Raw genomic sequence first — 60,948 nt, forward strand, 5'->3', positions numbered from 1 at the left:
AGCCTTGGTTCAAATTTTTTTTAAAAAAATTTTGAGTATGCTCTATGGTTGTAACCCGCATCAGAAAAGATTTTTTTGAGATTTTTTTATTAAAGCGTGATTATTTTGTCCAGTCTATTAAATTTTTGTAGGCATAATAGCGGGCAGATAGCAAACTTCAATGTGACCAATTTTATACTATGGAAAATAAAGATACAAGTAGTTTTAAGAGAGGAGAATTTCTTTGTGGCTATTGAAGATAGACCGAGGGAAATGACAGATGATGAAAAGTGGAATGAAATGAATGATAATATCGTTGTCAATTTACACTTGATCATAGCAGACGAAGTACTGTCAAGTAATTCTGAGATGACTTATTTGAGATACTCTGACAAATATGTATGGAGTCAAGTCAATACACAATAAAATTTTATTAAAGAGAAAGTTTTATACTCTTCGGATGACGAAATCCTCATCAATGACTAATCATATCAACACTCTAAATACTCTATTTTTCCAACTCACCTCTATGAGAAATAAAACAAAGGAAAAATAACGTTAGGAGCTTCTACTTCAAAGTCTACAAAATTCATATGATCAACTTATCATTAATTTAACAAACAATATTCTCACAGACTTTTTAAACATCGACGATGTTTTAACTGCAGTTCTCGGAGAACAAAGTCGGTGCAAGAATAAGAAGATATGTTGACAGCTTTGAAGCAGGCAGATGATTTACTGATTATAAGAGAAAGAGACTCCAGTGAAGTCAAACCGGCAATGGATCAAAATTGAGAAGTAAGAAGAAAAATATTTATTGTTTTAAATGTGACGATAAATGACACTTCAAGAAAGAGTGTACGAGAATCGAGAAGAGTTCTCAAAGAAATGTGTCAGTACTTCAGCGGTGGTGAAATATTATTCAGAGAAGCAACAATATTTTAGAAGGCGGACACAAATTTTGTGACACGTGGATTATGAATTCAGGAGTGACATGGCGCATGAAGTCTCGGAGATAATGGTTCGATCAATATGACTCAATCTCAGGAGGATCTATATTCATGAGAAATGATCATGCATTAGAAAGTTTGGGTATATGTCAGAATGATGGTTGAAAATTCTCTCAGAACAAAAACTACTCCCAGGGCTTACAAAAGTGACTCTATTCTTTTGCGAGCTTTGTGTTACTAGTAAACAACACAAATTAAAATTTGACACTTCCACTGCCAAAAGAAAAAGCATATTGAAGCTGATTCATTATGATGTTTGGCAAGCATCGTTTTTATCCCTAGGAGGAGCGAGATACTTTGTCTCGTTCATTGATGATTTCTCTACAAGATATTAGATGTAACCAACCGAGAAGAAATCAGATGTTTTCCAATTCTTCAAAGATTTTAAAGCGCGAGTTAAACTTGATTCTGAAAAGAAAATCAAGTGTTCGAGAACTGAAAATGGAGGAGAATATACTAATAACGAATTTTATGTATTTTGTCAACATGAGGGCATCAAAGACAGTTCACGACGACTTACACAACTGAATAGAATGGAATGGCAAAGCAGAACATTGACCTATATCTAGAACATCTATATGTGAAAACGGTATTTCTTCATGGAGATCTTGAAGAGAAATTTTTATTCTCCAACTAGAAGGTTTGCGGAAAAAGACAAAGAAAACTTGGTTTGTAGGTTGAAGAAATCTTTGTATGGTCTCAAACAAGCACTGAGGTATTAGTACAAGATATTTGATTAATATATCATGAGCCTTGGATGCAACAAAATGGATACAGACCCTTGTGCATATTTGAAGAGGTTTAGTGATGAATATATCATTTTACTACTGTATGTAGATAACATGTTGGTAGCAGGCTCCAACAAAGATCAGGTCCAAGAATCAAAGACACGGTTGGCTAGATAATTTGATATGAAGGACTTGGGACCAGCAAACAAGATTCTGGAGATGTAAGTTCACCGAGACAGAGTAACGTAAAGATTTGGTTTTTCCAGAAAAATTATTTAAAGAAAGTCTTGTAACAGTTCAACATGCAAGATAATAAGCAAATCTCGACCTTTTTTCTCGTTAGCTTCAAGTTATCCTCAAATATGTGTCCTAGAAGTGAAGGAGAGATGATAGAGATATCTCGAGTGCCATATGCATCTGCAGTGAGAAGTTTGAAGTTCGCCATGATATATACAAGACCGGATATTGCTCAAGTACTGGGAGTTGTTAGTCGGTATATGGAGAATCCTAGACAAGATCATTAGAACATTGTTAATATGATCTTTAGATACATTAAGGGTACCTAAAATGCTGCATAATGTTATGGAGGATTGAATTTTACACTTAGATGCTATGTCGATTCAGATTATGCAGGTGATACTAGTAAGAGAAAATCTACTACTGTTTATGTGTTTACAATGACAAGAATAACATCAATCTTTGTTTCAAAATAGTAAACAGTTCTAGCGTTATCTACAATGGATGCATAATATATGGTAGCTACTCAAGCATGTAAAGATGCAATATGGATTAAAAGGTTATTGGAGGAGATCAAGCACAAACAAGAAAAGATTTCTTTGTTTTGTGATAGTCAGAGTGTCTTGAACATCACGGAATCCAACCTTTCATTCTAGGACTAAACATATTAGAGTTCAATTTCAATTTGCGCGAGAAGTAGTAAAGGAAAGAAGTGTGGATATGCAGAAAATATATACAAATGAAAACATAGCTGATGTTTTGACTAAGCTGTGTGAACACTGATAAGTTTGAGTGGTGTAGATTCCAAGAGGCCTAAAAGAAATGTAAGCAACAAGGAATGACAAGATATAAATTATGTGTGGAAATGTGTTAGATTCTCTGACTAAGCCTGTGAACCCTGATAATTTGAATGGTGTAGATTCCAAGTGGCCTAAAAGAAATGTAATCAACAAAGAATGACAAGATATAAATTATGTGTGGAGATATGTTTGATTCTCAATCAAATCTCCAATTGGGAGAAATGTCGACAATTAGGTGGATTGATGAGGCAAATTAGGTGGGCATATGATGAAACATCTAGTTATTTAAAATGCGGATTTTTATAAAAAAGCTCACATTTCGAAAATCCCATTTAAATATTTTACATGCATGCAACTCTACTGAAAAATATATCGTTTAAAAATAATCGTAAATATTTGACAGTAAAAAAATAGCAGTTTAAAATGGCCAAGTTCAATCAACAATATATGCGTAAACATAGACAAGTAAAAATTATAAAAATCAACAGCGTTTAAAAGCCAGTGTATAAAAATGCTCATGCTCTCTCAAAACCCATAAAAACATCATGTGCGGAAGAAATGTGGTCCTCGGGTCATGCACGCACATCCAGTCCTCCGACTCAGAGTTCTGCACCTCCAGTCCCCTCAAAAACATGCTTACCTGCATCACACACACCTAATGATTTTAAATACTCAACACACATGTACCAAAAATAACAAGTACATATACATAGCACACAGCAGTGAAAATATACTGTAATCAATATACCTTTCATGCACTTAAAAAAACGTAAATGTAGACGTGCCATATGAATCATTACACGTCAAAACAACTCATCATTATCATAATTCATCATTATACATCATTCTCTTTGGTGAATTCATTTCATTAGTTGTGACTGTCGTACATCATTCATCATTTACGATGGATCCATCATACATAGAACCGCGGTACCTAGTGGCTGTCGAACATCAGTGACAGTGTTACTCATCCACTGTGCCTAAGCCTCATCATCATCATTTACGTATACGTCTTAAGCATTTACACATACTTAGATAGCCACAACTAATTCTCATATTTCAAAATATCATCATTTTCATCACTTATCAAAATCATGCACATGCATAAATTTTCTTAAAACCAAACATGCAAAGTATATTTCATAAATTCATAAAAACCGTTATCATGATGCATAAATACTTAAAAACATGATAAAATGTGCTCAGGGCGCTGCCAAGACAAAAATATCGACTCGAGTGAAAAATGACCATTTTGCCCCTGGAAACCCAAAATGACCATTTTACCCCCGGACCGCTAAATTTCGACCTGAAGATTACCAAACTCCTTAAATCATCCCAAAAAATTTTAAAAAGTGTTTCTTAGACGTAAACTCAAGCCCGATACAAAACTTAACCGATTAGTTTGAAAACTTGGACCGAGGTCCCGGTTTTAACCCGAATCGACCCGAACTTTAACCAAATTAATACAAACTTGAACCTTGCCTAAAATACATCCCACCAGCCTCTAAACCACATTTTCCAGCCCACTAAAACTCACGAAAACGAGGCATCAAGCTGCTGGAATTTTCAGCCAAGTCCCATTCGAAAACCCTAGGTGCACTACCCTCCATACTTTCGCCCCGAGCTCAAAATCGAACGGAACAGATCCTAACCAAACTCTCCTAGACCACTCTAGGACCCTACTGAACTGAACCAACCCAAGGATTCAGCCCATTCACTTTGGAAATCGCGATCACTGCTAGTCTCCAAAGGAACATACCCGCGACCCCTCGCGATCCTATGGCTCCAACGAATTCTACCCAAAACCAGCAACGTAAGACCACCCTAGACCATGACTCAGACCCACCAGGGTCTGGTCCATGGCCTGAGATGGTTCCTCACGCCACCAGCTACACGCACACACCCGAGCGATCCAACCCGATCACACCACCAACAAAAACGCGATTCCACTAAGCCTCGACACCAGCACCAATTCAAGATCTTAAAGCCTTGAGCAGCCTATAAAACGCACCAAGGACAGCCTCCCCTTGCAACCATTACAAGAAAACGTGAGTGGTGAACAAAAAGGATGCATAATTTAAACGAAAACGGAAAGATATCCAAGCTATGGGCTGGATCAAGAATTTCTCAAAAAAAAAAACACATAACAGCATACATATAGCGTGTATGATGTAAATGTAAAAGTACATGGCGTGCCTTGATGTTTTATGGACAAAAACGAGGAAAATTACACCGGGGAGGCACCAGAAGAGCGGGGAAGGAAGCTTGTTTGAAAGAAACAATGGGGGAACGCTTGCTGATGCTGTACCTCACATAAATTTCTGCTGGTTGAGAAGGGTGGACGGCTGATGTGGTAGGTTTAGGTTTAGGGTAGCTTAGGGTAATATTTAAATAGTTAATTACAAGATAATGAGCCCTTAAATAATTTTAAAAAGTTTAAAAAGAGTCTTGAGCCTACCAAGCTTAAAAATAGGCCCATCAAGCCCAAACATACTCTCGAAAAATATTTCGTTTGGGTAAGTTTTTGAAAATATTGTCTGAGCCCTCAAAAAGTCCACCGATTCGATAAAATTTACGTACAGATTAAAAATATGCTCTGGCGGGTAAAAATACCTAACAAGCCCGTTTCTTGAAAAATACACTTAAAATGCCTTATATTAATAAATAAAAAATTCAAGATGTAAATATAATTTTTCTGATATTTCTCCGGTCTCCGTTCCTCGATTGAGCGCGAAATACATCTAGAAACCCTAATGCATGAGCTTTTAAAATAATCGTAAAATGAATCCTATCATGCAATAATTATGCATTAAATGCTTAAAAATAAATAAATCCATCATTTAATTAAAACCCTAGATTGCACGCATTCAGGTTATGTAAATTTAATTTCCTGGAACTTTACAACTCTCACCCCTTGAATAACATTTCTTCCTCGAAATTAAAACATACCGAATAACACTGGGTAGCGACTCCTCATCTCGGTCTCCGTCTCCCATGTGGCTTCTTGCTCGGAATGATTCAGACAATTGACTTTGACCATGTGGATCACCTTGTTCAAGAGCCTCTTTTCCTGTCTGTCCAATATTTGAGTGGGTTTCTCCTCGAATGATAGATGCGGTGTCAGCTGAAGTGGCTCATAGTTCAGCACATACGAAAGATTCGACATGTACTTCTGCATCATAGAGACGTGGAACACATTATGAACTCTCGCAAGATTCGACGGTAATGAAACTCTATAGGCAAGTGGACCAACTCTCTCTAGGATCTCGAATGGCCTGATGAATCTAGGGCTGAGCTTGCGCTTCTTCCCGAACCTCATCACACCCTTCATCGGTGCAACCTTCACGAAACGTGATCCCATACTGAGAACTTCAGATCTCGCCGCCTCTGATCAGCATAACTCTTCTGACGGCTCTGAGCGATCTTAATTTTATCTCGAGTCCTGACCACTAACTCTGTTGTCATCCTGACAATATCCGAACCCAAATTTGCTCTCTCTCCTACCTCATCCCAATACACTGGCGACCTACACTTCCTCTCGTACAGTGCCTCGTATGGAGCCATACCGATCGATGCCTGATAACTGTTGTTTTATGTGAACTCCACAAGAGGTAACTTCGGCTCCCAGCTGCCCTGGAAGTCGATCATGCAAGCTCGGAGTAGGTCCTCCAGAATCTGAATCACCCTCTCTGATTGTCCGTCTATCTGAGGATGGGAACCAGTACTGAACATCAACTTAGTACCCAACGTCTCATGTAGACTCTTCCAGAACGCAGACGTGAACCTTGGATCCCTGTCTGACACGATGTACACTGGAATCCCGTGCAGTTTGACTATCTCTCTGATGTATAGCTCTGCGTACTGAGTCATGGTGAAAGTCTTCCTAATCGGTAGAAAATGAGCTGATTTAGTGAGCCGATCAACGGTCATCCAGATGGCATTATATCCTCCAGTAGTCCTCAGAAGCCCTGTCACACAATTCATGGTGATGTTTTTCCATTTCCACTCGAGAATAGGGAGTGGTCTCAGCTTCCCTGCAGGTCTCTGATGCTCTGCCTTGATCTTCTGACAAGTCAAACACTCGGAAACAAATAACAGAATATCTCGATTCATACCCGGCCACCAATAAAGAGTCTGAAGATCTTTATACATCTTCGTACTTCTTGGATGGATGGAGTACGGGGTGCTGTGGGCCTCGCTCAGGATATCTGCTCTCAGGGAATCACTGTCAAGAACCCATAGGCGGTCCTTATATCTGACTATGTCATCCAAAACTGTATACAGTCTCTGTCTCTTAGCCTCGTCCCTCTGTCTCCACTTCTGCAACTGCTCATCAGTAGTCTGCCCTGCTCAAATTCTGTCTCTCAATTTCGGCTATACTGTCAGAGTAGCAAGATTTGGGGCATCGCCCCTGGCATAAACTACAAGCTCAAATCTCTGAATCTCCGCCTACAGCGGTCTCTATACCGACAAATGGGCAATCACTGCGTGCTTCCTGCTCTGAGCATCTGCAACCACATTAGCCTTACCCGGATGGTAGCTAATGTCACAGTCATAATCCTTCACTAGCTCTAGTCGTCTCATCTGTCTCATAGTCAGCTCTTTCTGTGTGAAGAAGTACTTCAGGCTCTTGTGATCAGGAAAAATCATGCACTTCTCCCCATACAGATAGTGTCTCCAAATTTTCAGGGCAAATATCACTGCTGCTAGCTCGAGGTCATGAGTCGGATAATTCTTCTCATGGACCTTCAGCTGTCGGGACGTGTATACTATAAATCTGTCATGCTGCATCAGAACCGCGCCCAACCTGAGCTTCGATGCATCTGTATAAACCACAAACTCTCCCTGCCCTGATGACATAGCTAAAACTGGTGCAGTGGTCAACGCTAGCTTCAATCTGTCAAAGCTCACCTGACACTCAGATCCCCAGATAAACTTGGCATTCTTCTTCTTCAGAGCGGTCATAGGCACTGTAATAAAAGAGGAGCCCTGAATGAATTTCCTGTAGTACTCAGCCAATCCCAAGAAGCTACGGATCTCTGTCACACTCTTAGGTGCTGGAGAATCTCTGACTGCCTCGACCTTACTGGGGTGCTCCTCAATACCAACCCGAAATACAATGTCCGAAATACAATTTGGCCCATAATGTCACTCTGTCAAGCCAGAACTCGCATTTACTGAACTTGATATACAGCCGTCTGTCCTGTAATGTCTGCAGTACGGTCCTCAAATGATGTCTATGCTCCTCTCTGCTATTCGAATAAATCAGAATGTCTTCAATTAAAACTATGACAAACTGATCCAATTATGGCTGAAACACGTGATTCATGAGATCCATGAAAATCGTTGGCACGTTCGTCAAACCGAAGGGCATCACCATAAACTCATAGTGCCCCTAACGTGTCCAGAAGGCTGTCTTATGCACGTCAGACTCTCTCACCTTCAGCTAATGGTATCCGGATCAGAGGTCTATCTTCGAGAACGCTGATGCTCCCTGAAGCTGGTCGAAGAAATCCTTGATCCTCGGCAATGGATACATGTTCTTGACTCTGACCCTGTTCAGCTCTCGGTAGTCAATGCACAGTCACATGCTGCCATCTTTCTTCTTGACAAACAGTACCGGTGTGCCCCATGGAGAAAATCTAGGGCGAATGAAATTCTTATCTAGAAAATCATATATCTGGTCTTTCAGCTCTTTCATCTCTGCAGGTGCTAGACGATAGGGTGCCTTAGAGATCGCAATTGTGCATTGCATGAGCTCAATAGAGAAGTCCACCTCTATGTCTGGTGGAATGCCTGAAACATCGCCAGGGAAAACACTGGAGAACTCACTGACCACATCCACGTCCTCGAGCCTCTGACTAACTGGCTCTGTCACTGATACAATGCTGACTAAGAATTCCTGGCAGCCTCTCTTCATAAGATTCCTCTCACACATGCAGGAAATGACGTGCGGCAATTGCTGGTGTCTGTCTGCCTCAAAAACAAATGGCCTACCTCTGGGCAGTCGGACAGACACTGACCTCTGTCAAAAGTCTATGACAGCTCCGTTCAACGAAAGCCAATCCATACCCAAAATGATGTCAAACTCCGGTAACGTTAGCACTATCAAATCTGCCTGCACCGTATATTTCTGTAACCGAAGCTCCAATCTCTTCACTATTTGCGAAGTGAACATCTGATCCCAGGATTGAAAAGATACTCTGAACCCTGAATCCATCGCTACTGGTATGATTCTTAGTCGTTTGACGAATGATTTAGATATTAACGAATGTGTAGACCATGAATCTAGCAATGCGTACTTGGCTACACCTGAAATATATATTCTCCCTGCGACAAAACATACCATCAAATCTAATCGTGTTGAAGCTTAAGAAATTTCTTATTGACAATTAACCCAAAAGCCGCAAATTTAACAAATTAACCCAATTATTCTTCAAAATCCCGGAATTAAGCCTTAGAAAAATAAAAAATTGCAAAATAGCCTCTTAAAATTTCAAAAATTACACTTTGGTCCTCCAAATTTTCGAAATATGCAAAGTGGCCCCATAAAAATTAACGATTTTAACAATTGGTTCCTCAAATTCTCCAATTAAACAGTTACATTCTTAGTCCCAACTAGGTAGAGCATGCGTCCTAATTCCTTCGAGGTGATCAATCCCAAAATTAACTCCTCATACAAGCATAAAATCCATGTAATCATGCGATAAATTAAAATCTTAAACAAAAAAATACCAGTAATCAGTGTCGAATCTGGCTCTGCGTCGGCCTCCTTGTCATGCATCACATAAGCTCGTCCAGTAGTGGGGCCTGTGTTCTTAGGGCAGTCCGCTGCTTTGTGACCCTCCTTCTCGCAAACGAAGCAACTGAAGGTCCCCCACAAACACTTTCCGACACGGAATTTGTTTAACTACGGGCATGACTGTCTGTCATCTGGCTTAGGCGCCCCTGGCACCTGAGGAGGTCTCTTTTGCTAGGGCCTCCTAAACTGCCCCTGGGGCTTCTGCTGCCCCTGCTGCCTCGGTGGCCCTGAGTACTGTTTCTTCTGCTGGCCCTGCTGCCCCGCAGAGCCTGCTCCGCCTGAAAAGTGCAAGCGGTGGCCTCATCATAACCTGTCGGACTCATCAGCATGACGTCCCGACGAAGGGTGGGTCTCAGTCCGTCCAAGAAATGCCTCAGTTTTTGAGTGGCATCTCTAGTTATCATGGGCACAAAATGACAGCCCCTGTCGAAATTGTGGATAAACTCCGCCATATATGAGTCCTCCTGGCGGAGACTCATAAAATCCCTCGTCAGGCGGCCCCTGACGTCAGCTAAAAAGTACTTCCCGTAGAATAACTCCTTGAATTTGTCCTAGGTGAGGTTAGCCAAGTCCACTGCATGAGCGGCTCCCTCCCACCAAAGGGATGCATCATCTCTCAACATATAGATGGCGCACTTGGCCCGGTCGTCATCTCTCATCTGAAGGTACTCGAAATGCAGCTCCAGTGATTTAATCAATCCCTCTGCCAAGAATAGATCAATAGTGCCCCCGAACTCCTAAATGTTAAGTCGCCTGAACTGCTAAAAATCATTCACCTGAGGCCTGGGAGCCTGCTGAACCTGCTCCAAGAGCCTAGCCATACCCTCTAGAACTCGGGTAGCTGCATCCATAGGCGGCGGTGGTGGTGGTGGAGGGCCTCTGCCGCCTACAGGAATATCGTCATGTCTATCTTCACTGGGGGCACGTCTGAGAGGCATGATATCTGAATACAGTCTAATTTTTAAACGTAACACATCATGCAATTAATCTAGTTTTTCAAAATAATAAGTCTTTAAATCATAAAAGTTGTTAAACATGCACTAAAAAATCCTCGTAAATCGTATATCATGAAGATATGTAGGTGATAACAGTAAAAAAAATTTAAAACATCAAATTTCACAGACTTGAGGCTTGAAGACTGAGCAGCAGAAGCTGGCGATGGCAAAACCCTATACAGGACTCTTGTTCTGATACCAACTGAAACATCTACTTATTTAAAATGCGGAAATATTTTTTTTTAAAGCTCACATTTCGAAAATCTCATTTAAATATTTTGCATGCATGCAACTCTACTGAAAAATATATCGTTTAAAAATAATCGTAAATATTTGACAGTAAAAATACAACAGTTTAAAATGGCCAAGTTCAACCTACAATATATACGTAAACACAGACGAGTAAAAATCCTAAAAATCAACAGCATATAAAAACCAGTATATAAAAATGATCATGCTCTCTCAAAACTCATAAAAACATCATGTGCGGAAGAAATGTGGTCCTCGGGTCGTGCACGCACATCCAGTCCCCCGACTTAGAGTTCTGCACCTCCAGTCCCCTCAAAAACCTGCTCACCTACATCACGCATGCCTAGTGAGTCTAAAGACTCAACACACATGTACCACAAATAACAAGTATATATACATAGCATACAGCAGTAAAAATATACTGTAATCAACATACCTTTCATGTACTTAAAAAAACGTAAATGCAGACATGCCATATGAAATCATTACATGTCAAAACAGCTAATCATTATCATCAGTCATCATTACACATCATTCCCTTTGGTGAATTCAGTTAATTAATCGTGACTGTCGTACATCATTCATAATTTACGATTGATCCATCATACATAGAACCGCGGTACCCGGTGACTGTCGGACATCAGTGACAGTGTTAACCATCCACTATGCCTAGGCCTCATCATCATTAGTTACATATAAGTCTTAAATATTTACATATACTTCGATATCCACAACTAATTCTCATCCTTCAAAACATCATCATTTTCACAACTTATCAAAATCATGCACATGCGTAAATTTTCTTAAAACCAAGCATGCAAAGTATATTTCATAAATTCATAAAAATCGTGATCATGACATAAACACATAAAAAAATTTCAAAATGTGCCCAGGGCACTGCCAAGACAAAAATCTCGACTCGGATGAAAAATGACTATTTTGCCCCTGAAAACCCAAAATTACCATTTTACCCCCGGACATCTAAATTTCGACCTGAAGCTTACCAAACTCCTTAAATCATCCCAAAACATTTTAAAAAATGTTTCTTAGACGTAAACTCAAGCCCGATACAAAACTTAACCGATTCGTTTGAAAACTTGGATCGGGGTCCCGGTTTTAATCCGAATCGACCCGAACTTTAACCAAATTAATCCTAACTTAAACCGTGCCTAAAATACATCCCACCAGCCTCTAAACCACATTTTCCAGACCACTAAAACTCACAAAAACGAGGCCACAAGCTGCTGGAATTTTCAGCCAAGTCCTATTGGAAAACCCTAGGTTCACTACCCTCCATACTTTCGCCCCTAGGTCAAAACCGAACGGACCAGCTCCTAACCAAACTCTCCTAGACCACTCTAGGACCCTACTGGACTGAACCAACCCAATGATTCAGCCCATTCACGCTGGAAATCGCAATCACTCGCTAGTCTCCAAAGGAACATACCTGCGGCCCCTTGCAATCCTATGGCTCCAACTAATTCTACCCAAAACCAGCAACCTGCGACCACCCTAGACCATGAGTCAGACCCAACAGGGTCTGGTTCATGGCCTGGGATGGTTCCTCATGCCACCAGCTACACGCACACACCCGAGCGCTCCAACCCGATCGCACCACCAACAAATACGCGCGGCCTCCCTCTTATATCCATTAAGCCTCGACACCAGCACCAAGACACGATCTTCATTCCTTGAACAGCCTATAAAACGCACCAAGGACAGCCGCCCCTTGAAACCATTACAAGAAAACGTGAGTGGTGAACAAAAAGGATGCATCATTTAAACAAAAACCGAAGGATCTCCAAGCTATGCATTGGATCGAGTATTTCTCAAACAAATAAACACATAACAGCATACATATGGCATGTATGATGCAAAATTAAAAGTACATTGCGTGCCTTGATGTTTTATGGACAAAAACGAGGAAAATTGCGCATCGGGGAGGCACCGGAAGAGTGAGGAAGGAGGCTTGTTTGAAAGAAACAATGGAGAAAGCTTGCTACTACTGTACCTCACGTAACTGGATGCTGGTTGAGAGGGGTGGACGGCTGACGAGGTAGGTTTTTGAAAATAATGCCCGAGCTCTCAAAAAGTCCACCGATTCGATAAAATTTATGTACCGATTAAAAATATGCTCTGACGGGTAAAAATAAAACAAAGCCCATTTCTTGAAAAATACACTTAAAACACCTTATATTAATAAATACAAAATTAAACACGTAATAAAAATAATTTTCCTGATATTTGCTCCGTCTCCGTTTCTCGATCGAGCGCGAAATGCATCTAGAAACCCTAATGCATGAACTTTTAAAATAATCATGAAATGAATCCTATCATGCAATAATTAAGCATTAAATGCATAAAAATAAATAAACACACCATTTAATTAAAACCCTAGATTGCATGCATTCAGGTTATGTAAATTTAATTTCCTGGACCTTACATATGAAATGCATTAGCATTTATAACATTTAATTATTTTTAAGGATGCATCAATATTGGACTTCTGACATTGGATTTCACACGAGGAAAACTCATGTAAATAGGGTTCTCATTCATCAGTTTTTGTATTCAAAGTTCTCATTCAGCTCTTCTCTCGAGAATCTCTTCTTCTTTGAGTGTGTAATTCTATAACATTTGTGAGATGTTTGTTCTCCAGTAGTAAGAGAATATATGTTACATTTAGAAAAATATAAGTGGTTGTATACTGTAAAATACTATAGTGGAATTCTTTTCATCTTGCTCGTGGTTTTTACCCTAATAATTTTTAGGGTATTTCCACGTATATGTCGGTCTCCAATTTTATTCTTTATTCTCATATTTATATCTCAAGATGCATCACTGGGACCAACATAAATTCCATGTCGAAGTTCTTCCATCAGGGACGTAAAGTGTGACGGGGATCCCCTGGACCTCATCTTCTCTCGGGAGATCCAACATCGGTTGGTAATGTTTCTAAACAAAACACTTGTTAAGCAAAAACCGGCATTGGTCGTCGTCCACGTTTCTCGTGATCATTTGTTTCTCGACTGGCATGCTTATGCATCCAATGTGGTCCCTCAATTGTTGTATCAGAGCATAAGCGGGTAGTCTCATTCGATTAATGTTGTATACTAACATCGGAAGCTACTTAAATGCTTGCTCGGGGTATTTGGCATTCTTGAGTGACTGTTAGAGTAGGTGCACAGTGAGTCAATTTGTGACTTGAACTTTATTTTTATGCAAAAACAATATTTATTTTAATTATATTTTACGATTTTATCTAATTATGACATTTACTTTATCTATATACTCATACAAGCTGCATAAATAAATTTCTTGAATATACAATAGGTACCATGAGGTCTGTCTCGCAACGTAAGATCATGAAACTCATTAAAAAGCGTGCGTATATTCTAAACATGTTCATAGTCGATTCAACCGCCAAAAATAAGGATAAATGTTGCTTGAGACTAGCATGTGTGATGTAAATGTCACGTTTCATGGGTAAGAGCATGGGGATATCCATTCATGCAGATGAATGATCATTTGATGATGTACTGAACAATCTTCCTTCGGGCTTTTTAATTGGTTATCACTTATCAAGTTGAATAGTCCAGGTTATGGTTGTACACCATTAGTCCTTTGACTCGGAATAACGTGGAGGCTCTACGTACTAGCATGTACTTTGATCCATTTATCGACTTCATTGAGGGTCATCAAGTGATGAGGTTGAGTGTAATTTTGAAATATGCAGGAGCCAATGCCATGTCACCGCTCACCTACGGGTGTGGATATTCTATGTGATCTGATGAGTTAATAGTGTAAAGTATCTCTGGCCAGAGTAAGATATGTGCATTTTGAAAATATGTTTCCTCGGTCACATATATAATGTCGCTGTTATTACTCAAAAATATATCACATCGTTATCAAAATCATTTGCAACTCTTGATATGATAATGGTTGCAGATTTGACCGGGATATATGAGTTGAAGGGCATGTACTGTACTCTATCCATAACTTAATGTTTTCGCAGATATATCAATGATATCAAGGGGATCATGTGGCGATGCTACTAGATGCCTTTATCATGATCTGATGGGTGCAATCAAACTTGAGTTCTGACGTTCTTCATCAAGGGTTGATGAAAATGATGGGACTAATTAGGGTAAATCCGAATAGGAACAACCGTTGTTCTGAATCATATGAAGTTGTGAACTTACGACTAGCTGTATCCTTGAACTATTGAAGATCACACAAGTATTAGATTTTGTGTTCCCGTTGGGATAATCAAATTAAATATGTTTAATTTGTTGACTGTAGTTTGATGGAGATCAAACATATTGCTTATAAAAGAGTTTATATGTAATGCCCCAGATTCGACGAATGTCCTCACTGTACCAAGACGACTCTTCCCAACGTGCTTATGTCCCCACTCACATTCACCCTAAGAAACTTCCCAGGGGTTCTACAACACCAAGTAAGAGAAAAATGTGAATTAAAATCACTCCTAATATTCTTGTTATAAAAATTCTAATAATATTAAAATAGATAATAATTTAAAATAATCATTAATAAATATCATTCTTACCAAAAAAGAAAATTTAACAAAAAAGACTTTATATCAATATTATTGATGATGAAATATTTGAAGATTCTAATAACGACTCTGATAGCAATTCTGAAATATCAAAAGTTAAAGTTTGTAATCCAGACATCAATCCAATCTTTAAAAGTTGGTTTGTTATACCAAACATAATAAGATTAAAGCAATATTTAAAAGCTTTTGAAAAACAAAGCTCAATCCTCACTGCGTAAGTGGTATCAGAGCCATTTACTGAAGAAATTCTTCTAAGTAAAAGAGATCATGTTCTCTTGGTCAAAAGGAAAGAAGGTAGCTCTACATGGGAGCAATCCTTAAGTCAGGTATCCAAAAAGCCTGTAAAGCCTGAAGGGTAAGGTAGGAATAAATCCTTGACAGTATCTACTTGAATTCCTGATTGAAAAGATAATAAGATCATTTACTAAGAAGAAATCTTTTAGTAGTGGTAATACCAAAAATAAAGAATTAATTATTTCTTAAAATTTTGAGAAAATATTCAAGACTGAAAATTACCAGCATCTTCTAATACAAAGATTTATAGATCTGATATTTTTAATTTAAGATCTGATTATATCATAAAAACAATAGAAGAAGCAATTCCTCTAAAGAGATGATATGATTCATTTAGTTTGTTATCGGAAAAGCTTGTTAATATTCACAAGCAATCATATAAATTTATACATTTAGGACTGATCCAAGTAGGATTAAAGCCTCTTACAATATTAGGTTTAAATACCTCAGCCTTAATTATCGTAAGAGATCAAAGGCACAATATATTTGAAGATTCTTTATTAGGAATAATAGAGTCCTCATTATGTGAAGGATCAATACATTTTAGTTGCTTCCCGATTTTTCTATTTCACTTTCCGATCAAAATATCATAAAAGCACTCACTTTAAATCTAAAGACGGTGGGTTTTGATATGATAGATGGAATAAAAAATGTTGCTCTGTTATATAGAATTTGTTATAAAGTAATGAATTCAACCATTTCTAATTTTAGAATTGATGCTAATCAAATTAGCTCTTAGAGAGGAGAAACTACTTTTTTTATAATTGATATTAATAAAAGTAATATCATGATTTCTAAAACAATCAATTGGAGTCAAGTTGCACTTCCAGAAATCTAGAAATAGAGAATATTACTCATTCTCTTAAAGAAGAGAATAGAAAATTAAAAAGTATTATTCAATATGAGGATGGTAATATTTAGATAAAATTATCATCTCAAAGACATCTTTGTATTAAATTACATGAAGAAAGCAGAAATTCTACTTCTTCTATAGCTACTACTAATTTTGAAAAAATTAGTATAGCTGGTGTTCAAAAAACATATGAACACATTTCTCAACCTGAATATAAGGTTGATCTACCTGAATATAGTAATTCTAGATTTCAAAGAAGTTATTTTGTTAATAATAAAACTTCTAATTCTCCTACATTTTCTGATACGGATTATAATGTATGGGCATTAGTGATGATATTCTTATTCAGAAAAGTTTAGAAAAAATTAAAAATCAAAATAAGAAAAAATGGTTTTTAAGTTTTTCAAAACCAAAACAACAATCTTTATATTCTTTAAGATATAATGAGTGGGTAGAAAAACTAAATTAAATTTAGATTTTTTCAAATGGATGGAGAAGTTATATTTCTTAACAAGAAATAAGGAATTCCCAAATTTTTCTGATAAAGCTTTTATATATATTCTTGAATCAACATATAAAATATATGTTCATGAAACAAGAGAAGAACCTCCTGAGGTTCATTTACCTTTTACAACTTTACAAATTAAAAAGGGTTCTGCTTCAGTAATAACTAAAAATGAACATTTTCATAAATCTTCTTGTTCATCTGATGAAGAAATGCAAATTAACATAATGAATAAGGTCTCAATTGTAAAACTTTTTTATAAAAAAAACACCGATTGATATTAAAATTGAAGAAAAGAAAGAATATGTTCAATTTAATGGAAAAGCAATTACTAAATAGAATATAGATGGAAAATATGAATATCAGATAAAAACTATTATTAAAAAAATGTTAATATATTCTTTTGCCACTAAAATAAAAGGTAATAATGATAGAAAAATTGTTCAAGCCATTTGTGGGGACTCGGACGCTAATTCGATTCTTAATCATCTTTGGGACTAATTACTCAATTATAATAAACAGGGTCTAAATTTATTTTTAAAATACAAAGCGGAAACGTTATGTAAATCAATCTGAATTACATATTAAATATAAACATACAAGTCATGTATTGTCTACAATAATCCAACTAGGTTCAACTACATATCAGTACTGACTCCTAATTTATTTCTGAGCCCGGATCTCCACGCTATCTAGTCCAGCCTCGTTCTCTTTTTGACCCTGATCATGTCCCACCTATTGTCATGCACACATACAAACAAGACAACAGCCGGATAACTCCGGTGAGAATTACATTCCCAGTATAAATCATGTATACATGCAATCTTATAAACAATATAAAAGCATATAACAGATATTCATAACATGTATCAAAATCAGAACATGAATCAAATATTCGTAGCATGTATCATAATCCGAAACATGAATTAATATCAACAATAACCCTTACTCTAAACATGTACCATAATCAGGAACATAAATCAACATCAATCAATGAATCAATATCCGTAACTCTTAAACTCAGACTAGACTCAATCCTAGTCTAGGGATCCCGATTCCCAGACGTTGGCATTCCATATCAATCACCAGTAATAGAAGAAACTCCAATTATATCCACATTGATATGGTATCGATCACCAGTAATAGAAGAAACTCCAATTCTATCCACATCGTTTGCCAATCGTCCAGTGCCCTATACGTGATGGACATTGGCCTTTTCGCCAATTTACTATCTTGTGACATCGTGAAATGTGCCCGTGGCGATCCCGCCACTATCAGGTACTTCTGTCACAAGATCACTCGACTAATACCTGCTTTCTATACATTCATAGAACAAACATATCCAGTCAAATCAATGAACATAATAATAAGAAGTATGTGATTTAGGGAAACTCAAGTATATCATACTATACTCGAGTCGATCTCCCGGTACCACATTGACTTATACCTTTCTCTTCTCGGTCTGACGAAGACGAAGTCTCGAAGTCCAATCTGTCCATATCAATCTGGCAATAACAATATCGAATATACTGTATTAATGTATAACTCAATTCAAGACATAATCTGATCGATATCACGACACCATAATACAATCTCAATCAATACTGAATCTGATCAATATCAATTCACTGATGTTTCGACGGCATGATAATACAACCTCGATAACCCCGTCAATTTCAATATCACAGATATAATAATACGGCTCATAATCAATATCAGATAAAATCAGAACCTAACCGAATTCGGTTTCAACGGCATAACGGTACCATATAAATATACCACGCAATATAAATCAACAGATATCATACCAGAACTCATCATCAGTATCAGTACAACTCATAATCTGAATAACAATACAACTCTGATATCGAATCTCAATCAAATCAACTCCAAAAATCACAACAATTACATACACAGTCTGTTCTTCAATCTGACTTCAATTATACGATGTTTACGATATCAGAAACACCATATATGATTCATATTCAATTCTGACAATATCATAATTTCAAATCGTATCTAAACGTAACAAAACTTACGTCCAGTTGTAGCCTGCGTCGATAGGAACTCGGTACTGAAGTCAGATTTCAAATCGAACGGATGGATTTTGCGTAATCGAATTTCTAATATCCGAACTAAAAATCTTTCCTCGGAGCTTTTCTTTCTTTTCTTTCCATCTGAAGAATTAAGGCTTGTATATATATATACCTCAAGTTGCACGATGAACCACCTGTCGATTTTATGTTTTGCATGCCGCGCGCATATGCGCGCCCAAGCCCCGCGCATATGCGCCGGAAGTTCTATCCGGAAGATTAGCTACTGGACTGCTCGCGCATATGCGCGCACATAAGTCGCGTATATGCGCGAGACCTACTGTCTCGGCATTTCAATACTCGCGCATATGCGCGCCTTCAGCCGCGCATATGCGCCAACTTCTCTGCCATTCTCGCGCATATGCGCCCATTCATGTCGCGCATATGCGCCAAATCTTCTGGACTTCCCCCCTGGTTTCTCGTATGACTCGCGCATATGCGCGCACACTTCTCGCGCATATGCGCGAGGTCTTCTGCCACTCACGCGTATATGCGCGGATCCTTGTCGCGCATATGCGCGAGGTGTTCTGTCCTCGCACATATTCCGTGTTTTCTTTCGTCTTTTCGGTCTACTCCTTCCAGTCTATAATCACATCAGTTATCGCCAAATCATTTAAGATAATCTTCGATTACAATAAATAAAATCCCGGGCATTACACCATTATTACTGGTTTTACTGGCCAACTTCAAGATTAATGTGATTTTTATCTTTCAAAAGAAGCAAAGAATAAAATTCTTAATTCTGTCATAATTGATCTTAATGGTAGAGAAGAATCTGATGCTGTAAATGCACTTATTTAAACTATATTATCTAATTTTATTGAAGCTAATGAGCTTCAATTAGATCGATCTAAAGAACAATTAATTAATTTAAGATGCTCAATATTATCTGAATTCAGATGGTATAAAGATGTTTTTATGACAAAAATTTTAACCAGAAATGATTGCAATGCAAATTTCTGGAAAAAAAATTTATTTCAGGTCTTCTTGTTCTTTTTGTTGAAAGAGTTAAAAATAGATTAAAATCTAAATCTCCAACAAACTCTCTAGATTGGAGTTCACTCACTTATGCTGATTTATCTGCAGAAATAACTGCAGAAGAAATAACTCTTTATAATGATATTAAGTTAAAAGACAACTTGATATGCCAAAAGAAGAAAATTAAAATATTATAGGTGATTTTTGTGAACAAATAGGTTTTCAACCAATATAATATCTTAAAAGAGATAAGAAAAGAAAATTGTTTCTTTTAAAAAGAAAAAAATATTATTTTAAAGATAAAAATAAATCTAAAAATTATTTCAAGAAAAATTTAAACAAACTATAAATAATAATAATCAAAATAAAGTTCTAGTATGATGGAAATGTGGAAAAATAGGACATAAGGCTAATAAGTGTTATGCCAAGAAATATATTAATAATCTTAATATATATATTGATTAAAAAGAATCATTAATAAATATCCTTCTTACCAAAGAAGACAATTTAACACAAAAAGATTTTTATATCAATATTATTGATGATGAAATATTTGAAGAATCTAATAGTGATTCTGACAGCAATTCTGAAATTTCAAAAGTTAAAGTTCGTAATCCAGACTGTGATTGCGATTCATGTCTCATAAATTTTATGAGATTAGAAATAAATATTATATCAAATGAAGAATTTTCATTTTAGATCTTATAGATTAAATAAAAGATCATATAGAAAAAAGAAATACTATAGAACATTATTTAAATATGGAAAAACAAAAGCCGACTAAACTTGTACAAAATACAGTACAAGGAATAGGAAAAAAACATCAAGTAAGTTTACCATATACAGATAACTTTAATGAGGATAAGATTCCTACCAAAGCAATGCCAATTGCTTTGGGGCCTAGACTTTTGAAATATTGTAAAGAAGAAATAGAAAGTTTTCTAAAAAAAGAATTAATTAGACCAAATAATAGTTCTTGGAGTTACCCAGCTTTTTATGTAGAAAATGCAATTGAGTTAGAAAGAAGGGCTCCTAGACTTGTTATTAATTATAAACCGCTTAATAGAATATTAAAATGGATAAAGCATCAATTACATAATAAAAGATATTTATTAAACAGTGTTAAGAAATTATTATTGCCATAAAGTTTTGGTGATTGACAAAATCAAAACAGCATCTAATTATTTCAGGATACAGTCGCTATCTATCTTGTATAACAGGAACAATTCAACCGCTTGGATTTCAACCACTTCAGCAGAAGAGTTTCAACCGTTAGAAGTTTTTCAACCGACTGTTCAAAGACTTCAACCGCTTCATTAAAGAGCTATCCATTGTTCACTTAATGAAAGACATTATGTGATTGGCTCAAGACATTCAATGGTTTTGCACCGCTACAAGACAACCATGTCCTGCACCAGTCACGATAAAGATCTTCATTTATGTCATTATCCCAAAACGGAATGATTGCTTAAATATCCTACAAGTTGTGATGGAGCTAACAATTATTACAAAAGTATGCTCAGCAGCAACTCTTCAAAGGAACGAGATTCAAAACTGCACAAAGCAAAGAGAACATTAAATATTTGCTGAGAACATTTAATATTGTTTAAGCTGATAGTGACACATCATTCCAATGCTACATGTTTATGTTACACATCTTTTTCGACCGTTGGAATGATGACCTATAAAAGAAGAGTTGAAGAATACAGAAATAACATCGATCAATTAAGATAATACAAGCTTTTCAACCGCGCGATTGTCACATCACTAAGCTTGCATACTTCGAGATTTTGAGCGCACCTAAAGTTCATATACTTCATCACTCATCAAACACGCGCTCAGCAGAAAGATATTTTATAATTCAAGGTTCAACTTCGTGCTACTCAAAACATACTGTTTCTTTGAATTAATAACCTTTGGTTATTTGATTTACTAAGTTAGCTGGTGAACCGAGGATTCTTAAACATCTAGAAGTGTGAAGTGATCACTAAGGATTCCAAAACAAGCTGTGTGAAAAGTCCTGATTGGAGTGGGCTGTTGCAACATTTTGAAAAACCAAAGTCTTTTATTGGAATCCTTCCTAAAAAGGAAGAAGGGGTGACGTAGGAGTTTTATTTCCGAACATCCATAAAAATCTCGAATTCTTTACTTTCAGCAAGCACTTACATTTTAAAATGTTTCTTCTTAACAAGCCAGCCAACCGATTGCAGCTATCATTAGAAATTTTGAACTGTTCTCCGCACTTTTCAAGTGGTTCATATTTCTAATCGTTCAAGAAAAACTTTCAACTGCCTAAAAACGATTGAAAACGAATTTTAAAAATAACTATTTTGAAATAGTTTATTCACCCCCTCTAAAATCTTTCATGATCCTAACAAGTGTTACTAGAGCAGGTTTTCTTGAACTTTGATATTTACAATCTATATGACATCTGTTTGAACATTTCATGTTCGCAATCTTAATTTTGATGTTAACAAAACTTGTTTGTTTTAATAATCTACCTTAGTATGCAGATAGCTGAAACTGAAATAATCAGTTATGAGCCAAAACTGAAGCTGTCGAAGACGCCAACTGAAAGCATATCAACTGATCAATCAAACTGAACTAGTTCAACTAATGAGTTGTAAATGCGTTCAACTAAATGTTCAGTTGATAGGTGGATTCAGCAGGAGAACCTCAGAAGCCCGGCCAGCCGAAGGAGTGTTCAACTGATGAAGAGCCCAACTGAGATCAGTTCAACTGAACAAGAGTGAAATCAGTTCAACTGACGAATCAACTGATTTCACCAGCCCAACTGAAGACCAGTTCAACTGACCAGTTCAGAACATCAGTTAGGAGCAATCAGTTGCAGATCAAGAAAAGCTGAACTAAGTGGAATCCGGCTGTGCGTAAAGGTACAATAACTTTTGTCCAGTCAAAGTACAATAATGAACGTTGCATCAGAGCTTAAAGACAAAAGTGTTCCAGAAAGAATAAGACAAATTTTAAGGAACATATTCAAAATGCAATGGATACAATAATTAAGTCTCACTGTACGATCAATCTTCGCGCATATAAATAGAAGGTGAAGATCAATGAAGATATAGACAATACAAGAGAGAAAAGAAAAGGGCATGCTTCAAAGTCATATCAGCTTAAGAGAGAAGCATTCAGCCCAGTCGAGGGAACACTTAAACATGTTATCAGCTTTAGATTAGAAGCATATTTCCCTCAGTCTGTGAGAACACTTTTGGGTAGTTTTCAGAGATCAGTTCTCACACACACATACACCACCACTCAAATACAGTCTTGCACAAAGACGTTAAACTTGTGTATGTAGTCTATTTTACATAGACATTAAAGAAGTGTTGACTGGAAGGTGCTGCCTTCAGTCTAGTCTAGGAGTTCAGTTTAGGCAGTAGTGTAAGTCCTAGCTGGATGGGTTTGTACAAGTATTTGTATCGATCAAAGTCTTCTAGTGAATCCTCCTCGAGGTGGTAGAAGGGGTGACGTAGGAGCAGTTGAAGTCTCCGAACATCCATAAACATATCTTGTATACTTTAAGTGTTAACCCCTTGCTTTAAACTGACGATTCAGTTCGAGTATCCATCATTTCAGTTCTCACCATAACTAAACTGATACATGCGAGAACTGATCCCCCTTATCTTCAGTTAATTAGTTACACAAGATTAAAAGCTTTAACCGATCAATTTTTCTTAACGAATGATTATTTCGAGAGTTTTCCGCTTGAATTTTATTTCAAACTCAATCTAATTCATCGATATATACATTATTAGAACACGAGCTATTGCAACTCTTGGAGAATATTTTGTTTGAAGCACCTCAAGGTGCTCTGCAAACGATCCTTCAATTGGTATCAGAGCTAGTTGTTCTAAGAAGGACATTTGAAAACTGATATTTTAAAACATATTTTAAAATGTTATTTAAAATGGATTTCAAAATCCTCTTAAATATTTTGTGCGTTTGTCATGAGAAGAGAGAAGGTTCTTAGCTATGGAACTAACATCGTAGCTACTTCTCTCGACTCATTAACGTTGTTGTTTTAAGTAGCTTGCAGGTTTTTGAGTTCAGTTGACAGCAATTCAACTAAACTGTTCTATAGGCAAGATTTCAGTTTCAAGACCAGTTCAACTGATCAACAAACAAAACCCAACTACCAGCTGAAACTGATGAGTTAAGTGGCCTCCTCTGCTTGTTCTTCAGTCAATGCATAAACACGAGTTTCTTGTGCTGCAAGACTGGTCGATGGATCCTCGAAAATAACAGAGATTATTGGCATGGAATTTACCGTTTCAGAGTCATGTTTAGGTGCACCATGTGAAGATATTGATGGTTTTTGGAGAATGTCATGAACAGGATCAGCAGATTCAAACTTTGAAGGAAAAGAGATGTCCATGTGAGTTGTGCCCTGATCAAAGTCAGAAAGGGATTGCACAACCTATTCGGTAGAGATAAAAGAGACTTTTGAAAGACCAATATGCACCAAGAGGGGGTGCACAGCTGATTCAGACTTGTGAATGGGTTTATATTCCTCATAGATCTCTTGAGGAGCTGCCATGGAACCAGGTTCATCTTGTTCATAGACTGTCTCAGTGATTGGATCATCCTTTGTCATGATGATTTCGGTGGTTAGAAGGATGTAATCCACATCACAGGTCATAGCGGTTTCAACCGGTACCTCGGAGACAATAGAAGTGACAAGGACAATAGAGGATGCCGATGGTGGTACCTGAGTAGTAGAGAAATCTTTGATGGTCTCAGGAGCCAGCACTTCATCAAGGTTCAGTTCTGGATCAAACTTGGACGTATCGCCAGCCATAGGAAGTTGAAGTTCCTGCCGCTTAAGAGCGATAAATATTGAGAGTGAGAGGGCATCCATTTCAAGTTGGACTATGACAGATGAGTCATCCCTTGCAGTTGGACAAGTAGGAACAAAATTGTTCCTCTTCAATTGAATTAGTGCTCGGATAACACTTTCCTTCAGCTGTAATTCCAGAAAGTCTCTTCGTAGCAGATCGGTTGGGATGTTAGAGGCTTCGGTCCACTCGAACATTGAAAGTTCAAGTTTGGCAGCTGCTTTGATCTCGCCGGTTTAAATAAGTGAGTCGAAGGTTGTGACCGTTCGAAATTCAACCCACTTATCAAATATTTTCATTTTCTGCCGAACGATCTCATTGACTCGTTCTCTTGTCAGCACAATAGCAGTGTGAACATTATTGTGTTTGGGTGGATCTTCCTGCAGAGTTTTCTTCCCCTTTTCTATAGGATGAAAGAGAGGGATACTGGAGAAGGAGGATGTGATTTTCGGTTCAGCAATTTCTGTTCCTTTGAGATTCTTTGCTTTAACGGCGGGGACTGGAGGAGTAATCAACGGTGCAGAGAGATGCTTGATCATCTTATTTTTTGCAGTCTTGGGCTTTTCTGACCGTTTCTTCTTAAAGACTTGGGAGACTAGTACGTCATCTCGAGATTCTTTCTCAGAACTGGATTTCAAAACCAGCTTACATTTGGATGACTTCTTCTTCTTAACAAATTCGATCGTGGTCTTTTTTTTGACAGAGACACTCTCCTCATGTATGTCGTGGAGGTATCAAGTCAAATTCCCATCCACTGAACACATGTCAGAATCAATCGAATCGCTATCAAATCAATGCTTGAGCTGGCACACCGGCCTCAATCAGGGATACTCGTATGATAACGTAGACAAAGCACTATCAAATCCCAAATCTCAATCAAATCAGCGGGCCACTAATGACTATGCTTTAAGGGCCACATAATGCCAAACATAGCATCGTGTTCACAAACCCTAGAATCAAATCAAATCATATCAGGGTATCCAAGGATCATAGCTCAACATGTATGTCATGTATGCCACATCAACTCAATAAATAAGGCATATAGACATGTACTCTCAATCCAATCAATCAAATCAATCCAACATATATCATTGTTTAGATATCTGTGGTATATATTGTGGTTGCTTCAGACTGATCTTTGCTCACCCCAGAGGGGGCTGTTGTTGTCTTTGTATGTTGACAATGACAGGTACTTCAGGTTATCAGGAGACCGGAGATGGTACTTCTGGAGGGAGTCATGGTTGATTTGAGGTTTCGTGGTCTATCCTAGTATATATGTATATGTATCTATATATCGGGACATGTCACGAGGATATGAGTTTGTTTGTATTCAGTTGGTTTTGATTACGTGTGGGCAGGTTTTATGACGTGAGATGAAATACTATTTTTAGTATTCAAATAATATGTTTTGGGATCATTGTAAAGAAAAAATTTAAACATGTTCTAGCTTCCGAAATAGATGCACCACAACCTTCTAAGTCAACCGGAAAGGCATCTTCTTCTCAACTTGCCTCCATAAAGGCTAGAATATTTTGTTCATCAGACCTCTTCGAACCCGAGGAAGAATTTGTGGAAGAAGATAGCCATAAGGAGATTTTGGACCATCTGAAGACCATGGATAACTCAATTCTTGCTCTCAACCGGAAGCAATTTGATCTCAAAGAAGCTTTTCAGTCTATGAAATATGACCTCTCCAAAGAATTTCTCATCTTAAATACAATTATTTCCTTCCGACAAGAACGACACCATTCCTCACATATCAACATGTGCACTGAGCTTTCACATAAAATTTCTAGACTTCAAGCACGTGTTGATCAGTGCATGGATGCTCAAGGAGCTCAACTGACCGAATCATGCAATTCTTTATGCATGGTAATGTCAAAAAAGGGGAAAGAAAGAGGCAAACGGAAGCTCATAAAGCTGAATAAGCTATAAAGAAAAGGGTTGCAGAGCGTGCCAAAATAGATGAAGCCTTAATACAAAAACAACTTGAAGAACAGAATTAAAAAGAAAAGAAAGGTTAAAACACTAGGTTAATAGGTTAATGAAATTGCATGTACTTTGTGAAGCTTGTAATTTCATTTACTTAATGAAATACAATCTTTTCTCTTATTACGCTTTCTTAAGTATCTGTAAATTGTTGTATAGTTCTGCAGTTGGGTTTTTTCATCACCAAAAAGGAGAAAATTGTTAAGAAATTATTATTACCATAAAGTTTTGGTGATTGACAAAATCAAAACAACATCTAACTGTTTCAGGATACAGCCGCTATCTTTCTTGTATAACATGAACAATTGAACCGCTTGGATTTCAACCGCTTCAGCAGAAGAGTTTCAATTGTTAGAAGCTTTCCAACTTGTTGTTCAAAGACTTCAACCGCTTCATTAAAGAGCTATTCATTGTTCACTTAATGAAAGACATTCTACGATTGGATCAGGACATTCAATGTTTTTGCACCGCTACAAGTCAACCATGTCCAACATCAGTCTCGATAAAGATCTTCATTTATGTCACTATCCCAAAACAGAATGATTGCTTAAATATCCTACAAGTTCTGGTGGAGCTAACAATTATTACAAAATATGCTCAGCAGCAACTCTTCAAAGGAACGAGATTCAAAGTTGCGCAAAGCAAAGAGAACATTAAATGTTTGCTGAGAACATTTAATATTATTGCAGCTAATAGTGTCACATCATTCCAACGCTACACGTTTACGTTACACATCTTTTTCGACCATTGGAATAATGGCCTATAAAAGAAGAGTTGAAGAATACAGTAACAACATCAATCAATTAAGATAATACAAGATTTTCAACCGCGCGATTGACACATCACTAAGCTTGCATACTTCAAGATTTTGAGCACACCTAAAAATCATATATTTCATCGCTCATCAAGCACGCACTCACCAGAAAGATATCTGATCATTCAAGGATCAACTTCGTGCTACTCAAAACATACATCAGTAACTTTTGGTTATTTCATTTACTAAGTTATCTGGTGAATCGAAGGTTCTTAAACATCCAGAAGTGTAAAGTGATCACTAAGAGTTCCAAAACAGGCAGTGTGATAAGTCCTGATTGGAGTGGACTGTTGCAACAGTTTGTAAATCCAAAGCCTTTCAGTGGAATCCTTCTTAAAGAGGAAGAAGGGGTGATATAGGAGTTTTATTCCGAACTTCCATAAAAATCTTGTATCTTTACTTTCTGCAAGAACTTACATTTTAAACAGTTTCTTGTTAACAAGCCAGCCAACCGGTTGCAGCTATCATTAGAAATTTTGAACCGTTCTCTGCACTTTTCAAGTAGTTCATATTTCTAACTGTTCGAGAAAAACTTTCAACCACCTAAAAATGATTGAAAACAAATTTTAAAAGCAACTATTTTGAAAGAGTTTATTAATCTCCCCTCTAAACACTTTCCTGATCCTAACAAATAGATTATTTAAAAGAAAAGTATTTTCATCCTTTGATTTAAAATCAGGGTTTATCAAATTCTTCTAAAAAAAGAAGATAAATATAAAAAAGTTTTTACAGTTCCATTTGGACATTATGAATGGAATGTTATGTCATTTGAATTAAAAAAATGCTCCAATAAAATTTCAAAATATTATGAATGAAATATATATTAATCCATATATAGATTATATCATAATTTATATAGATGATGTTCTTATTTATTCTGAGAATATAAATCAACATTTTAAACATCTTAATATATTTATTCAAGCTACTAAAAGAACAGGTTTAGCAGTCAATCATAAAAAAGTAAATTTTTTTCAAAGTAAGATAAAATTCTTAGGCCATTGTATTGAAAATTGAATAATGATTCCTATAGAGAGAGCAGTTGTGTTTGCCGATAAATTTCCTGATAAAATCTTTTATCTAAATCAATTACAAAGATTCCTTGGGAGTCTTAATTATGTAGGAGATTTTTATAAAGATCTCGCTCATCACTGCAAATTATTATTTCAAAGTTTGAAGAAAAATCATCAACCATAGACTAATAGTCATACTCTAGCAATACAAAAAATAAAAGAAAGAGTTAGAGAATTTTTTTGTTGAGTTATTGCTAATATTGAAGCATTTAAAATAGTTCAAACAGACGCCTCTGAAATAAGATATGGAGGAATTTGAAAACAAAAAATAAATAATGAATATAAAGAGATTTGATAAGTGTAATTTATTTCACTTTTATTACTTGTTTTTAACTTAGAATTATGTGATTCTTGAGCAGTTTATTTGATTTGTTGTTGTTTTTGTTGTTATAGTTTGGAAGTATAGAATAAGAGTGTGAAGTATTAAAAGTGTTGAATTAGAAAGTGCAAAAAGATAAAAAAATATAGTAGCTCCAGCGCACCCGCGCTACATTTTATACCTGCACCCGCGGTAAGCTAGTGCACCCGCACTGACACAGGCAGCGCACCTGCGCTCATACACCAGAACGAGGACCCCACCCGCGGTCTGTTCTTCACCGCACCTGCGGTCTTCGAAAAACAGAATCCGGAAATTCTGTAACTTTGTGTGCTGCGCGTGGAAGTTGAAGACTTTTGTGTGGTACGATTCCTATCTTGTCTGGACTATATTAACAGATCATTTGCTACTATCTAGGGCATTGGGGAACCAAAGGAAGAGAGGAGATGGCTGCTACAAGATTGAAGAATCAAATTCATCAAGTTTTGAGGAACTCTTTTGTACAACTCCGGGAACGGAATCAGCTCTTCAAACTCTTGTTCTAAGTTCTTCTTTCCTTTGTTTTTCATTTGTTATGTCTTATTTTAAAACTATGTTGTGTTGTTTTGATTGTGTTATTATGAACTAAGTTTTAATTCTAGAGGAATGATGGAACAAAACTAGAAACCATGTGTTAGAAGTTATAAATTAAGTTATTTAAGTTCTTCATATTGTTCATTTGTATTGTTCTAATCTTAATGCTTTCAATTTATTGGCCATATTTTGAATGATTTATATGTTTACAATTTATCACTCGGAAGAGGAAGTTATAAACAAGAAAAAGATCAAATACATCAATGGTATTTATAGAGTTCGGAAGCCTATAGAGAATTTATTTCTTGTTGTGTTATTTAATTATAATTTGTTGATGGGAATGTCACAATTCATTTTTAGATAACAAATATCTACTTATTACTTGGAAGAGAGAGTAGATAATAATAGGATTCTTTGCTAATGAATAAAAAAGGACTTTTATAACAAATTAATAAGAATTACACATTGTGGATAGTTGCGTGAAATCGGACCTCTAGATCTTTTATCTCATTGTTATTTGCTAAAATTTGGTGTTCTATATATCTATATTTAATTATTTTTAAATCCATTTTCAATTTATTCATTCATAAAATCAAATCCTTAAATTGATTTTTCTAAATAAAGTCAAGATTATTTTAATCACAAGCATTAATATACGTTTATATACACACTCCTCGTGGGATCGACACTTGTACTCGAAAATATATTTTACTATAACTTGACGTCGTGCGCTTGCGAGCAATCAAGAAAACACGCAACAAGATTCTCGTTAGATATACATCAGGAATATGGAATAATACTCAAAAGAATTATCCCACAATTAGAAAAGAAATTCTTTCTATTGTTAAATGCATCACTAAATTTGAAAGTGATCTTTTAAATAAAAAATTCATATTACGAGTTGATTGCAAATGAGCAAAAAATATTCTTTTAAAAGATGTAAACATTATAGCATCTAAACAGATTTTTGCTAGATGACAAGCTATATTAGCATGCTTTGATTTCGATATTATACATATATCTGAAAAATCAAATTTTTTTCCAGATTTTCTAACCAGAGAATTTTTTACATGGATCCAACTTGGAAGACAGTCTTAAAAAGACAATCAATGGGGAAAAAACCTCTGAAAAAACCTATGACTAATAAAAAAGTTAATACATAAACGTATAATATTTTCTTTAACAGAGGATAAATTTGATCTTATTTTAGAATTTGCAGACGATAATACTGCATATGAAATTCAATACTATCATAATGAAATATTTGCATTAAAGGGTTCTAAAAATGAACTTAAATATCCATATATACTTTGAGGATACATAAATTGTTGTCCCGTTGATATTGATCTAAAAGGTCTATCACCTATTCATATAGCTCAAAGCTATTTAAATAAATATTTATTTCCAATTTATGTAAGAAAAAACACGAGATTATTTTGAAACAATTCTAGTTGAATTTCAGCATATGGATCGAGCTAGAGACTATGTATTTTCTAAATGATTATTAAAAAGGTAATATGGGTTGCTAATTGGGTTTGGTTTTAGGATAAGCTCGACAGTTAAATACTTTTCAAACTATGTCTAATATGTATAATTATCGTTATTATATTAAGGCATAAGAATTATATCTTTATATATGAAAATTCTTAAAGAAAACATTCATGGTGGATTAAAACCAACTAGATGATAATAATCAATTTTTGCCAATCTGGTTTAAAACAATTTTCTTTCTATGGGGATTAATGCCTACTATATTACCTCGAAACGTTAAAATTATTTGGAAAAAATTCTTGGAAAAAATTCCAACAAGAAAATACTCAGCTTGAAACACTTCTCAGTATATTACAATTTGCCATTAATTATAATATTCTCCGGATCATTAAATGGGAATACGGTTTACAAAGCCGCCGGGTTTCTAAAACTCCGAACATCTAATCTCAACGCAAATTTCGTTTAGATCTCTAGTGCGATCTATACGGGGAATCCAATCTCTGGTCTTGAACTTAATTAGACAATCGAAGAAATGAGATGATCCGTTCGTAGGAATTTACAATAAAAGCTATATACGCTTAAAACTCGGAATAGTTGGAGCTGGCGTTATATATGCAAAGGTAAATTGAATTAAACATTCTATTGTTTATTTAAATCATACGATGCTCAAAAACGTTTTGAACGTCAAAACAAAAATTTTTAAACTTCCGCTCGAGAAAATTGTATATCAACAGTGACACCAAAACCCAAGCCGAATTGCGAGGGCCGAAATCACTGTCCTCCCAGCTCTTCTCAATTGTTTTCCATAGGATTGAATGAACCTTTAGTATCAGAATACGCTCGAATTCTTAGTTTTCTTGAAGGGCAACATGTGCTTTCTTTTATACTTGGAAATGGAGATGGATTGGAGATATCATATCTGAAAGTAACCTTATATTAACATAATATTTCTGTAATATGGTTCACAGTTGTATCATAATTCCATGAATGCAAATTGATTTTTTAAAATATAAGATAAAATTTCCATATGGGATCTACAAAGATCATGTGTGAATCTATTCTCACATTCCTCTTTGGACACGTTGAGGTGGTGATTTCCTTGTCCTGATGAAAAATATGTAAGCTTCAGAACAAAATTTCAGCCCCATAGTTTTCTAAACGGAAAGTCTTAATACATATAGTTTCCTGGATGTTAGGATGACAAATTGGAAATATAAAAAACTGGATTGACAAAAAAGGCATTAGACACAAAAAATATATTATAATAATGGACTAAAGAATTAAATTTTGTTGAAATTAATATAATCAGGGTATTGTAAAGATTAACACGTAGAAAAGCTACGGATTACTAGAATAATAAATAAACAAGAACAAAGAAGAAATATACCCAAATTAATATTTATGTACGCACGAATTCTTGGTTGTATCTTCCTCCAAACGAGAAAATTCAGGGGGGAAATAGAAGTGAGGAAATTCGAAATGGGATATAGAGATTAAAGCATATGATAAACGGTGCTAGAAATTAGTGATTCTTATATTATATATTTAAATATTAGTAATATAAAGATTTCTAAGTAGAATTTGATATGGTAGTTTCCATTTTTTAAACAAAATCATAAAATTTCGATGAAGGAAATTTTATATACAAGGAAGCGATAAAAAAAAAATCGTCAGCCACTTAACTTTAAGATATAATAGGGATGTATTTGTCCTATTGTCTATCATTTCTTGAAATCAAAGTGTGCGCTAAGAGGATATGCACAGTTCAAAAATAGGATTAATATATTTATTAAGTCTAGTCATTCATGTCCTACGAGAATTTACCATATTTATAGTGCATAATTTTACTGGGTTTAATTTAAAATTAGATGATTCACCCATTTTCCTTGATTATTAATTCAATTAATTATGTTCGAGATTCAATTATAAGAATCTTCACTAAAAAAATTATTACGTGATTACAAAAAAAGGATTTTCAGGATATCGAAAATCGAGCATAACGCCTAAAAAACAACTAGGATTGCAAATGCTCATTGAGATCCCAAAGCTTTTCATGATTAACCATAAAATTATCCCGAAGGGTAACCATGAGTCTTTAAAGTATTTTATTCAACTATTTTCTCACAAACTTAAAGCTGCAAAATTCAATGGCCTACTACTACAAGTCTCTACAAGAGTCGAGCTCCGATCGTCGTCCATACATATTTTCATAATAGAAACTCAGAGACTCCGTTAAGCAGGCCACAGTTGAATACAAAGACAAGACTAAGAAAAGGTGGCCGGAGCCAATCTTATACTGTTGACTATTTACTCGTTAGTTGTATAAGGGCAGGAAATAACCAGGATAGTTACAAATCATACCGCAGAACAGAGGGTGGCTCTAACTTGGAGATTTTTAATCTGAAGAATACCGAGCAGAAACATTTTGTTTCTCCTCATCGCCTTGATTTCCCCAGAATCCTAGCATAACCTCTCAATAAATTGGCCAAGAGCCTATTGCTTCTAAAGTATGGTGGCAGAATTGAGCTCCTCAATGATTAAGTGTTTCACCATTCATTACCCAATGCACAAAAACATCTGAAAACCCCTCGACAACTTCAGTTTTCCGTGCTTCACTGTAGCACAAGTCAGACCCAGTGTGCACCGTTCCCTACATATACAGAGCATGGTATCAAGAATTGGCACGGAGTGTTTATCAAAAAATATTCCATACTAAGAACTGAACCACCAAAACAAATTCTAAAATATGCTTGGGACTATAATAAAAATAAAAAGGCACGAGGGAAGGACAATATCTTGTATATTTCGGAATGGAAAATGCACCATTGGTATCTCACTACGTTCTTTCAAGGACTAAAAGACGGATAGAAACATATACTGACCCAATTGCTAGATCCACATTCACTGGCGGACGAAGTTGTTTCTCTAGCCATTTCATTGATAACATTGTCTGAAGACAGTACAGCAGTTGGAGAGGCTGACAGCATTGACCTAGGCATAAAAATACACAAACTTAGCCACAGCAAACAAAAACATTAAAATCTTCCCCAAGGAAACCAAGTCATAGAAAAAATTTCTTGTCATTCATTCAGTGTTGTTGCGTGTGTGCAAGGGTGAAGTCTATGATGCTCTGAATACAAGTAAAAACATAAGAAAATAAGATTAAATTCAAAGAATCCTTGTGATTACATAGAGTTCATTCATTAGTAACCAGTGTGTCGCACTGCACATGTGAAGAAAAAAATCTGGAGACTGTTTCTGTCGAGAACAAGGAAACCCTGATGCTCAACTCTTGAAAGGTAATTGAGTTCTGTAATCCCCCCTCTAAGATAATAGTGTAAACGGAATTCAACTGTCAGTAAAAACATTACCTATCCAACAACTCTTCGCATGAATTTGTAGATGATGAGAGCCAATCCAAGTCAACAAAGTTTGACCAATCAATTGCTTCCCCATTTTCATGTTCTATGTATTTACTTCTCTGCATTGCAGCATACAGCACTCTTGTAGGAATTGGAGTATCTCTGCAAACACGAATATTGAGAATGATAAGGGTAAGGAATTACTCTCCAAATAAAAGCTTCCTAAGCCAGGTCATGCAACTCACTCAGATGATATAACAAATTGCCAAACAAAAACAGGTAAGAGATAAATAACTTAATACATAAAGCATAGATAAGCAGTCAAATGTTAAAAAGATAGAAAACCAGTACTTGATACTAGAGTAACCAGTGTCTGCAAGCAAGCAATATGAATTTCTCTCAAGGAATTGAGCTGAACCATAACCTTGTCCACAAGGTTATGGTTCATCCAATAGGAACAAAATAGTCAAGGGGGCTCGTGCTTCTTAACCAAATATCCAAGGGTCTCTTATTCATCCTCCAGAATCCAGTACAGGAATCAGGATTAGTGTCACATTCACCTACTCTAAGACATTGACCACTCACAAGCATCTCTAATCAGGAATCAAGTCAAACCCATTGAAAATGCTTCCTGAGAAAAAATCACATTTTCCCGCATCTGTAGCCTACTGCCCTCATCAAATCCATATTTAAATCAAAATGCTCTATCATGCAATATGCATGCCCCAACACATCAAATTAAAAAATATATATATGAAGGAACCTGGTTGCTTCAATCTTATGATGTAGGCAGCACAAATCCTTGATCACCTAGTTAATTGGTCATACTGATAGATCACATTTTCCATTGTTAAGATTGAGACTTGGACCTAACTCAACCCCAAAAACTAGCTCAAAAGGGGGGGATTGTCGAAGCCCATATATGCAAGTCACATGAATTTTATCCAACCGATATGCGACAACTAACCCACCCTCTCACGTCCATGAATGAACATCTGGAGCGTGAAGTTTACAAATGATCCAAATATAGGCAAATGAGTGACCCAACTATGGGCAGTCCAACACATTTACCAAAGAATTATGGTTTCACAAAAATTAACCTTAACAGCTTTGATCTAACACTAGATTTTTTCACAACTAAACTCAACCCAGAGAAACAAGTTTAATTTGAATAGAAAAAGACTGATGATATGAATTCAGATCCAATTGAGAAAACCATGGAATCGTTGGGCCCGGGGATATCAAATCATGAGAGCCCAAGTGAAAGTGGACATGGGAAGCCCAAGATAGTTAATGTGTATGTTAGGAGATCAAAAAATAAATACACGTGAAGTGGGTGAGGGTATATAATAGAGAGGAATTGTATAGGCGAGCATTCAGTTAGAGATTTACGTGGAAAGAGTGACTAGCACTTAGCTGGGGAGAAAACCATAGTACAGGGTGATTCACTCTGGGTGGTTTTCATTTTTGCAGTACGATTATTTCATACCCCTTCGTGTTCTTCATCTTTCTGTTCGTTTATTTAGAGATCACAATAGTGGTCCGACCTGCCGGATCGAGGAGCGACGATTCACGATGGCCAGCACATGAGTAGAATTGAAATTCGAAGCCAGGTCGGTGTGTGGGTTGCAGGAAAATATGCTACAGGTGCAGGGCAGATTGGAGAAAATCGATGGAGATCTCAAAGGGTTTGGGGATTTGAGATCCTTAATGGAGCAGATGATCAAAGGACAGGGTGGGGAGACTGTCAATAACATATGAATTGAGGATATGCAGGAGAAGGGAGAGAGTGCGGCGGGTATTGGTGGTGGTGGTAAGGATGGGGCTGTTGAAGAGATGAAGGATGCATTGAAGAAGATTGAGTTGCCGGCATTTGAGGGTGATGACCGGATGGGCTGGTTGGCAAAGATGCAACAATATTTTGAGGTTCATGAACACCAGGGGAGTGTAAGCTCAAATTGGACTACATCTGTATGCACGGTTCCACAGTGCACTGGTACCAATGGATGAAAGAAAGGGCCCCGAATATGAATTGAGATAGATTGGCTAAAGAGCTCATTAAATGTTATGGTGGGTATGATGTGAAGCCGTTTGAGATTACGGATTCGCTGCAGCAGGGGCAGTTGTCAATTGATGCTTACATCGAGAAGTTCGAGATGCTGGTGGCCCGGGCAAAGTCTTGGGTACTTCATGAGTGGGTTGAGAGGGAAGATATGGCGGCGGATGATAGACCATAATCCCCGTACTGTGGATCGTGCCATGATATTGGCGAGAGGCCTAGAGATGGAGTTGTATGGGGAAGTGATGGATAAGGGAAGACACAGAAGTTGTTTGGGTCTGAGCCAAGAGCAAAAGACATCTTCGGGATTGGGTTGGGCTTCTCAGGCCCAATTCAGTGACAGAGACCGTAATAAAACTTACCCACCGTCGCCTGGGAGTGCTGAAACAATGAATCTAAGAGAACCAGCTACGCGTAAACCTCTCATCCCAACACCGGCTGGTGGAGGTGGCGGGCTACCTACAGCGGGAATGATGGCGCAGACCAGCTCTTAAGGCTCGCGATGGCAGAATCGTGTTTCTCAAAGAGTTTCTACACAGATGTGTGCGGGCCTTACCATCCGATGCATATCTGTGCAAATAGAAGTCTGTGAGTCACTATTCTGACCAAAGAAGAAGGGGAAGGAGATGGATGTGAACCAGCCAGGGAAGGAGGAGAATGAGCAGCCGACGGGGGAAGGTGAGGTTTGGGCGGGGACTCTAACTGTTGAATTTAATACATTGGAATTGCTCTTATATTCGGTCAATGGCAATAACCAATCTCAGACCTTGAAAATGAAGGCGAGATTGGCGGAGCGTGAGGTGGTCGCTATGGTGGATAGTGGCGCAAGCCATGATTTCGTTTCGAAGGGGTTGATTAGGGAGTTGAGCCTGGTGGTTGATGAGGAGGTGCGATTCACGGTGTGCCTTGGTGACAGGGGTAGCATTTCCTGTCAGGGAGTGTGCAAGAACTTGAGCATTGATTTGGGTCAGTGCCCAATGAAGATTGAGGGCTATATGTTTGATTTAGGAGGGATCGATTTGATTTTAGGAGTCGATTGGTTACGCACCTTGGGAGATGTCTTTTTGAATTAGGAGAAAATGCAGATGAAGTTTATAGCTGGGAGGGGCGTACGGTGATATTGCATGGGGATCCATCACTCAATCGATAGGTGGTATCCCTCAAATCAATTGTCAAGATGATTGATTTTGAATTCTGTGGGGCGTTGTTGGTGAAATGGAAGGGAGATGAGGAGGGGCAGCCTTCAGCTGATGCACCAGCCCCTAATAAGGTCCTGAATCGAATTCTTGATACCTATGCCGGGGTATTCCGTGAACACTACCTCCGAATCGCAGCCAGGATCAAGCAATAGTTATCTGAGATGGTTGTGGGCCAGTGTCGGTTTGCCCCTATCGATACGCTCACCGGCAGAAGGATGAGATTGAGCGCATGGTAGGGGATACGCTGAAGTCAGGTGTGATACAGCCCAGCAATAGCCTTGTTCGAGCCCAGTTATTTTAGTCAAAGAGAAGGATGGGAGTTGGCGGTTCTGTGTGGATCACAGAGCATTGAATGAGATTACAGTAGCGGATGAATATCCGATTCCCGTGTTTATGAGTTTCTTTTGGTCGAAACTTTTTTGTCTATAAGGTACACAACTTAAAATGAGTACAACGGACCACCCTGACACTGATGGCCAAAGTGAAGCATTGAATAAGTGCGTTGAGACGTATTTGAGGTGTTTTTGTTCGGAGCAAATGACGAATTGGGCACAGTGGTTGCATTGGGCAGAATTCTGGTATAACACTTGTTACCAGACTTCTGCGGGTTTATGTCCTTTCCAGACAGTCTACGGGCGCAAACCACAAGCTATAATCCGTTGTCTCCCTGGGGAAACTATGGTAGCTGCTGTTTCACAAGTGCTGTGGGACAGAGATGAGCTTTTGAAGCAGCTAAAATTCAATCTTCAGCGGGCGGGCTCAACAACATATGTCGAAGTATGCTAATCGGCGTAGAAGGGAGGTTCATTTTCAGGTGGGGGATATGGTTTATTTAAAGTTGCGACTGCATCGACAAACATCAGTTTATACACGAGTCTTTCAGAAGTTGGAAGCCAAGTTTTATGATCCTTTAAAGGTGATCGAAAAGGTGGGAAAAGTGGCCTATCGACTACAATTACCTGAGGGGTTTAAGATGCATCTGTTTTTTCATGTTTCGTGTTTGAAAAGAGCCGTGGGTAAGGATTTTGGGGAGGCAAGACTGCCACAGGAGCTGGATTCCGACATGTTTGTGACATTTGAACCAGATTACGTGGTAGCAGAGTGAATTAAATGGATTAAGGGGGAGCCTGCTAAGCAACTATTGGTCAATTGGAAAGGGAGATCGAGAGATGTTATGAATTCAGATCCAATTGAGAAAAACAGGGAGCCATTAGGCCCAGGGTTCTCAAGTCCTGAGAGCCCAAGTGGAAGTGGACATGGGAAGCCCAAGATTGTTAATGTGCATGTTAGGAGATCACAAAAGAAATACACGTGAAGTGGGTGGGGGAATATAACAGAAAGGAATTGTATAAGTGAGCATTCAGTTAGAGATTTACTTGGAAAGAGTGACTAGCACTTAGCTAGGGAGAAAACCACTGTACAGGGTGATTCACTCTAGGTTCTTTTCATTTTGCAATTCGATTATTTCAGTTCCCTTTGTGTTCTTCTTTCTGTTGGTTTATTTGGAGAGCACAACGGCTGATAGCACTCAGTAAATAAAAACTCACCCTAAAGGTCACCACCGAGCATGTTCCAGTTGGTGAGCAAGGAACGGAAACAAACAATGGTAAACAAAAGAAATATTATAACTGTCAGATCAGATAAAAGGCAGAAACCTGTAGACTGACTAGGTAGTCCAGACGACCTTGCATCTGAGATTCAAGTCCTGACCCAGTTAAATCACTGTATTAGTTAACTGTTCAGGACCCATAACCCAATTCAGACCCACAAATTCATATGATGGGTCTGGATCACATATATGGCTATATCCAACCTATAAATATAAGTCTCATTAAAATACTTAAAGAAATATCAGATCCACATCCCACAATTCATGCATCCTAAGCAGCCCAAACCCTTGCAACAGATGATCACTACAGCGAATTACCTCTTCATGCTTCTCATTGCCAGTCCCTATCATCCAGAGACTCTAGTTTATTCCCACGCTCACTTCTCTGTTTCCTCGCTCTCTATGCATGTTATTTACTAATACATGTTTATTTCCATACGCCTACTAAGATTGCAATATACACAAACACAAACAAATGCATAAGCTAGTGAATATTATATGAATACAGCATGTAGTTTGGGTGGAACTCGAAGAATAATTAAGGATGGGATGCGGAAGCTGAAAGAAAAGAAAGAAGGATATGAATCACCTGAATTCGGTCTAGTTCAAATCTTACAAGTGGGGTTTTGCTATGTCCTTGAATCTTCAGAATTTAAGTGGGTCTCAGTAGTGTGTACATTTGGGATCAGTATTTTCATTAATCTAAACAATAGAGACGCTTCACAATATTTGTGGAAATAAAACTTCTCATCTATTATTAAAATTCCCTTGTATTCTTATCTTTCAATATTCTATAAGTATGTAGGCAACAGCTGTATATACAAGTAAATCAGTATCGCCTGGTAAAATAACTAGTTTCCATCCCGGTTTGGTCGTTATACTGATTTTATAAGTAGTGTAGTATTTTTGATACTCGCCTAGAGCACACTTTATTGCTAGAAATTGTGTATTTCGACAGATGGCCAGTACGAGGAGATAATAGGAGGAAACCCACACGGATGGATTTGTTATTTGTTATCATCCAACCTCATATAACATCATCTGTCAACTTAACCTCAACAATTCCATCTTCTCTGCAAACAAGGGACAGATGGAAAAGAGAGTCCCTTAACGGAGAGTTCTATCGCTCTTTGTTAGGAATCTTAGGATCCCCCAATTAAATGTAGCTACACCAATCTAATACATGGAATCAGTTAAGAAAATCAAAAGTATTCAGGTCATCATAAACTCAATTGCCCTAAAATAATGTATTTACGAATAGGAAATGGAAGCACCTTGGACACACTAGCTCGCTTTCGAAAGTTGATATTTCTGGTGTTGACTCAGAAAGCATTATGGTTCCTCTGTTTAACTCCTTGGAGAAGTGACCATTAGAAAAACCTTTATTGATGTTTAATGTAGACGTGGGTGAGGAGCTCTCATGAAGAATATTCCCGTCTGACACCGATCTTTTGAAACGTGATCTGAACATGCAAAAATATTTACAGGAGGTTACCAGCATGCAGTACACAAGGTTTATCAATCCATCCACATCATCACAAGAAGATTAAGTTAAGCACATCGACAACAACCGACACGCGGTTCAAACCCAATCACCAATCCCTTATAGGTTCAAACTAACTTCTTACCTCCATGCCTTGCATACGAAAGAAAGCTTATGCCACTTTTCAACATCATAAATCACAATGCAGAACTTATAATATCAATCTATAAATAGAAATTCTTTCAAGTAACTAACCATGTTATAACTAATGCTTCTATGGCCATTTGTCATTATCATATTTGGAAGAAATCTAATTAATCACAAGAACAAGTATATAACACATCATACGCACAAGTCTTAACATAATTTGGCAGAGATTATATTGGCAATCCATAGAATACTCTATAAACATATTCATCGTGTGAAAATGGAGCATTGAATTCATTTTCATTTAAGGAAAAAGAAAAACAAACTTGTTCACAAGATACTACTCCCATGGCTTCACCCAGATATGAAAGTAGTATACCAATTTTTAAGCCAAAGATGAGATTGAATCTTTTCCCAAAATAATTACCTTTGAATCTTTTCTCAAAATAATTACTTAAATCGAAGACACTTTTTTGCTGAAAAATATGGCCATTTTAGGAAAGAGAACATTTTTCCCAACATTCATCAAGTGACGTAAGGGTTTTCATTCGGCAGAGCAAACGTGTGGAACAGAAATAATTGCCATACGAGTTGTGCCAACAACAAAGGAATAACAGTGGCGTCAAATAAAGGATCATGCACCATGGGCACATTCATAATTGTCAATAGCGAGCGTAGCGCTCGCTATTGCGCGTAGCGACGCGAAGCAAAGCCCCATGGCTAAACGGGGCGCTGCGCGCACTGCACTTTGAAGTAGCGATCGCTATCATTGCGATAGAGTTTGAGACAAAAGCAAAACTACATAACATTTTTTTAAAGTAACGCATATTTTGTAGGCCCATTTTGCACAATTTTTATGTCCAATTCTATTTCAAATTCAATGTTGTCAATTGGAATATCTACTACACTTAATCTTGTAAATGAAAGAGGATGAATTCGACTTTGATGAAGAAAGTGAAGAAGAAAATGATGTCAAGTGTTACGCAATTTCAAATGAAGAAGATGGTCTCGATCTTGATAAAGAAGATGAATTTTAGATTATGTTTTTCTAGTTTTAGAATTGAAGATATATATGCTTTGAACTTATATTTTTGTTATTTAAGCATGAACTATTGAAATTATGTTTCTACATGGCATATATCATATATTTATATAATTATGGTGATTTACTTTCAAATAACCCTCGTTACGCTATTCGTTATAGCCACGGGCAACCTTTGCGCTACAAGGCGCTACGCATGATTGACAACTATGGGCACGTTAATTTCTATGTTGGTGAATGAAGGGAAAATCATAATATCAACTCGGAAATTGAACACATACAAGAGTGAAATAAAAGACAAGCTCAACTAAATGGATAAAAGTTCTTAGAAGCTGTTGAAGGTAAATTTCCTATATGGTAATAATTTGCAAGGCAAAACAAAGATCAATTTCCCATCAAGTTGGTCATCCACACTCATTTATCCTATTATCTCTGGTGATTATTTTCTTGGATAAAATAATCATGAGAGGTAGGGAAGTCAAAATTAAAGTATGACCCGCTCTCCAACTATATCTCAGCCCAAATATGAAGTCTAGTGCCAGATATGTGTATCTCCAGTTGTAAACATTCATCTGCAGTAGGAATTTTACAGCCGATAAAAGCTGAAAGATTAGAGGGGAAGAGTGGTATCATATTGTTGAACTGCAGAACCTAGCGCGCCCCACCTCCGTGCAATTCCACCAACATCAACACCCCAACGGGTTCATGTTACCTCTAGCCTCCCCGACATGCACAGCTTCTGCGATCAAAAAAGTCTAATTTGTTATTTCCCTGTCATCTTTATCCTCTCCTGGTCTCTCACATGGAATGGCTAATGTTCAATCATGTTGATGGTATATATGCATAATGCAATCAAAATGCCATCAATGGATCCTTTTGAGGAGGTCTGGCAAAACAATCATCATAGCTGCACAAGCTCTTCGGGAAAATAGCAGCGGCAAAAAGTCCAGAAGTATTGTCAAGGGCGTGTGATCATGATGTGGAAAATGGTGGATGCACAAACCAGTAAGAAGAGAGGGTGAAGAATGGAAAGAAATGAAGTCATATTCCTAAGTTTCATAATTATCTTTCTCAGATTTATTTTTCACAGATAGTTGCTTTCATGGTAACCACGTCTGTGATTCTTTAGTAGTTTTAGCATTGTACCCCATTCTTATTGCATATATACCTCACTGAAGACATCAATGACAACCTTTGATTTACTAATGTTTGCACTTTTCTATATAAGAAAGGAATGTGAGCCTATTATAAAAGGAGTTAATTTGTCAAGTATTCCAATCAATGTCATCCTGGTCAGACGAATTCATTGTCATGGGCTCATAGGCCCAAAACCAAGTTATCGTAAACCTATACCTAACCAAATCAAAGGAGATAACTTGCAAATGATATACTCGAGGCAAAATTTAAATCAAATAGGATTTAAGCTTATTGATATCTTTCATTCTAGTTAGGACCTCTCTGATATATATGAAGATTAAATCAATAAAATAATATGAAAAAACTATTCATAAACTATTTCTCACAGGATCTGAGTTTCTCTCCTAACGAGCCTCGCAACTAGGAGACCGAGCGGTTCTCTCTAACAAGCCTCAAATTAAAAATATCATGAATCTTCACAATTAGCCCATAAATCACCTCATAACCTGATTCCATAAATTGAGACCATAACAAGCATCTAAAGATCCAAGATATAATTTCATCAATTGAGTTAATTACAGTAGAATTTCAACCAAAACATTCTGTGAACATTTAGGTGGAGTTCCCCATAAGGCGTTCAGTATAGCAGTAAGAATAATGGTTATTCCGTACCTCCCATTTTCATATAAAGTTGATTGCCCATTCCTTCTCACATTGTAATGCTGGTCAGAATCAAGCTCCCAAACATCAGGTTTACCAGGTTGGGGTTGAAAGTGTCCAAGAAATCTGTACAAAATAGCATCATACAAACTGTTAAGTAAAACTTATTTGATCGGAGTTGAGTCATACAATGAGAAATATGAATCAAGTTAACAATTCCAAGGAGGATGAGAACCCTTTGGCCTCGTTTCCATCCGTGGAAAGAAATACAACTCCTCTAGAGTTAATTCACAGCTGATTTATGTGATTTTAAGTTTGTGCAAACTAGAGGAGGAAAAAAGTATTTCATTACTTTAATTCATGATGAAACACGCAAAAGATAAAATCAGTTTCTAAGGTCTACCATGCACAGAATGATCCTGAATCCCCAACAATCTTCATTGTTTATTTAATCTCACAGGAAATACATATATTTCAAAATGCATATTCAAAAGTCATGAGTATGAACTTACACATTAATGGCATTTTGTTTCTCCGCATCCATGTATGCATTGTTGTAATATCTTTGTAGTGTTCGAAGAAATTCCTGGGACTCCGTAGCAGCTTTCCATTGACCTCTTCTCTCAGAGAATATCTATGAAATAGAATTACATCAATAGATACATAGCCAATGCTTTGGCAGAAAAATAAAACAGATACTGAAAGAATCTGCAAGAAAATAAATAAATCTCGTTTGAAATTGCATTATTTTACTTTGCAACATAGGACATTAGTTTGATTTGTTTCAATGGATTTAATTATATCAATATATAGAAAGACTCGCATCACTTATCATTGTATACCAAGAATGCATCAATAATTCAACATTCGATTTTTTTTCGGTGCAGTCCCTTTGAACGACTTCAGAATCAATTACACTTGGAGAACAACCAGGTTGAAGATGGCAAACTTTTGTAATACTAAGATTAAGTTTGACGAGCTCAAACAGGATTAAACAATTTCCATTAGGTTAAGGAAAACTTATTTAACTTGTGTATGCCTAATCACTAGGTTGTTTCAATGAATAATAATGTTTCAACTGGTCGAGGCCCTGGCATTTCATAATACTTCTGAAAAAGGAATTGAAGATGTCATGAACAAACAAATGCAAAACGATATATGCTCTCCAAAGAACTAAAATTTCAAAGAGAACTATGTGTAATTACCTTGTTGTGAGCAGCCGATCCGCCATATTGATGGGCAAGAGTATCTCCCATTCTCTCATAAAAACTCATCAATTCTTCAGCCAAAGGGTCATCAAGGTCTATCTTTGTCGAGGTTGTCACTCCCAAAGCATGCAGCTGATTCCCTAAAGCGGCCAAGCCATAAGCATATTGTGCCACATTAGTGCGGTCCAAACAATCTATGCAATTAGTCCGGAGCACTCCCTTTTGCACCATCGGTGGACTGACAAATTGATTGCCATTAGAAATATTATTTCCTCCACAAGTTTTTCTGTCTGGATCGCCAGAGTCCTCGTTTTCTTTGTCATTATGCTTCATATTGTTGATTCCAGAGTGTCTAGGGTTGAACATGTCAACAGCAACACCATTTCTGTGTCAGACAAGTGTTAAAAAGTCCAATTTCATTATGAGCTCATTCATAACAATGCAATTAAGTGAGATTCACATTTCTCCGTGATTAATGACAAACATAATGGAATACTGCAACCTATTCATCCATAATGTTTAAGGCTCCAGTTTTTAGGTGCATAAAAAATTGCAAGAGTGACTAGTGAGCACTGAGCAGTCAGGAAATAAGGAAACCTATTCCAAAGAGGAAGAGAAGATTTGAATGAAATCAAATTTCAGTACAACAACCATAACAGACAGGAGAAAAAAGTTTTGCCAAAGTATTCGATTAATTCCCAATTGCCTACTTGCCACTCTTTATTTGGGCAATTTAAATAAGATTATACGATGGAGCGACTAGACTTACTCAAAACAAGGCCAGGTAAGATGTTTATCTGATGTTAATATTGGTGTCACTTGACAATAGAAGAAACCTGTCAACGTCAACGCATACACAGCTACCTTTCCTAGAAGTAGCAAAACATTTGTAGTTTTGCTGATAGAAGATCGAGACAAGAGAATAAGTCAGACAATTAACCACCAAAATAAGCCGTGCCAGAAAGGATACAATTAAGTACCTCCGAGAATGTTTATTCAAATCCCAGTGGAGAAATTTAAGCCGATTCTCTTCCGACAGATCTTCGTTGATGGATTCAATGGCATACGCGAACTCAGTGCGAAGTATGGATTCTCGAGGCTTCTTTTCAATGGTCTGAAAAAAAAATTTTGAACAGGAAAAAACATAATGGATTTTGCCAGGACTTGAAATCTTGTACACTTATGTAAGCAGATAATACATTTGATTGCAGCCACAAAATATGGCTCACGTCATTATACCTATAAACGCCGAATTACAGCATTCTCCTACCTTAATCAAATTCAGAATGATGATAGGATTCCCATATCTCTTAACAAGATTTTCAAAATGAAGTCTAGTGGCCTCGTATGTTTGGTCCCTCTTTGACACTGGAGAATAGAACAATTATACAAAGATATGCAGAAATAGTAAAGAAACACAAATGATAACAGTACTCTGCTTAAAGAAAGAAAAATATAGCACGGAACAATTAATTGCTCGAGCATACATATGATATCAGGCTTAAGGTTAAGACGTGAAGTTTCTTGTGACCAATATAGTGGGATCGAGCCACGATTTTGGACCACGGAACTAATTTGCACTGGAAATCCTTCGGAAACATCATCAAGCACCATCTGCTCAGTTTCAACATCATTTGCCACCCTGCCCTTCTCATTGACACCTCGTTTTAGATATCTACATTCAATCAGAAAGATGTTGAAGTAGGACAAAGAGAATGGTTACCAGAAACTCTCAACCAACCAACTTGAAATAATTCACAAAATAAATAATAGTGATATGAATGATGGCTTAGAGTCTTGGCAGGGGAAATGGGAATCTTTCTATATAGGAGCCAGAGTAGAAAGCACTAAAATATATAATCAAGGTATTGAAAACAAAAAATAAAAGTACAAGGTGTGTACAAAGGTACATGGATAAGACCATTGCCTGTCGTGCAGTACAATCCTTGCTGAATCCCATAGAAAGATGTGTCATGCATATGATCAAGGATATATAAATGATGCAACACCTCAGAAAGAGTTTCACTTGGAATCAATTAAGTAATAGGTAACTCAAATTTATTCATGTATATAACTGAAATCTTACCGAGTACCAGCATAATGCCTTGAACGTCTGGCAATTAATGTTAGCTTGAGGTTCCGTCCTGATATAGAAAGTGTAGCCTGGAATCATCAAAATAAAGCAATTAATGTCACATCCAATTCTAATGCTTGCATATAATGTCCTGCCAGATTCATAAACCAGAGGACAATTCGAATTTGGAGGATTCATTATTCTGATTCAGATGGATGCAACTCAAATCTTCTAGTTATATTAAGATTTCGACGGATTTATTTCCTCGCAAGTTTCAGCGAATCAACTAAACAAAGGGTTACGTTTTAATCAAGATATATCAACAATACACACTTCTGTGAAATTATTTCCAACCTACATGGAACCAGAGGCTTGAAAGCTTAGAAAATGTCTCAAAAAAAATCAGATTAATCAATTAGTTTGTGAGCTTATGAATCATCTAGCACCGCCACAGCTCCCATTTCTCAATATCCCCACCTCACCATTACACTTTCAAATTCTCCTATACTTTAGCTTTCGAGACGAGAATCAAATGTCTGCCTACATAGTGACTTTTTTAACAGACCATGAGGTATGATGCTTCTGTTTGTAGCGGTATGATGCTTCTGTTTGTAGCTAAGAGTGATATTTTCATAAACAAGTAGCATAAAACATATTCGATCTTTTTAAGACTAATTCCAAAACAATCATTTGGTGCATGTTTATTATATTTTTACAGTCAAAAGTGAAGTAGTTTCCGGAGCAACCATTCAAGGCAGGTGCTCATGGGGAATATGAAAGAACGACTGCAAAGTCATTCCATCTTGTTAGAACCATCATCCAAGTTTATGAATTCTGTTGTATACTCGTATTTAAACTTAAAACATATGATAGTTTATACTTCAGTTTTCAAGGGAATGTTGGAAATATGTCATTCAAATTTTAAATTATAATTTATTTAGAGATGCACCTAGGATTCTCATATTTATATTCAAATTTTAATTTGAATTATTCACTTGTGGATTTAGCACTGATATCTTTTTATCATGAATTGATGAAATTGTATCAAGAGTGACAATACTATACACAACTGAAAATTTCTTGATTGTAAAGGTGAACTGTAGACATCCATAATATGAATGCATACGATAAGAATAAATGTTGAAAAAGTAATTCCTAATGGCCAAGGTCAAGTAAACCACACCTGCTTAAAAAACCCATAGACGAGTGCAACAGTCCATATAGTGTTTTGGAGAATATTTCGTATTCCACGAGTTAGAAACTCATTCCACACAAACATGGTTTCATACAAAACTTGCCCAGTCCCGTCGTCACATACATTCTTCTGGAGACTCCTCATCACATGATAGGAGTAACTGAAGAAGAAATCTTTTGTAAGATCCACCGTTGACAAGAGCTTCTTGTACCTATGCAATCAACAAAGTGTTAACAATAAGTAAACAAAACAAAATCAAGTCAAGTCAACATTTTATTTGGGGGCGGGGCGGGAGATTATTGAAAAAAAGTACTAGGTCCAAGATTTCCATGCTTATCACTATCTCTGGTTAGTAAACAATGTTCTAGTTCAAGGAAGCTGAAAATTAGTACAAAGAATAAACTTATTCAAAGAATAAACTTAAAATGCATGAAGCTTTCTTTACATGATTTGATACGGCAAGGAACAGTTAACACAGTCATTCAGTAAAATCAAGTTAAGCAGCTGCAAAAGAATCTACCAAGTGAAACTATGTTTGGTCCATAACACCAAGTTTGGCACAAAGCATGTGGAATTTGTAACTCTAAACGCATCGGGTACAATCACAAAATCTGAATATTGTATATTCATCATTTGATCATAAGAATTAGGAAATTTAATAAGAAAAGCGCAGACTGAAAAGAATAGTCAAATTGAAAAAAAATAGTTCATAAGGAAATTATCATCAAGATTGCATGAAGTGAATCTACCAAGAAGAGGATTGTTGAATTCTTCTCAGAGAAACCATGTTTTCGCTCAAGAAAACCATGTGGCGAAATTGATATTTCCGCACAAACAATTAAACATTTTTATTAATTTATGCAGGAAAAATGAATTAGAAATTAGAAGAAAGCAGACCAGCTGCCATTTAATTAAGAGATATGAACAAGTACATGCAGAAAGGCTTTAACCTATTTTCGTTCTTATAGTTAACTGTGCTGGATCGAACTGCAGAATTTGGTATGAGAACTATCTGACTCTTGGAGATAGCATAAACATTGTGCCCACAGATTGCACCAATCTGCCTCCTTTTTGTAATGAGTAGCATATAATAAGGGCCCAGAAATTTAATGAATCCTGATAAAGGAATAATAAAAAGAAAAATGATCAACACTGCTAGACTTTTTATGCACAAGACAGGGCTACATGCAAAGATCCACATACCAACAATGCCATAACAAGTAGTGACAAATGTAAGTCCTCCTGCGGCTGTGTTCCCCTCGTGTATTCTTTTTAACAGGTCAGAGCATTCCCTTTCTGTGTATGTGGTGGGATCTTCTTGTATGTGGAGCTCTGAGGGTTCCAACCTGCCAATTTTCATAACTTTCCAATACGTTCTGCTTTTGTCCCTGCCTACCATATAAAAATTCTGCAATTAAAATAACAAATAATTGAGTGAGTAAAAGTCTGGATAAAAAATAAGGTGCATTGACATAAAACTTCAGGTACAAATCCATTTAGTCAATCCCAACTATTTTCTTCCATGAGTTATTCTGGGAGGAGTAAATGTCAAAAATAAATAATATACATGCTACGTGGCTATGTGCACAATCGAATTTGTGCGGCATAAAATATAACACAATTTACCCATTTTGCTACAAAATAGTTACATATACTAAACGTGTTTGCACGTGCAATGATTTTTACCCAGCAAAAGACATCAGTCAGAAGTAGAAGCTAACGGAATAGAAGACACTGAATTGTGATCGTAAAGTAGATATGTGGATAGTTTCGGTCATCTGACATGCTAACAATCAAACAATCGATGAAGGTAAACAGAAACAGAGAACAGTACTTCCTCCAACATATTTATTCATCAAATTAAGCTTCAGCAAGGTTTTTGAGCAAGAAGTAGCACTAATAAGCATTTGTTAACTTTTCAGTCAATGGTAATAAATTAGATTCAAAGCTGCCAAGTGCACGAACCCGAGTTGTTAAGCCAAGGAAAAACAAAAGCATTTACTGCATCTTGGCAAGTAATTAAAGAAGGCAATCACAAGAATTCAAGAATAACAAACGCAAGCATTAACTAATACAGTAGCTCTTTAATCTACCCAAACCTCGGTAACGTGGCTGAGTCTAAGAATTATTCCATCAAAGGAAGAAATCGATACCGATCGCGTTTCATAGAGTCTGAATTTCTGCATAAACGCCTCGGGAGGGGGCAGATTACGAGGAAAATCAAGCCGTATGTCCTGCCGTTGCTGCTGCACCTCTTGTAACACATCCGCCATAGATTATTTCCCCTTCTTGACGATCCCCGGGACTCGGCCTCGGGGAATCACTCACTCTACCATTCAAAATTAACACACAACACTTGCATCCACCGCTACCAACTTCTAAACCCAATAGCCACACCCTCAGGTTGCTTCAGGTACAGCATTCCCCAAAAACAACACAATCAAAATTAAGAAACCCCGATAACACTTTGACCTTTTCAACCGCCAAAACTAACAGCTCCAACAACCATAGAAGCACTAATCGCAAAATTACAGCAACTGATCCCTGATCAGTAATCAAAGACAGAAAATGACAAACTTTTCAACAAAACTGATTCTTATTTTTTACATAACCATCACAAAAAATGCTAAAAAAAAACAGCTAAATAACACACAACTGGGAAAAAATGGGGAAAAATCGCAGGAAATTTTTAAAAAAAATCGGGGAAAAAATCAAACAACGTACATAAGAAATGATTATTGGTTATGATAATGATGAGAATTAATAACGATGGAGCGTAGAGATTGAGAGAGAATGGTATACAGAATTTGCTCGGATTTGTTAAATTCTTAGAGAGAGGATAATGGAAGAGAGAGAGCTCGTACCTGGAAAGGCAATTTGAAAGCCACAAGTTATATGGCAAGGGGCATATGCCTAAATTTAATAATTCATTTTCCTGTTGATAAAAAAAAATCATTTTTTAGGCCAATTTATCAAAAAAAAAAATTGTATATATTAAAATTCTTGGAATTAATATTACTATGAGGAATTTAGTTAGAGACATTAGTACTTTGTTACAAACATTTTTTATATCGATTTCTAAATAAAAATTTTATATGTATTTTTAAATTCATATGATATGTGTACAGATTAAATAAAATCTACATATATCTTATATGAGTTATATGACATACGTGTTACGAAAAATAAAAAGTTATTTTTGTTCACATTCTTAAATAACGGAAGTGGAATCAACCTAATTTATACCATAGTAATGAGATTTCGCCTCAAGGTTCCGTGATTTCAATCGTCCATGTATTTGTGTCAGTCAATTCTTACTTGCATTGTTTCTTTTAAAGATAGTAAGGCTTGTTCCATTTTCACAAAGCCGAATACATAGCCTCGTACCTAATGGTTATATCTGAATTTTGCAATGGAGCTAATAATCCAATTAATTCCAAGAGCCATTAGCTTAGGGGAATCCGGTTGGATAGATAGAGAAGACTTGGGCATTAATGGGTTTCAAAAAAAATTTAATATAAGATCTTCATGGATCGTGGTAACCAATCTTGTCTTGTCATATAAAAAAGACCAATATACGATTCATAACGACTCGAAGTATCTGAGTCATAAGATCTTTTAAAATATAATAAAGTCGTTGATCGCAGTAACCGATTTTGTCTTGTCATATAAAGAACATCAATATACGATTCATAACTTTGTATCATAACGACTAGAAGTATCCGAGTCATAAGCCCACTCAAAGATAAGTGCTTTACTATTCCGATTCCTCCAAAAGCTTTGGATATCACTGTCAAAACAACAACAGATTCTCTATTCCTTTGAGGATGGAACAACATAAGATTTAATAAGCAATATAAATATGATACATGCCTGATATATGTCTATGGCATTGATTTTGTGAACGTATCACCAAATTTAAATTTAATTTAAATTTAAATTTAAAACTGATAATTTTATTTTTAAAAAAAAAACACATGGTTATTTTTAATTTTATTTTTATTTTATCTTTAATTTATTGTATAAAAAATATTAAATATATTAACTAATTCATGTTTTTATCGAAAAAAAATAGGTGTGGATGGTATTTCAAAATGTATATGCCTCACATTTGACAGGTGAGCAGGATAAAATTTGTGAGAACTTTGTTTAATATTTGGTAGATTGAAAATAAATGACTTTAATGAATAATGTCTAATTTTGTGATGACTCATCAGTTGCCATGATAAGGCGGCGGAGAGGAAGATAAACTATAACAACTCATTTCAATGTAATTTAATATATTTTATAATATGAAAATCTATAATGTATTATACTTTATTATGGTGGTTGGTTAGCTACCTCGATATTATGGTATATGAGATACGTTAATCGTTTTTTGTCGAGAGATCGATTGAATCATGACGTTTGTGTTATTATATTATTTTAAAATTTTGAGTTGTAATGTTACCATTAACTATAATTTTGGTAAAACAACAAACATTTGATTATACAATTGTATGCAATTATTGAGAAGAAGAAGAATATTGTTATATCCGTTAGGAAAATAATCGATCATGACGTTTAAAATATTATACGTTTATAATGAGCAAATCAGCCATTGAAAATTGTAATATTTTAATACTTAAATTTAATACACTTGTGCTAGTGCAGGAAAACATAATATTATCTCTGTTTAAATATGTAACCTATATTAAGTAATTAATAATATATATTCTTTTAATGGAATAAATGGGTAGAATTGATATTAATTTCTGGATATATATATATGATATTAATTTATAGTATCTTCGACCAAACATTACCATGGAGTTGAAGGAATTAACCGGTCAAATTTTGTTTTATTTGATTACCTGGAGACGTGTTAACTTTTCCAAAGAAATGAAGAGTTGTCTTCAAATATATAGCTTTAATTAATTATATATATATATATATGTGTGTGTGTGTGTGTGTGAATTTATATACACCTAAATCAAACATGGAGACAAATTTACATTGAATTTACATGTATAATGTGATACATTTTTGCATAACTAAATTCGCGAGACGAGTTGATCTAACCGAAATTAAAAATAATAGTTTTGACGTAAAAAGTCAATATTTTTTCATAGGCAAAAGTCATTCTTTTTCATGGATCGATTGGATCGGAGATCTGTCTACAAAATTGATATTTGAGACTATCTCATCAGATTATTTGTGATTTACATTTACATGTCAATATGTAGATATAGTTCAATATTTTAATATGATATTAAAATATTTATAAATTTATTTATATACATGAAATATATATATATATAAATTAATTATAGTATAGTATAATATAATTGACCAGGTAAACCTATTAAATAATAGATTAAAGACCGGCCATTACGTTTGATTTAGGTATCCTAAACTAATAGTAGAACTCAAAACATTATAAGATTTGTTATAAGAATGTATTATTTTAAAGGATTGAACAAGACTTTTAATGTTGACGACTTATGATTGACGATAATTATAAGACTTTCATCATCTAAATATTTAGCACACGAAAGTAATATAATAAAATCTCTATAAATTAATAATATTGAGATCACGAAATTTTATTAATTTAGAGATGTATTAATTAATCGATAAATTAATAGTTTATTTTAAAAAAAAATATTCAAAAAGCATAAATTGAATTACATAAAAATTTATCATATTATTTGAATTGATATAAATAAAATTTCATTGTACATGATATACTTATAAAATAAGTATCTGTTACATCATTTAATTTTGATGACAATAAGCAATAACTTATTGTATTAGATTTAGCTATCTTTTGATTTGTATTACAATTACTCGATCATAGAAGAATCCATTTAATCTGTCATGTAATGCTAAACTTGTAATGGTCATGGGCCATTAAGCTTAACCAACATGAGCATCGACCCATACACATGCACAACTACTGGTCATGGGTTGTTGGAATGGTCCAGCATGAGCTGTAGCCCATGCCCATGCACTGTCACTCATAGAATATCTCACCCTGAAAAGTGGTTTCTTTCACCTTCCCCAACACTTGAACCTAGGACCTTCGGGCTTAAGTACCTAGATTCCTAAATTGTTGGTACCCAACTACCATGCTCATGCACCGTCACTCATAGAATATCACACCCCTGGAAAGTGGTTTCTTTCGCATCTCCCAATACTTGAACTCAGGACCTCCAGGCTTAAGTACCTAGATTCATATAGTGTTGGTACCGGTTGGGCTCAACTGGTAGGCTCAATGGGTACCAACACTTTAGGAATCTAGGTACTTATGTCTGGAGGTCCTGGGTTCAAATGTTGGGGGAGGCGAAAGAAACCACTTTCCAGGGGTGAGATATTCTATGAGTGACGGTACATGGGCATGGGCTACGACTTATGCTGGACCATCCTAACGACACATGACCAGTAGTGGTGCATGGGTATGGGCCGAGACCCATGTTGGTTCAGCCTAATGGCCTTTTTTGTAACGATCATGAGCCATTAAGCTGAACTAACATTGGCATCGGCCCATACCCATGCAATACTACCGGTCATGTGTCGTTAGGATGGTCCAGCATGAGTCGTTGCCCATGCCCATGCACCGTCACTCATAGAATATTTTACCCCTGAAAAGTGGTTTCTTTCGCCTACCCCAACTACTTTAACCCAGGACCTCCAGGTATAAGTACGTAGATTCTTAAAGTATTGGTACCGATTGAGCTGTAAGGTATAGGAAATTCGAATTATATCACCTGATTGCATGCAATCTGGGGTTTTGCTAAAATATGTGTTTAATAATTTTTAATGTATTAGATGCATGATCATGACATGAATAGATGTTTTATTTCATGGTTTCGTTAAGATTTCATTTATTAGAGCTTTTAGCAGTAGTTCATGCTCGAACGAAGAATAGATACCGGAGACAGTTAAGGAAAAATGTTTTGATTAAATAATTACGAGTCATATTTTAACCGGTACGCAAATTTTAGCAAATCGGAGGACCTTTTTGAGGGTCCAGGCAATATTTTCGAAAACGTACCTAAACGAAGTATTTTTCGGGAGTGTGTTTGGACGTAATGGGACAACTTTATTGCATAATGGGCCTGAAATCCTATCCAACCTCATTATTTTCAATTAAGGGCCCATTAGCACTAAATATTATAATTAACCCTACCCTCCCAAACCCTGAACCCTACCTCCCTACATTCGGCCACCACCTCCCAAACCTTCACCAGCTTATTTTCGAATTTCCAACAACCACTCTCCTTGGTTTTTCTCAAAGTTTATCAAGGGAACTCTTCTCGTCCCTCGGTACTCTTTTTACGCTTTTGTGTCAAGGTTTTCGATCGTAAATATGCAAAGGCACGCCCTATACCTCGTTTTTCTCATCATTCACATCATTATATGTTTAATTTTGTGTATATGCAAGAAAAATATCAGCCCTAACGTTTTATGCGCATTTGGACCGAAAATTTCATGAAAATCCTTCACCTTTCTTCATGTAATCTCACGATTTTGTTATGGTTGAAGGGCTGCGGGTCTTTGACGTTTAAGTATCATATTACACCAATTTTAGAAGAACTATAGAGATTATATCAGTTTTGGATCGAGGAAGGTAGGGTCGAATGTGTGTGCTTGGTTCTAGGGTTGAGTGATCGGCTAGATCGGAAAAAAGGAAGGGCGTCAATGCACAGGACGTTCAGGGACGTGGAGTAGGCCTTGATGGGTCTAATACATGGCCTGGAGCAGCTCGTGCATGGCTGGTCTCGGATGAAGAGGATATCGAATAAGCTAGTCGTGATCTAGGGTCGAGTGGATATATTTTTGGGCTTGCGTCATGTGGTTCCTGTACGTTTCGTGCATGGAGCTGACGGTTGGGGCTAGTTCGGTCCAGGAGGGTCCAGAGGTGGACTAGGAAAGGATGGTTCGGGGCTGGTCCAAGCTGGTTAAGCATAGGGTCGAAGAATTGGCTCGATGGTGCAACTAGGGTTCGAACAGATTGGTCCAGAAATCTTCAGCAGGGTGCAGCCGAGTTTTGTGGGTACTAAACGACTGTAATTTTGTTGATTAGGTGCTGGTAAAGTGTGATTAAGTCATGATTAAAATTTGGAAAAAAATTGATTGAGTTTCATGCTGATTTCGGTTAAAACCGGGATCCCGGTCTAAGTTTTAAAATGAATCGTAAATTTACCAAATGGGCTCGAGTTTACTTCTAAACATGCTTATAGATATGTTTTGAGGTGTTTTAATAGGTTTGGTTGGCTTTGGGTCGAAATTTTAAGGTCTAGGTGTAAAATGGTCAATTAGGGTTTCCAGGGAAAAAACGAGCTTTTTGCACCCGGGTCGAGTTAGCAGTTTTGGCAGTGCCCTGACCACCAAAATTGCATGTTTAAAATTTTTATGTTAAGATGAACATGAACTTTTATGAAAATACGAAAAAATACGTTGCATGCTTGGTTTTAAGAAAATGTACGTATTTGTATGATTTTTATAAGTGATGAATACGAAGACATGCTTTGAAAGGAGGAGAGTTGGTTGTGCCTAATATGAACATGGACACAAACATGAACATGTAAGGCCAAGGCTCAGTGGATGGGTAATAATGTTGCTGATGTCCTCGTCGTCGGGTACCGCGGTTATATGTAGATGGATCCATCGAATTAGAGCTGATACGAACGTCACAACTAATGATCTGAATTCAATAAAAGAAATGAACAAGTATATGTTTATATGATGAGATATGTTATGGATACGTTTATGCTTTGACATGTTATGTTTAAGTTCATGCTTTTAATATCATGAGACGTATTTTAATTACAATACTTTTCACTGTTACATGTTATGTACATGTACTTGTTATCATAATTCAGGTGTGTTGAGTCTTTAGACTCACTAGGTGTGAATGATGCAGTTGAGTATGTTGATGTGAAAACTGGAGGCGCCGAAGTCTGAGTAGGCGGAGCTGGGACTGCGCACGCTAACCCGAGGACCTTACGTTTTCTGCATTATATGTTTATGAGTTAGGAGTAAAACATTGTTATTTTTATACATGTTCATCTTTCACTATGTTGATGATTTAGCAGGATTTTGGATGTCAAATCTGAGTTTCTTTAGAACCATAGTCCTATGAATTTGTCGAATTAAAATTATTTAACTGCAGTATTTAATTTTCATTTAGTACTAAAATATAATCATATTTTAGTAAAATTTCCTAGTTATGTTTATCATTTTAGAGAATTACAAATTTGTTATATTGAAGATACCATAGTTTTATACACGGGTCTTCTGAAAAATTGTTATTTTTTAATTTATCAAAATTATCAATTTAGCACACTGGCTTAAGTCGGGACCGAGGAAAAAATATTATTTTAAAAAATTATCAATTTATCGAATATTAATTTATTGAAATTTTGCTATATTAATTAAACTTCAGGATTTTACACCTATCCTTTATAAAGGCTAATGTAATAATGCTTAAATTTATTACGAACTACCTCAAAAATATAAAGAAATTTCAAATCTCATAACTCGAAAAAGAAATTTTTCTATTTGACGATCAACTTGAGACAAATAAACCGAATTAATAGGAATTGTCGTAAAGGGAATATCAATATTCTCTTTTTCTTGCATTCTAGGAATTCACCAAATCTTTTGCTACGATTGCTCGGTCAAAATAAATTTCTTATTTTTCCGAAAAAAAATTTAGCCCCACACACAATTAATTACTTAGAAGGCATCTTAAAAACGAGTGGATATGAGATCGAGCTTGTAGCTCAATGGTCTCACCTTCCTGTCGGATTAGCCGGTTGTCTGGGTTCGATCCACCTCCCCGCGTGTATTGTAATAAAAAAACGAGTGGATCTAAAACATTTTAGATATTATACGCAATTATCTCCGATTGACCATTAGATCTGCCACATTCAATTATATTTTTATATAAATTTAAATTAATTTAGATTTCAATTTACATACTGTGAAAAGATTTATTAAATATAAGTTGGATATAAAATTTTAGAATCTTGCCGTATGTCATTTTATCTAAGATTATATCTTAGTGTACGGTATATAACTCCACTTATTAAAAATTATATCATTTTTCGATGATTTATAGTTCATTTGATACCTAAATTCCCAAATATAAGATGAGATTTCGAGTGCGATATTTAGTTATAACAAACTCATACTTCATCCAAAAAAATAAATAATACAATTATCCAACATCGAGGATAATTATTGCTACCGATGCTTGTAGAAGTGTGGAGATTATCCCAGGTGGAAAAATAACTGTAACAATACAAATATAATTTTAAGTGAACCACTGTGTACTATCGGGCTTGATAATTTACATAATAAAGTTTTAAATGTGGCGAACTCATTATTTTATTAATGACGTAACTTTCGTTATTAGTTCCAATTTAATTATTTATTTATTTGTATGATAGGTAAATTTTAAAAGCGGTTATAAGATAAATAATCTTTAAAGTTGTGTAGCTAGGCATCTAGATAGTTAATGTGAGTTTTCTCGGTTGGTTCGAGACCCGTCTCATATTAGAACACTTGGTGTCACTGGCCAAGTGGTCGGTGCAGTTTAAGTGACAATTCTAATATGGTTACTCGACGTAGTAGGTCTATTATGAGACGTTATCACATATATTTATCATGAGACGGGTAATCCTTGTGCATATTTATAATAAAAATATACTTTTTAATGGTGACCCAAATAGAATATTTGTATTAAAAAATTGACTCATGAGACAATCTCACAAGAGTTTTGTATACTCGAAGTCATCATATGAAGTAGAGAAAGTTATCCTCAATTTCTTGTTTTAAGTTTAGTTTTACGGTTGTGTTTGTTATAGTCAGGGACGTAGCTAGAAACTTTTAATTTGGTGGGTGAATTTTTTTCAAATTTTGTCGTTATCCCAATATATTTTGTAAACTTTTCTCTAAATATAATAAATAATTCACAAAAAATAATCTTCCAATTTAACTGCAAAATACTCAAATAGAAACAATTATATCAAATAACCCCAATACTCATTTTATCAGCATTCCTATTGTTCTAACACATGTAAGGACATTCTTACAAAATGTTCAACTCAATATTAAAAAAAACTGAGTAAAAATTAATTAATAATTCCAGTGATGTTTTATCAAACAAAATCATTTATCAAATATTTAATACAAACCGAAAAATTTCATATTTGTTAAGAAAATAAATAGCTTCATTAATTTCCTCAATAGTAGGCTAATGTTATTTGTACTCGAACTATTTAAAAATTATTGGATTAACTATTACAAAATTTTGGCCCAAAAGAGGCAAAAGGTCAGCCTTGCTTGCCCACACATTAGATCCGCCCTTGGCTATAGTATAATTTCTTTAATCCGGAGGTATTAGTTGAGTACCATTTCCCATTATGAATTATGATCTTATTCGGGGTAATACATTGTATTGTACATATTGTTTGTCTTAGTCCTAATTAAGTCTATAATGTTTCTTTTATATAAAAAATATCCCTAATCTTTCAAACTCTTACCTAATTTTGTTCTTCAAGTCCAAATATTATAAATTATTCACGAAATAACCCTGATTGAAAGTATGCATAAAGAGTTGTGAAAATAGGATCAAAGCCTATAAAGAGCCTGGAGCCTCTATCATGTTATCTGACATGAAGCACGACTCTTCATAAGAGACAACTTAGGCTTTGATAGAGAGTTCTAGGTTAGTAAATTGATATGTACCTTCTTATGTGTAGCCCTTTGATTGATCATTTTGATCTTTCATCCCATCATAGAAAAAATTTGGACTATGAGTTGAGGACCTGAGCGAAACTTTTTATAAAAGAATATGTTTTTTTTTTTTTTATTTCAGACATGTACAATTATTATTATTATTAGATAAATTATCTTGTTGATGATGTGATTTTTCTCGAATTATGGATCCAAATATATGTTTGAGATTTATTATTTTCAAGATTTATTCCAATATTTTTGAATACTGAAAAAAAAAAACAAATCTAATCAAAGTTAGACATCGAAGATCAACTAGGAAAGAATCGGATTACAAAGGTAAATTATGATTCAAAATACTATATTCTAAAAATAGTCATGAATTCCTCTAAATTCTCAAGAAATCTTAGATAAATTCAAAATACTGTACAAAATTATGACAACCAGTTATATTATTATGAAAAATTGAAGAAATTCTTGAAAACAAGAATACATCTTGGATCATTGAAGGATATTGAAACAAGAATCCAAACCCTAGAACAATAACATAGTTATAGTAATAGGATCGTGGGAGGAAAGTTACCACTGTCCTTTGGCGCCGAATCCTTATTACATCATAGAGAAAAGTTCAAAGTAGTGCAAAATATTTAATCGACGATGAGGAGAAAATTATCAATCTTATCAAAATTATATCGGGAATTAAAATAATAGGACGAAAATTATATAAAAAACTGGTCTTGACGATCTTCAAGACCTTGCAGAGTCTTTTGAAAATCTCAATGACATAGATCTAAAATGAACACAGCTAAGCATGAACAATCCCTAGTTAATA

The 60,948-nt window shown here is 36.0% G+C and overlaps 1 protein-coding gene across 3 annotated transcripts; it reads right to left on the bottom strand.

Annotated features, from left to right (window-relative positions):
• Positions 1-33,283: 33,283 nt before the first annotated feature.
• Positions 33,284-51,267, bottom strand: LOC142506147 (phosphoinositide phosphatase SAC3-like). Of its 3 annotated transcripts, none has more exons than XM_075619304.1 (17): positions 51,192-51,267; positions 50,543-50,933; positions 49,593-49,797; positions 49,340-49,505; positions 48,378-48,600; positions 47,207-47,283; positions 46,608-46,795; positions 46,391-46,488; positions 46,101-46,234; positions 45,890-46,018; positions 45,118-45,505; positions 44,425-44,546; positions 43,925-44,038; positions 40,718-40,906; positions 34,586-34,738; positions 34,097-34,205; positions 33,284-33,864 (listed from the first exon to the last, which is right to left on the bottom strand). In XM_075619304.1, exons 2-17 carry the CDS (start codon positions 50,660-50,662, stop codon positions 33,745-33,747), a joined length of 2,535 nt encoding a protein of 844 aa, XP_075475419.1. In that variant the 5' UTR covers positions 50,663-50,933; positions 51,192-51,267; the 3' UTR covers positions 33,284-33,744. The 3 variants fall into 3 exon arrangements, with proteins under 3 accessions (XP_075475419.1, XP_075475421.1, XP_075475418.1); XM_075619306.1 differs by having other exon boundaries at positions 45,118-45,472; positions 51,114-51,247; XM_075619303.1 differs by having other exon boundaries at positions 51,114-51,247.
• Between the last annotated feature and the right edge of the window lie 9,681 nt (positions 51,268-60,948).

Source organism: Primulina tabacum, chromosome 10 (assembly GCF_025594145.1).
Source record: "Primulina tabacum isolate GXHZ01 chromosome 10, ASM2559414v2, whole genome shotgun sequence".
In the NCBI taxonomy this organism is placed as follows: Eukaryota; Viridiplantae; Streptophyta; class Magnoliopsida; order Lamiales; family Gesneriaceae; genus Primulina; species Primulina tabacum.

What these genes read in the sequence shown, in the direction of transcription:
- LOC142506147 (XM_075619304.1), bottom strand. Translation starts at nt 50,662, where the DNA reads ATGGCGGATGTGTTACAAGAGGTGCAGCAGCAACGGCAGGACATACGG. An exon ending in TCTATGGGTTTTTTAAGCAG is followed by an intron (nt 47,284 to 48,377) that starts GTGTGGTTTACT and finishes TGATGATTCCAG; the next exon opens with GCTACACTTTCTATATCAGG. An exon ending in ACTTTATATGAAAATGGGAG is followed by an intron (nt 40,907 to 43,924) that starts GTACGGAATAAC and finishes TTGCATGTTCAG; the next exon opens with ATCACGTTTCAAAAGATCGG.